The sequence below is a fragment of the Balaenoptera ricei genome, chromosome 3 (assembly GCF_028023285.1).
Source record: "Balaenoptera ricei isolate mBalRic1 chromosome 3, mBalRic1.hap2, whole genome shotgun sequence".
Lineage (NCBI taxonomy): Eukaryota > Metazoa > Chordata > Mammalia > Artiodactyla > Balaenopteridae > Balaenoptera > Balaenoptera ricei.
The window spans coordinates 170,057,448-170,127,648 of NC_082641.1; the positions used below are offsets into that span (position 1 = coordinate 170,057,448).

The following is a 70,201-nucleotide window of genomic DNA, read 5'->3' on the forward strand; positions in this document are numbered from 1 at the left end:
ATCACAGCAGGGCAGAGGCCAGGGGTGGGGAAAAGGCTAATGAGGAGGCAGGTCCAGCCACCAAGTGCATGCCCCTGCCTGTCCCCTCGCCCATCATGTCAACACCATCCCCCAAAGCCGGAGACCACTCACCTCCGGGCAAAAGGGAAGTTGACAGCAGATGCAGCTGAGAAGTTCCGAGGACTATCCAGGGGGCTGCTGCCTGCTGAGGAGGAGGTGGGGGAACTGAGTCAGTGGGGGTGGAGACAGGACAATCCCACCCCGCCCCGCTTGCCCCCGCGCTCACCTGTTGGGATGGACAGTGGTGACAGGGGCCGGGAAAGGGTCGGCGAGGGCGTTCCTACCACCAGGCTCTTGCGGTTCCCGCTGCGGCAGCTGTTGGGGGGGGAGGTGGGGACAAGGTCAGGTCCAGGACTCCTGTGTCAGAGGACCACATTTTCAACAGGGAGCACACGGGTGACGGCTTCAGGGCAGGACAGGAAGCTGGGGGCGACCACTCTCTCTCTGCTCCCCAGGCGGACCGCCCCACTCCAACGTCATGGCCCTGGCCCAGCTTCTCCAGCTTCTGTGTTCACAATCCCACGCCCAGGACTTCCCCGGCGGTCCAGTGGTTAAGACTCCACACTTCCAATGCAGGGGGCACGGGTTCGATCTCTGGCGGGGGGAGTTCTGCATGTCATGCAATGCCGGTGGGGGGGGGGGCGGGGGGGGGAAGGTTGCTCCACAATCCCACCCCCACAGCCTTGCCCACATCGTGGCCACTGCCAGGAACAATGGCGAATAAGGCAGAGGGTGGAGAGGATCCTGGAACCCACAGGTGGGTTGAGGCAGGCGCCCACTCCATTTTATGCACCTTTTCCCAGGGCCACTGCTCCAATCTCTGAGCAGACCCCCTCCCCAAGATCCCCCTAAAACACCAATCTGATCCTTGGAAACCCTAAAGCCAGCATCTTGCACATTGGATCCTGTTCTTGTTCTACCAAACTTTTTTTTTTTTTCAAAGAATGTTTTTTTAAAAAAAATATTTATTTGTTTATTTATTTATTTTATTTTGGCTGCACCGGGTCTTAGTTTCGGCACGTGGGATCTTCGTTGCGGCACACGGGATCTTTTAGTTGCGGCATGCAGGATCTAGCTCCCTGACCAGGGATCGAACCTGGCCCCCCCCCCGCCCCGCATTGGGAGCGCTGAGTCTTACCCACCGGACCACCAGGGAAGTCCCTGTTCTGCCGAACTTTTGTCCACATGTTTTCCTCCCTTCATCCCAGCTCCCTCCTGGCCACCAGACCCCTGGCCCAGGCGCCCTCCCCCCTTGCCCAGTAATTCCCATATGTGCCCTGGCCCCAGCCACCGCCTGGCAGAGGGAAGTTGGGAGCGACACGGTCCCCCCCCACCAACTCCGGCAGTCGCCCGGCAACGGCTCCGATTGCTCTCGACAAGTGCATCAGCCCACACAGCCTGAGCCGCCAACGCAGCCCAGCCTTGGCGGGAGAACTGCGCAGGGAGGGAGAGATGACACCTACGGGCCTCACAGGGCCAGGAATGGTGTCCCAGGCAGAAGGCACAGTGCAGGCAGAGGAGAGTGAGGTCAGCAACCGGCTCAGGAGACAAGACATGCACGGAGGAGGGGTTCAGCCTATCCACGGCTCCATGTGCAGCTGCTCTGCTGAGCCTGTTTCCCCATCTGTATACTTTGCAAAGGTGCATACACAGTGCTCAGCTTTGGGCCTGGCACTGGGTAAATTGTGGCAGGTACGTATATTGTCATCTTTCTCCTGACATTACTCACAGAGCCTGGTGCATGGTGGGAGAGCAAGCAATGCCTCTCCAGCGAATTAAATCACCAACATCTGCCAATAGCAATAAGCCCAAAGGAGGGAGAGACCAGCTGCACCCATTTCCCAGCCTGGAAAACTGAGGCCACAGATGTCATCAGCCACAGAGATTGTCCTCTAGTCTGAGGTGCAAAAGCAAAAGTGAAACCCACAGGTTCCTGCACAACTTCCTGTCACCACCTCCCCCAACACACACACATCCGACAGCCCACATCCTCTTCCAGCCCCTCACCCGGCTCCTCACCCCCACACTGCACCCCAATGCATCATTTTTCACTTCCAACAGCATTTGGGAAAAACACTGGGAGCCTCCTTCTTGCTCTCTGGCAGGGCTTTCTTGAAAACAACCAAATCTGAGATCTCAAAGGGGAACTGGGCATCATCTGTTCAATTCCCGAGCATCTATTGAGCACCAACTGTGTGCTCAGCCCTCCCTGGAGAAGGCCCAGGACGCTGAGAAGCTGCCTAGTTTTTCGATAACCAGCCCTGTGGTACAACAGAGAGTGACAATTATGTCAGAAAAGAGGGGCCTGAGGCCAGTTTCCTGCACCTGATCCCTGAGGTGCCCATGAGCCTTCTGTGGCTCCCCACGTTCTGGGAGAAGAGTTTAAACCCTGGATTAGTCATTCAAGGTCCTTCAGCAGCTGGTCCCACCGCCCAGCCTTTGCCTGTGCTCCCCTCTGGGAATGCCCCGACCAAGCACTGGTGAGACACTCAAGCACAGAGAGGTTAAGGAGCTGCCTGAAGGCACACAGCCTGACAGTGGCTGAGCTGGAATTTCAACGCAGGTCCAGCAAAGCTCACAGCCCTCACTTAGCTTCTCTGCCTTCCAGGAGAAACTGAGACTCCACTTTGCTCTGGATAGAACACCGTGATTTGCTCCCACCCCCCCATAACCGACAAGCACACCATCCTCCTGCAGCAAATATTTGCTTCTGAACCAACATTTCCGCTGACTGGGCCCCAGGGACTAAACAGCCTCAGTTTTTCCAAGAAGCTCCTCCCCAGGTCTGCCCACAGGACAGGTTCGAATCCTGATTCAGTCCCAAATCCCTGCTGCTTCTGTCACCACCTGAGCTGCAACCCCGACGGACAGACACCCCAATTTGGGTAAGGAGCGGTGAAAGGAGGGTGCCTGGGACCCCAGGGGATACCTGGATCCCAAAGCATCCGCCCACTTCCCCCTACCGCCGCACACAGTGGCCCTCCCTGCGCTGCCGAGACACACTTTTGGCAACTCGTGTCTGCTCGGTCGGCCGCCGCGCCTTTGCCCGCGCGAAGCCCCCTACCTCTTGGAGCGCTGCAGCAGCGCGCCCTTGGCCAGGCGGCTCCGGTGGCCGGGCGCCGCCACCGCCGTCCAGTAGCTAGGATCGGACATGCTGCTTCCCTTTGTGCCGCCGCCGCCGCCAGAGGCCCGAGAGGCGCGGGGGCACAACCAGCGGCGGCGGGACACGAACCTTCACGGCGGGATCTGCCCCGGGAGCCCCGCGGTGAGGGGCGGGGGCGCGCCGCGGGGCTGGGGGTAGGGGACGAGGAGGAAGCGCGAGCCCGGGAGCGAGGCCTGGAACCCCGCCCAGGACAGCGCGGGGGCGGGGCCTGGCCTGGCGGGGTGGGGCGAGTGGCGCGGAAGCAAGGCCTGCGAACCCGCGTGCTGGCTGGTGGGCGTGGCGTTGCCATGGCCGCGGGCGGAGGGGCGGGACGTTGCCAGGGTTGCGGGCGGCGGGGGCGGGGCGTTGGCGGTACCTGGATGTAGGGCCTTGGAAGTTGGCTCCCTTCCCTCAAAATGTAAATCCGATCGCGCCCCTTTCTCCCCTACCTCGGCGCTAACCCCTTCTGGGTGCGGCACTCAAGACCCATTCAGCGGCCTGGCCCAGCTCATGCTACCGCACCCACGCTGGCTCTACTCCTTGGAATGCCTTTCCTGCCTGGCAAAATCCAGCGTCCCCTCCTTCAGGAGGTCTTCTCTTGTGTCTGTCCAGCTCTGTCTTCCCCAGGCTTGGGCTCCTTGAGGTCCCAGCATCTTCCAGCACTGGACTGGCACAGAGGATATGTTTAGCAAACTGAGTCAGGGCATCTGATATGCTCTTCCTGTCTGTATGATGGGAAAGTTAACTTCTCAAGCCTCAGTATTCTCAACTGTAAGATGGGAGGAAAATGGGGCTGACATGAAGATTACACTGTGCCTCCCAAGAGTGCCTGGTAAATGTTCGATAAACGTTAGCATTAGGCAAACTTCCAAGCCTCTGGTTCCCCATATACATATGTCCCTTTGTGAAAATGGAATAAAATCAGCGGCACAGAAAGTGCCTGGTACAGAGCTGGGGGTACAGTTCATCTTCACTATGGAATGTCTCACACAGTAGACTGTGAATTAACGCTTCCTCCTTTCATGACAGCCCCAGGAAGTCAGGGACAGTGTCACCCTGAAGGTGGACCCTCCACAGGCCACACAACACTTTGGGAACTGGCCCAGGCAGGACTGACCTGGAGCCCAGACCCCACATCTGAGAAAACTGAGACGTACAGGGGGTATTGCTGCCTGATGTGTAGCCCTAAGCCTGCCCATCCATCTTGCCACCCATTTTGCTTCTCAAGTCTCTCTCAGACTCCCTGCCTTGCTCCCTCCAAGCCCAGTGTCACCTTCAGGTGGCCCACACGCTGTGGCCCAGATATCTGCTGAGTGTCTCCCCAGGCCTGCTCTCCACGCCCCCCAGACTGGGGCTCAAACAACCCATGTCTGGCCACTCATTCACTCAACCTACTGTGTGTCTGCCCTTGTACTGAAACCTGGGGATGCAGGCCACAAATAATCCCTGCCCCCAGGAGTCCCCAGTCTGGTAGGGGAGGCAGAGAGTGAACAGGAAACAATTAAATGAACAAGTTAATTTCACACACTGAAGTTGAGGAAGGAAAAGAACAGGGGTAAGGCTGGCAAAGGACAGCTTTAGCCAGGAGGCCTCTCTGAGGTGACACTGCAGCCAGCAGTGAGACATTGAGAAGGAAGAGGAGCCAGCCATGGAGAAAGAGCAACCCAGGCAGGGAGCACAGCTCATGCAAAGGCCCTGAAGCAGCACTGAGGGGAAGATGCCAGCAAGACTCACCATGTGGGCCTTGTGGGCTACAGGGAGGAGTGCAGTTTTACTGCAGCAGCAACAGGGAGTCATGGAGGATGTGTGAGCAGCGGGAGGGTGTGATCTGGTCTATGTTTGTAAACCGCCCCCCATGTCTGCCATGAGGAACAGGAGCTGTTGGGGGCAGGAGTGGAGGCGGCAGGAGGCTAGTGAGGGGCTGTAACAGGGTCTGGGAGGGGAGGACACACGCCTGGACCAGGGTGGGGCTGTGGAGTAAAGTGGGTGGATTCTGGACTTATTCTGAGGCTAAAGAACAGGCTCTGCTGTGGGGTCATGTGTGTAGATGAGGATAAGAGAGGTCACCTATGATCCTCAGGTGTTTCGCCTGCGCCACATACAGGAAACAGAGCCTCCTGCATGGGAGGAATTCGAGGTCCCACAGGTCTGGGGACCCAAGTGGGGATGAAGCCACGGTCTCATGCACCATAGGCTAACATGCTGTGTCCACAAGCTCCCCCCACCATGTGTGCTGGGACACTTCTGCACACAGTTAGTAAAGGAGCTGCCCATCATCCCCAGCCTGTGCTGCCTCCATGCCTCCCACTATGCCCATTGTGTTGGCATCCCCAGCAGCTGCTTCTCCCACGCCCATCTGGCCTGTTTCCTCCTCTGCAGAACAGGGCTACAGCTGGCAATCCAGAGGGCCTGTGGCCATGGCAAAGACCTCCCGCGAAAGGCTGGCTGATCAAGTGACCTCTGGTGCCAGCCCCTTGCCCACTAGATCAAGCCCCTCCCCTACTCACACACCCTCCACGGCTCCTCATTTTACAGCAAATTCACACTTCTGGGTAAATCCCTTTCCTAGAGCTCGAATCCTAACTCTGTGCCTCGGACTTTGCCTCTCTCTACTTGTGCCAGTAACTGTGTAAATAGGAAAGCCCTAGGTGGACATACAGACCCCCATCTCCGACCCCACATTGGTAGGGCCACCCCAGCCCTTCCTACCTGCCCATGAGCTGTCCACGCCCCTCCAAGCCCCATACTTTATGTGGCTCCCAGTGCCCTCAGTAGAAAATCCAAATCCTTCCCGTCCTTGGTGTCCAAGGCCCTAGAGGGAACACGCCTCTGACAATGCTGTTCCTGCCTGGAACAGCCTCTTTGTTGTCCCCTTGGCCATATGGGCCCAACTCATGACCTTCTCTTCAAACTGCTCCCCAACAACACCACAGGTAGAGCCCTTCCAGCTGCTTCCCATTTGTCTGTGCCACAAGCATTAATTGAGCACCTGATGTATAGCAGGCCCTGCCTGAGGCTATAGGATGACCAGGACAGATCCAGGTCAGGCTTTCAAGGGGCTCTCAAACCTTTGGATGAGAAAAACAACACAAGAATCACACAAGAAAACATGGAAATCGCAACCACGATGGGGTCAGGATGAGGGAAATGGATGTGCATAATGGATGCAACTGAGGCTTGGGGGCCCTTATGGTGGGGTGGGGCAGGGGCGGGGAGGTTTCGTCAGGAAAGGCTTCCTATCTGAGAGCTTGATGGAGACTTGACAAATGAATAAAGGAGTAAACAGAGAAAGCGGAGCTCTGGGCAGGGGGGACAGCAAGTGCAAAGGCCCTGAGGCTGGCCAGCTTATATTCTGGCAGTCCAGGAAGCCGCACGGCTAGAATAGGGTGAGCACTGGAGAGGTGGATGGGAGGACGCGAGGTGGGGGTGGTGGTGGTTCATCACAGGGGCTGGACCCACAGGGCCTTGGAGGCTGAGGGGACAAATGTGGGCTTATTCCCCTTGGAGCAGGGGAGGCAGGTACCCATTTCCTTGCCTGGCCCAAGTCAACGGGGCTCTGCTGCCCCCTGGTGGCGAGCAAGGGGGCCAGTGGACTCAGCTAGAGTCCCAAACTCTCTGCCTCCATTTCCTCCTGGTAAAACTGGCTTATCTGCTCTCAACAGGTCCCTCCCCTCATCTTGTCCTCACCTGAGGTTGAGGCCAAGGACCCAGAGTCAGATCTGGCCTGACACTCTCTCTCAGGGTGCCTCTGGACAACACACTCTGAGGTCCCAAGCCGAGTCTCTCCTCAGCTAAATGGGGGCGACACAGTCTCTGCCTCCCATTGGACACCCCAGCCTGGTCCAGGGCCCACCATCTCCTACCTAGATGTTGCCCCAGCCCCTTCCCTGCCTCTGCCACCTCCATTCCTGTCCCCTGTCCCCAGCCAACCTTTCTTCCCCCAAGGTAGCCACAGGGGCTTTTAAAATCTTGGTCCTGCCTCAGGACCTTTGCATGTGCAGTTCCCTCTGCTTGGTGCTTCCCTTCCCCTAGCTCTGCTCAGGCCTTGGCTCAAACACCACATTAATAAGTCTCCGTCTGAATGTGTCTTGTTTGTCCATTCCCTTGTTCATTGCATACTTCCTGAGGACTGACTGAGAGGCTCATGAGGGAGAAACTATGTTCATCTTGTTCACAGCTATGCCCTTAGCACCTGGCACACAGTAGATGCCTGCTTAATGAAGGTACCCGCCTGTTGCCCAGCTCCCAGTGTGGGCTCCAAAGTGTTCTCTCTTCTCCCCACTAAAGGCCCATGGGAAGAGGCTGAGCAGCTCCTTCATACTAAGGTGTAAATGGTTGATGGGCCATCAAATTCTAGACATCACTGACCTGTACATCTGTCCCCTCCCTGAATTTTTGCCCAAGCTGTGTGAGGCGCCCACTATAGCCCTGATGTTCTCTCCCATACAGGGGCAAGACCCTGAGACCCCACAGTCGCAGAGAGTGGCTCAAACCCTCAACAGACTCTGATGGCAAAGCTGGCCCTGACTTGGCCCCCAGACGTACTGAACCAGGAGAACTGGTGTCTCCTCTCTGAGCCTCAGTTTCCTCTGCTGGGCAATGGCATCAGAAAGGGTGCTTCTCTCCCAGGGTTGCAGAGGGGACAGAAGGCACTTGGGGCACTCAGTCAAGCTGGTTCTTTTCTCCCTATACCACTTGGCCTGGTTGACTTCAGTGCACAGGGCTCTAATGGTGGACTCTCAGCCTTAGGAAAGTGTGTGTGTGTGTGTGTGTGTGTGTGTATGTATATACATTCACAGGGAGGAGCTTTCCAGCCAGCTGAGCTGGGTCACAGCACAGGAGGCCAGGCCAATTCAGCAGGGCCCTGAGCAGGCTGGGAACCGAGCACCTGTATCGAGGAAGTCCTTGGGCAACAGCTCAAGTTCTGGCCTTGCCCTGACCATCTATCAGAAGGGGGAACCTGCTGGCTATGACTGAATACGGAATTTCCCAATCATGGTCCTAGTGTGGATCACAGTGCCATTTTATGGAGAGGTAAACTGAGGCCCAGAGAGTCCATGTCACCAGCCCACAGTACCTTGGCGGGGAGCTGGGTCTGGGCAGCTTCCAAGTCTCTGGGGTGCCAGGGCGACGTCCGAGCCCCGCCCCCGCGCGCTGTCACTTACCTCCAGGGGTGCAGGCCCAGCGAGGGGCTGCAGGGGCTGCTGGGGCTCAGCAAGGACGGGCTCTGGCTGCTTGGAGACAGACTGCAAAGAAAGAGGCCGGGGACGGTGAACCTGGCAACGGCCCCTGCGTGTGGCCGAATCCGGAGACGGGACCGGGGTTGTGGTTTCCTTAGGGAGAAGGGGCCTGAGGCCAGGGATACTAGGTCTCGCGCAGGCCGCGAGGGCGGGGCCAGACCGTTGACCCGGGAGGGCTCCCTGGAGGCGGCGGTGCGACTCGGGGCGACTTGAACAGAGACACGGAAGAAGGGTGGTTGTCAGCCTGCTCCTGTTCCCCCAAATCTCCCCTTCCAGGTCCAAGCACTCACTCGAGGGTCAGCGCCGGGATGTGCAGCTTGTCCCTGCGGGACTTCATGCCGAGGCCGGGGCCGCGTCTACGCGACCGGGTACTGACGCCCCCTTCGTGGCCGCCAAGCCCTGATTGTGTCGCGATCGGACAGACAGACAGACGCGGACGCCGGGACAGCACGCCTGGCAGGCGAGACAGACGCGGAGTGGGGCCTGGGCCGCCGGGGGGTGGGGTGGGGGGTGGGGCGGGCTCTCTCCGTCCCGGGGCGGGGCTCGGAGCCCCGCACCTGCGCGCAGGCACAGCCCCGCAGCAAAGGTCGGATTGTGCGAGGCGGGAGGCGCGGTGCCACCCCTCCCGGGCAGGGACGCCGAGAGGGCCGGGTATCGAGGCCCCGAGCTGCACGGCCGGAAAGGAAGGGCAGTCACTGCCTTCTCTGCCGGACTTATTGCTCCATCAACTGGCCCCGCCCCTTCCCGGTCGCGGCCGTACCTCCGCGCTCACCCAGCCCCGACCCGCCCCCGGGCGGTGTCTCTCGGACCCCGGATCTGAGCGTGCCCCGCCGCAATCCTCCCACCCGCAGCCGCTCAGCCCAGGCGTTCCCGGCCGCCCGCAGCGGGTGTCAGCATCCCGGCGCACACCGGAGGCCCCGACCACGCCTCCAGCCCTTGGCTTCCCTGGGTTCCCTCTGCCAGGACAGTCATCCCCCTCATTCATATCCTAATTCAGCCCCACCAGCCTCCTCCCTACACGTGGACCCCTGGCGCTCCGAGCCCCACCCTCCCTCCTGCCCAGCCCAGACTCCGAAGGTTTGGGGTTGTCTGTGTCTGGCCATGGCCCCCTTGAAATCCTGGTTGGACCCAGTCAGGCACACCGCAGGCGGCAAAGACTAGACAGCCCTCAGGGAGTCTTTGTCCCTGTCCTATTCCGTGGCCCAGGACTTTGCCCTCAGTGGTTTGTACTGATTCACGGTCCACTACCCCGCCCCCAGCCTGGGCAAAGGCTGGGGACAGTGCCCGCCTTCCGGGCAGTGTCCAAGCCCCGCCCCTACTGGGGTCCTCAGGGCCCTCCCTACCAGGTGCACTATCCCCAGTCCAACAAGAGATGGTCTGGGCTTGGGGGCTACTCTGACACCAGCCCCACCATCAGATTTCAAACTCTCATCCAACCCCCAGGACCTAACCCTTCTCCTCTCCCTCCACTTCCCCTATGCTCACTTCACCCCAGCTACCCCTGTCTCCATGCTGTTTTTCCAATGCCAAGCTAGTTCGCACCTCAGGACCTTTGACCATGCTGTTCCCTCTGCCTGGAATGCTGTTCCCCCCGCACTTTCCCCCTGGCTCTTGCTCCTCTTCCAGATCTAGTCTCAAATGTCACCTCCTCTATGAGATCCCACATCTTCAGGGCTAAAGCCACCCTCCAGCCCCCTCTGTCTGTCTCTGTTTAATTTCTCCCCTGTATAACATCTCTTCATCACTCTCCCCAAGGGAGTGCAAGCTCCACGGGCAGGGTCCAGCATTGACTTGTCACCGTGTCCCTTGTGCCTGAAACAGAGCCCAGCACACAGTAGATCCTAAAAAAATGTTTGTTGAGTGAGTGATTTCACGAGGCGCAAGGGAATTCCCACCCCCAACTTAGGCAAACGCAGCCTCCAAAGAGGGAGTGTCTGCACTCACACTCCCCCAGACCACCAGTACAAGGCAAACTCCTCCCCCTCCTGGGCTTTGGTTTCCCCATCTGTAAACAGGGGAAGGCACTGAACAAATGTTTTTTGAGCTTTTGGGATCTCAAAATGCCAATCACCAGGAACATTAATGTGACCCTGAAGTGTATGATTTTCTGCCGGTGTTCCCCAAAATAGAGTGAGCTTCCTGTCATGGGAGGCATGCAAGCTGGTTCCAGGATACTTGACTGGAATTCTACAGTCTGGACTCTGGATGCCACCTTTTCAAGTTGGGTGCCTTAGAGCCAGTGATGCAACCCTTATGCACCTCAGTCTCCTCGTTTGCAAACTGGCATGGTTTGCACCTCACCTCCCAGCTTGTGGTGAGGGCCACGTGAGGTGCCTGTGAAGTACTTTGCAAACACCGGGGCAGGATCAAGGTGAGAAGCTTTGTAGTAATTATTAAATAAATTCACAATTTGGAGGCTGCTGCTGAAATATCTGTGCCCAGGACCACAGGCCCCCATCCAGCCCACTGGTCCCAGGTGAACTCACCCACGTCCCCGGCGCGGTAGGCTCAGTTCCTTCTGAAAAGAAAACAGGGGTCATTCTCAAGGAGACAAACCCTTCACATCTCTAGCTTTCCACCCACCTCATTTACCAGTTGGCCCCTTGTCCACCCTGTTCCAACCAATGCCTCTTTTCTGCTCACCCCACACACTGGACTCAACCCTGCCTCAGGGCCTTTGCATCAGCTGTATCTTCTGCCAGGACCACTTTCCCTCCCTTCTGGTGCTTGTCAATTGAAGCTCATCCTTCAGGTTTCAGCTCAAGCGTCCCTTCCTCTAGGAAGCCCTTTCAGATTCCCAATCTACCTCACTTCTCAGCTCCCTTACTTACATTTTAAAAAAAATCATTATTTAAAATAAATTAGTTATATTTACAAAGAAGTATGTCAGTAGTGGCTAAATACTAATAATCTATTAAGAAAAGGGAGATTCCTGAGTCATCCTCACCCTGTCCCCTCCCAGATCTGAAAGCCATTCCCCGCTCACCTTCTGCAGAATCTCTGCAGGTTTGGGTCCTGGTCATTGGTGGGGGCTGGAGATACTGACCAGTGACTCCCTGTTGAAGACTCTTTTAGAGCTCAGCAAGCTGATCTGCACCAATCCTGGGTGTCCTCACCATATATAGGGCAGAAAGCCCTGTGCTTGGGTTCCACTGTGACCCCAGAGTCCACCCTCAAATGTGGCTTGCCCAAGAGGGCTTTTTAATTCTCAAAAGGCTGTGTAGCACAAGTTTAGAATCTGAGGACACTCAGACCTGGGTCCAGATCTATCATCTGTTCTTTCCTGGCCGTGGAACCTTGAGCCAAGTGACTGGTACTACCTGTGCTTTGGTTTCCCCATCTGTAATTTAGAGATAATGTAAGAGGGTTCTGGGGTAAAAATGATCAGAAATTATTGTTGTTGTGTTACTGTTGAGCTCAGCAAGGGCCTTCGCAGACTATCACAATACTTGCTAAATTTTACTCACATTTACTGAGCCGCTACTACGCATCAGGAGCAGAGGCCTTTTTACAGGCGGGGAAACTGAGGCGCGGAGGGCAGCAGCTGCCCACATCTCTCGACGGAGGTAGGGCCGGGAATCCAGGTCTCTGGACACCACACGCACACACACACACACACACACACACACACACACACACACACACACACACACACACTGGGGCGGTCGCGTGGAGGATGCACGACTATTTTTACCTCGGTGGGCCCAGGGCTGCCCACATCCAGAGTTGGGCGTTCGTCATGGCAACCAATGATGTCATCAGCCCCCGCAGCTAATTGGAGGGGGCCGGAAGCTGCTGGGCTCGGGATGACAGGGCTGGGAGGGGTTAACAGGGTCTCCAGGCAGGGGAAGAGGAGGATCTGCGGGGGTGGGGCGTCGCCCTGAGGCTGGACCCCAGCTACCTTGAGCTCAGAAAATCAAATCAGAGCCCTTCAAGGTGGGAGGAGGCTCACGTGCCACCCTGAGGTCTCCTTGTTTGCTTGAATACCTCTGGGGATGGAGAGCTCACTATCATTCTGTGCAAATGTTCATAGACCCACCACCACCACCACCACCATTAGGGTCTCCTTCGGCCCCCTCCGGTTGTTATGAGATCTCATGCCAGCTTCCTCCTCCCCTACTAACCCGCAAAAGAGTGAGGAGCTGGGATCTGAACTCAGGGGTTCTTGCTGTGCCCACACGTGCCGCCCCCCACACACCCCATCCATCCCAGCCATTTCCTTCCAAAACACTGACAGTCCTGGGTTCCCAGTCTGGCTCCCTAATCTGGGCTGTGTGACCCCCGCCAAACAACCTCACCCCTCTGTGCCTCAGTTTCTTCCTTTGGAAAATGGTCCAGTTACATAGGGCCCTGGGAGGAATCAAGTAGCAGGCTCAGGGCCTGGCGCTGGGGGAAGCTTTGATCAACCGGAGCCCAGACAATGATTTTGTGAGGTTAATAACTACCAATTTAACCACAAATTTTAATTTACTTCCAAAATACAAAAAGATGTGAAATGGCACAGAGAGGTGAGGGAAGGTCAGCAGCCCCCCTACAAAGGCTCAGTGGAATGCTGGGCCCACATGGAACTCTCCCGGCACCACCCCCGGACCCTCTGCTCCCTGCGCCATCTGCTTCTGCCTTCAGCCCCCTCTTTGCCAGCTGTTCCTCAGGGAGTGGCTCCCGCCTAGAAAGGGGGTGGGGGTGGGCGTGGGGGTGGGGGTGGTCTAACCCCCCGGAACTGCCCTTTAAAGATAATATTTATGGCATCCTCTTCTGGGCTTGACTGGGCTGGGTGATGCTGCCTCCTCACCAGAAGCCTCAGCTCCACCCCGAGGAACCCACATTCTGAAGGAGACAGGGTAGGGCATGGACACCCCCATACTGGAGGCATTAGCAGGGACCCAGAGGAAGAGAAGGGGCTGGAGGGAGAAGGGAGCCAAAAGAGTTCCAGGAGGAGGGCTTCAGGCTGGGCTAGCAGGCTAGTGGGAAACAGTAGGGTGGAGGTGGGACTCAGCCCAGTGGGCACCAAGTCTCATGGGAAGTTGGCAGCTGGAGCGAAGAGAGAGAGGTCAGCAGGGACCACATGGCACCAGCCAGAGGGCTTCCTGGAGGAGGAGAATAGTTGGAACTGGGCCGTGAGGATGCCAGATGGACCTTCCAGGGAGCTTCCCCAGCAGCAGGAGAGACAAAGTCCAGACACAGACTGGCCACCTTCTCTATCCCTGGATGCTCTCTTTGGGGATCTGCTTTTAAAATTCTGTCGTTTGTTAAGCAAAGGGCCAAGTGGGAGATGATGAAAAAACTGATAAAATAATAGTGGTAGTAGTCCTAGTAATAACAGCTTACGTTAACTGGCACCTACAAATGCTACACAGAAGACTGAGCTTAACCCAAACCAGAAAGGGCCAGTCTCCACTTCTTCCCCTTACCCACAGCCAATGCAAACTGGTGGTCCACAGGCCAAGCCAGGTCCTGTTTACAACCTCCTAGTACTCAGCCAACCGCATGCCCTGCATTGCCACAGTCAGATTGGCCAGGATACCCCCAGCTATTGTCTGGACTGGCCAATCAGCACCTGACTTCCTCAAGCTTTTATGAATTGACTCTTTGACCTTTGGCAAGGATCACCCTCCAGGATATCTGATTGGCTCTGACCTGATTGGCTGGGGGCGCTCTGGGCTCCAATTAAAGGAGTGTGTGACTGATGCCCCAAACCAAGGCCCTCAACATCTTTGCACCCTCAAGTGCCAGACCACTTAGAATTCCAACTCCCTGACTTCCTGGATGTTATTTTCCTTCTCTGAGCCTTAGTTTTCCCCTCTGAAAAATGAGGCTAATAATCTCTTGGGCTGTTGGAGAACTAAATGCATGTACAGTGCTTAGCATTTGTAGATGCCCCTTAATGCGAGCAGTTATTTACACTTCTACTGTTATTTTAAAAATTATTTTCATTGTGTCTCCTACTTGGTCCTTTACTCTAGATGCGTTCCTGGTTTCTGGCCCCCTTTTTGGCCCCCACCTGCTCCAGAGGAGTCTTTCAAAGCCCTCAGATCTGACATGTCCTCCCCTGTTCCATCACCTTCCATAGCTCCCAATCACCCTAGAAAGAAAGTCTAACCTCTTCAAAATCGGCTATGGAAGCCCTGGAAGCAGATGGTCCCATCTCACATGCCCAGTTCTAGCGCTAAGAAATGGCTTCTAGCTTCCCCATAAACACATATGGTTGCATACCTCTGAGCATTTGCACGTGCTGTTCATGGACAGAATGCCCTCACTCAACTGGGCAAACCCTACTTGCCCCTCCGCCTCCTTGGATGGAGGCCTGCCAGTGTGGGGTTGGGCTGGAGGGAGAGCCAGACTTGCCTGGGTTCAAATCCTCTGTCACCTTACACATTGTGACACCTGGACAGAGGCTATGATTCTATGAGCCTCAGTTTCCCCGTTTGTAACATGGGACTCGTCATCAAGGAATGGGTGCCTCTTCCCCATGGAACAGCAACCCCCCCGTTTCTGACGTCAGCTGCACCCCCCATTCGCCTACCCGAAGGCGGTTTCTCTATTTTAAGAGGCTGCAGGCAGGGCTCAAATCTATCTGGGGCTCCGGGCGGGGCTTGTTTCCCCACAACACCCCACTGCAAACCAGTCCTGCTGCACCCCCTCCTCTATGCTCAGGCCCCCCACTCCTGCCTCTGGCAATGGCCCCTCCCCCACCCCCGCATGTCCTCAGGGTCTCTGCCTTGCAGCTCTACCCACACCCTCCCTGACTCCCAACCGAAACACATGTGGCTCTTCCTTCACCTCCGGACAAGTTCGCAGTCCGCAGCCCGGGTTCAAGGCCTGCCTTTGCCTCCCTCCTCGGCCTCAGGGCCCACCTCCCCACCCCACCCCCTCCTTTCTAGCTTCTCTCAGCCTCATTCATTTCCCCAAACACCTACCCCCTGCCCTGCCACCAGTGGCTGCTTCCTCTGTCCCAAGGCCACCCAGCAACCCTCGGTTCAGCCGCCTTCTCCAGGGATACCTGAGCGTGCCCCATCGCAGCTGACACCTCTGCGGGGTCACTGCTGCTCAGGCATTCGTCTCCCACAATAGGCTGGGAGATCCAGGAGGGCGGTTCCAGGGGTGAACCCCCCCATCCCCGCCTCTCCAGAGGGGCGGGGGTGGGGTGGGCCGGGGGATGAGCAGGCACTCAATAAATGTTTGTTGGGTAAATGATGAATCCGGGTTCCCCCACTTGCAACTGGTGGCTTCTTACAGGTGTGGTCTAAGCCCCAGAGGGAAACGGCTAGATTGTCTAAATTCCCACTGGACAGATGGGAACACTGAGGTCCAGAGAGGTCAAGGAAGTTGCCGCCGCGGGGTCACGTGCGTTAGAATGTCAGCCTCTGCTAGGTCTGATGCCTTTTTTTCTTATCTCCTGGTGGCGCTGCCTCCCGAACACAAACCCGGGGCCAGAGGTCAGAAAAGGAGGGTCCTTCTAGTGAATGGGGAAGCTGAGGTCGAGAGACGAAAGAGTGCCTCCCAACGCCCCAGACCCCACCCCCCAGGCCACAGAGCCAGTTGGCAGTGGCTTGTGCACCTGAGAGCTGGTTAAGGTCGCTGGACTGAATCCCTGCTGTGCGACCTCGGGTTTGTGACTTTCCCAGACTCCAGCCTCAGTTTCCTCATCTGACGAAAGCGCGGACTGACATCCCCAGCCTCCCCAGCTTGCCTTAGGGGTGAGCTGAGGCAGGGCTGCGGTGGCGCTGCGAAGGCACGAGGCATGTATTAATACACATTAATTAATATTAATATAGCACTAGTAAAAGTATTGACACAACGAGATGAACTTATGGTGAGCGCTCAAAGGCTGTCGTTGCTCATATGATTAGGTTAGAGCTGCTGGTGGAGAAGTCGAAATCCTCAGCTCCTTTCTCCCACGGAGCCTCAGTTTCTCCATATGTCAAATGGACATACCCTCTTCCCAACAGGCGAAAAGCACTTTGAGATGCGGGTGGACAAGTGGGAGCCGCTGGAGCGCGCACCTCCCTCCGCCTCAGTTTCCCCGGGTCCGCCAAAGCCCCGAGCCCGGCACCCAAGCAGGTTCGCCAAAGCCCCGACCCCGGCACCCAAGCAGGTTCACTCCGCCAGCGCCCTCTGCCCGCCCGCGCAGGGGCCTCACCTGGAGCCCACGGCGCCGCAGGAGGCTCGGCTCGTCCATCGCCGGCTAGTCCGCAATGCCCGCTTGCGCCCTGCCCCGCCTCAGCCTGCCAAGCCCCGCCACACCCTGCCGTTGGCCAAACCGGTCAGCTGATGAGGCCTGACCCCGCCCCTCTCCGAGAGCTGGTCTCGAAAGGCCCGCCCCCTTCGGGCGAGTCTGCCCCGCCCTTTCAGGCCCCGCCCCACCCCTAGAGCCTAGAAGTAAACATTTTTCAATGAATCTTCCTAGAAGGGAGAGTTATCCCCATTTTGCAAATGAGGAAACTGAGGCTCAGAAAAGTTAATCCATGTTCCCCGCCCCGGGGGGCACACAACAGGGGTGAGGCGAGTGGGGCACTCATGTCTGTGCAAAATTTAAGAAGCGCCCACAAAAAAAGTCAGTAATGAAGATACACAACATTTTAATACAATAGTTTAAAGATCCGAAACTAATGCAAAAATGCATGATGAGCTAGACATCAACATTTTAAATAAAGACAGGATCAGACTCTACCCTTGCACGACCCTGCCTGCTTGCCTCACTCCAATGCTGGCCCTTGTCCCAATAAAACTTTATTTACAAGAATAGGCGGCCACTGTAGTTACCAGTTTCTTTTTTGAGGATGGCTGCCTTTGCTGAGCGCCAATTGGGCACCCAACTAAGTGCCTCATGAGGACCTCCTCTCACAGGTATCTGATGATAATTGTTCAGCCTGACTTTGCAGAAGGGAAAGGGAGGCTGGGAAAAGCCCAAAGTCCCAAGATGGCACCCATATTCTCTCTTTCACTGGGACTTCCACTGTCTCTGCAGCTGCAGGGTCCCTTGGTTACCAACTGTTCGACCTGGACATTAGAGTATGTTCTCAGATTGGAGGGAACCCTAGCTAAGGTCTCCGGCTAATCGCCTGTGAGGTACAGTAGTGTCCCACCAAGTTATGGTGGCCAGATTGAGCACATAAAAATACAGGACTCCAAGGCCAAATTTGTTTTTCTCACACACGTTTTGAAATTGACATGTAATTTACCTACCATAAAATTCACCTTTTTAAAGTGTACAATACTGTGGTTTTTAAACATATTCACAGAGATGTGCAATCATCACCACTATCTAATTCCGGAACACTTTCATCACCCCCAAAAGAAACCCTATACCACTGAGCAGTCACTCTCCATTCTCCCTCCCCCAGTCCCTGTTAAAGACCAATCTTTCTGTCTCTGTGGATCTGCCTGTCCTGGACATTTCACATAAATGAAATCATACAACATGTGGCCTTTTGCGTCTGGCTTCTTTCACTCAGTAAGACGTTTTCAAGATTCATTCTCGTTGCAGCAAATGCCACTACTTCATTCCTTTTAATGGCTGAATAATATTTCATTGCATGGATAGACACATTTTGTTTACTCATTCATCCATTAATGGGCATTTGAGTTTTCCCACTTTTTGGCTATTGTGAAGAGTGCTTCTGTGAACATTCATGTACAAGTTTTTGTATGGACATATGCTTTCGATTCTCTTGGGTATATACCTAGGAGTGGAATTCCTGGGTCCTATGGTAACTCTACATTTAAATATTCTCAAAAACTACCAGACCGTTTTCCAAAGCAGCCACTGTTATGGGTTGAATTGCGTTCTCCCAAAATTCATAAGTTGAAATCCTCACCCCCAGTACCTCGGAATGTGATTGTATTTGGAGATAAGTCCTTTAAAGAGGTAATTAAAGTAAAATGAGGTCATGTGGGTAGATCCAAATCCAATATGACTGGTGTCTTTATAAGAGGAGATTAGTATACAAACGTGTACAAGGGAAGACCATGTGAAGATACAGGGAAAAGATACCATCTTCAAGCCGTGGAGAGAGACCCTGGAAGAAATCAAACCTGCCGACACCTTGATCTTGGACTTCTAGCCTCCAAAACTATAATAAAGTAAATTTCTGTTGTTGAAATCACTCAGTCTGTGATACTTTGTTATGGCAGCCCTACCAAACTAATACAGACACCTGGTTAAATTTAATTTCAGATAAACAATGAATACTTTTTCAGTATATATCCTGTGCAATAACTGGGACATAGATATACTAAAAAGCTATGTGTTATTTATCTGAAATTCTAATTTAACTGAGTGTTGTGTGTTTTATCTGATAACCCTACACTAAATGGACTTCAGCTGGAGCTTGCATACCCCAGGTGATGGTAAGCTCACACCCTACCATGGCCAACTTTCTGTCTCTGGCTAGTTCTGCCTAAAAGTTCTGTAATCCAGGCTGGGGTGGACATGTGACCTAGAGTCATTATCCATCTCAGCCACTGTGATTGGTTAAAGATGGAGATGTGACTCAAGCTCAGCCAATAAGAGTCTTCCCTGGGACTTTGACTGGAACCCTGAGGAAACAGAGGTTCCCTGTACCAGAGGTGGTTGGGCTGGACAGATGGGGAGCTGCTGGAGGGGAAGGCACCAGAGCGGTCTCAAAAGCCCATGATCTATCTGCAGAACTTCTTCCCAGAACTCCTTCCCAAATGACCTCTTCAAAGGGCAACAGGGAGCATTTATTGACTGACCGACTGGAGGACTGACTGAATGCAATTTTTCCACGGTGAACACCTATCCTTCAAAATCCACTTCAAATTCTCTTTGAGAAGCATCAGAGAACATTTATTGAATGAATAAATAGATTTTTTTTCTTGCCAACTTCTACACATCCAGCAAAACCCTCCTCAAATATCTCCATGAGGGGTATCAGGGAGTGTAATCAGAGAGTGAATGAAGGAGTTCTTTTCTTGGTAACCTATGTCTTCTTTTTTAAAAAAATAAATATATATATTTATTTATTTTTAAAATTTTATTTATTTATTTTTGGATGTGTTGGGTCTTCATTATGGTGCACGGGCTTCTCATTGCGGTGGCTTCTCATTGTGGAGCACGGGCTTCAGTAGTTGTGGCTCGCGGGCTCTAGAGTGCAGGCTCAGTGGTTGTGGCACACGGGCTTAGTTGCTCTGGGACATGTGGGATCTTCCCGGACCAGGGATCAAACCTGTGTCCCCTGCATTGGCAGATGGATTCTTAACCACTGCACCACCAGGGAAGTCCCACCTATGTATTCTTTTTTTGTGGGGTGGGGGTGGGGCCCCACACTGCGCGGCACGCAGGATCTTAGTTCCCCGACCAGGGATCGAGCCCCTGCCACCTGCAGTGGAGGTGCAGAGTCTTAGCCGCTGGACCGCCAGGGAAGTCCCCCTATGTATTCTTTTTTAAAAAATTGAATTATAATTGACCTACAACATTACGTTAGTTCCAGATGCACAATATATAGATTTGATATTTCTATATCTTACAAAATGATCACCACTATGTATTCTTTAAAACATCCTCAGTTGATTCTCTGGAGGCCTCAGAAAGTCCTGGTTGAGTGAATGAAAAATGTTCTTATTGGTGAAAAATGTTCTTATTAATAAATGTGTTTGTTAAATGAACTCATGGATTTTCTCCTTGCCAACTCCTACTCATCCTTCAAGATCCTCCTTAGATGCCCCTCAGGGGCACCAGGTCTCTTGACCACATGGAGAGAAGCTCAGCCCTTCTCGGGCTAAAGGTCACTACCCGCCGTTCCCACAGAAAGCGGAAGCTGAGGGGGTGGGGAAGTTCTGTGGTTCCTCCCATTACCATTTCCTGGGGAGGGGGGCCTATGACCCTATCCTTCCTGCCTCCCCCTCCCCCCAGTTTGTGGGGTATCTGAAAGTGGGACAGCTCTGGGGACATATCCCAGTTGTGCTTCTAGGGCAGCTGAGAGGGCTTCCTGGAGTAGGTGGCAGGCAGGCCAAGAGAGGTGGGTGTACAAAGATTTGGCACGGGGAAGGTGGGCTGCAGTGAACCTCAAGGAGAGCTTCCAACTGTGACCTCAAAAAGGGTAGAAACAACACCTCACAAGTGGCTGGAATCCTACTCACATTCCTGCCATAGCTCCTTGGGAAAAAGCTCTTGCGAAAAAGCCCAGCCCTTCAGCCCAGCACTCAAGGCCCTGGCCCCCCCGACCATTTTCATCTCTCCCATGGAGCCCCAGACCTGCCACGTTCATCTTGGTGTTCCCCAAATCATGTCCCCCGAACTTTTGCCTCTTCTGTCACCTCTGCCGGTAATGCCCTTCAATTCTACAAAGCCAGTTCAAGACCTCCCTACTCTGGGAAACCCTCCCTGGTCCCCTGCAGGGCCCCCTTAACCTCTGCCCCTCCCTGCACCCAGCCCCTGACCTCAAGGAGCTGGGGGCATCTGTGTCCAGCCCTGCCCCACCCACCTTGATGTTTTTCCAGTGACTGCTCTAACTTTGGGGGGATGGGAAAGAGGTGTGACAAGAGCAGAGGCCACTGAGAGCCCCCAAAGAATGACAAATCATACTGGCTGTCTGGTGGGCAGCAACCCTCTTTTATCCACACTCTAGCCCATTTGCACATGGGGAAGCTGAGGCCTGGGAGGCCCAACTTTTGGGAGGGGGGTTGGTGGGAGGTAGGGAGTAGCCCTGGAGCATGGGCTTTACTCTGGAAGGTGCAAAGCTCAGCCCCACTGTGGGGGGCGTCCTGCCTCAGGGTTTGCATCCATGTTTTCACCTCTAGCTGGGGCCCTGAGTGGTCTGGGTGTCTCTGGACTCAGTTTCTCCATCTGCGAAATGGGGCACCTGAGGTAGGGGTCTCAGGATCATTGAGAGGGGGGCCATGGGTTTACCCCTATCTCCAGTGGTCCCTTCTATCTTTACATTTCTCTCCATTTTATGTCTCTGTCTCTCTCTGTCTCTGACCCTCCCCCAGGCCTCAAACCGACTCCGCCCCCTGGCCTGGCCTGGGCCCTGCTGCCTGTGAAGACTGCTCTGTGCAGGGTCACAGGGTCCCCGTCCCCACTGTGCCAGGCCTAGAACACTGCCTCTTTGTTCCGATGGCTCTGACTTCATGGCCTGCTGGGCGCCTGACCCTGGCCAGCCCAGCTGCCCCTCAGGACTGGCTCTCAGAGAAAGGGCTTCCTCCTGGCCTCTTGGGCCTCAGCTTCCCCAGATGCTTTCCCTCAGGAGAGACCCTTACCCTGTTCTTTGCCCACCTGGGCTCCGAGAACGTTTTTTTTTAGGTGAAAATCACATAACATAAAATTAACCATTTTAATATATACAGTTCAGTGACATTTAGAATATTCACTATATGGTACAACAATTGCCTCTGTCTAGCTCCAAAACATTTTCAGCACCTCAAAATGCAGCCCCATCCCCATGAGTAGTCACTCCCCATTCCCCTCCCCCAGCCCCTGACAACCACTAATCTACCTTCTGTCTCTGTGGATTTGCCTGTTCCAGACATTTCATATACATAGAATCATACAACATATGGGCTGCTGTGTCTGACTTTTTTCACTCAGCCTGTTGTTTTGGAGGTTCATCCACTTTGTAGCATGAATCAGCTCTTCTCCATGGACATTTTGGGCCTTTGCTGACAGTGGGGAGAGAGGGTCAGAAACTGAGACCCACCCCCCCCGCCCCCCAACCTCTCCACCTCTGGCTGAGAAAAAGACACAGAAAAAAGACAAAGTTGAGTCTAAAGGAAGCAAGGAGACTCTTCCAGACCTGGAACCCAGGGTGCCCTGAGGCTGGAGTTCGGGAAATGGGGAGGTGGACATTTTCGGAGGGCCCAGCCTACAGCAAGCACTTCATAACAATTTATTGGGAGAGTGAACTCTGACGTCTGAAGACCCTGGCCTCTCATTTAGCTCCTAAGTCTCAGAAGTGGGCCAGAGAGGGCTGGAGACCTGGCCAAGGGCACAGAGCCCCAGGCCACCCATGGGGCTCTCACCCAGTGTCCAGCTTCAGTCTGGGGCCAGCAGAGAAGACCCCCCGGACCTGGGGCTCAGGGTCCAGAGCTCGGGTGTGTTTGTGGTCTGAATGAGGCCACCACCCACAGGCTGACTTCCTGGGTTTCTCTTTTAGTTTGACTTGCTCTGGGAGGGGCCATGACACATAACTTTTTTTTTTTCTTTTTAGTTTTTCTTGCTAAGCTTTAATGTGTTCCTGGGTGAGGACTGGGTGGCTGGGGCCTCTCCAGCAGCACAGAAGCTCGTCTGGGGCTGCCGCCCTCTTCGAGGACCGGATGGGGCAACGGGTGACCAGGCTGGTCCTCCTCCTTCTCCTCCTGCTCCCGCGGCAGGGCGGTGAGTCCCCTACCCTGGAGTCACGGCTCTTCTTGCCGGGGCGGGGGGGCTGTGTGTGTGTATGTGGAGGGCTGTGGACCCGGGTCCCAGGGTTGTTTCTGTGTCTCTGTGCCTCAGTCTTTCCCTCTGTCAAATGTGAGCTGGATAATCATGGATTCTGATGTCAGACTTGGGCATCTCCCCTCTGGTCTTAATTTTGTCTTCTGTGGAGTGGGCTGAAGCTCTGAATCTTTCCCACATCCCAGAGTTTAATGAGAAATAGCTAAGGAAGGGATAAAGACCAAGTATATATATAATATACATATATATAAAATATAGTGTTATGTACCCAGTGTATGTAATATACATACTCTCTCTCCATCTTGTGGAATCGAATGGGAAGGGACCCAGCCCCCAGCGGATGACTAGGTTTGGACTCTCATCCCAGCTCTGCTGTTGCATGACCTTGGGCAACTTCTTTGTGCCTCAGTTTCCCTCTCTGTAAACTGGAGATCAGCAAGGTTTCAGGGCTTTTAGAGGTCAGGCAGGGCTGGAGACCAGCAAAAGGGAGAGGTACAGGGGACCCTGGATTGCTTTAGAGGAACGGCCCGAGAGCTGGATGGGTGGGTGGATGGATGGATGTGTGTATGTATGGATAGATGAGGGGGTGGGAGGATGGATGAATGGATGGATGGGTGGGTGGGTGGAAAGATGGATGGCTGAATAGATGAGTGGATGGGTGGATGGACAGATGGATGGATTTATGGATGGATGGATGGATAGGAAGGTGGATGGGTTGGTGGGTGCAAGGATGGGAAAGTGGGCAGGTGCATGGATGGTCACTGGGCAAGCCCCCTCCCCTGCAGTGAAAGGCTGAGACTGTCATTATCTCTTCATTGCCTTTGCAGCTGAAGCCTGTGGCACCATGGGGTGCTGTTTTCAGGACCCGCCGTATCCGGATGCAGAGTCAGGTCTGGGGCAGTTCCCCATCGTGGGAGGAAGGGGTTGTACTGGACTCTGACTGACCCATCCCTAGCGGCCACTCCCTCAGCTCCCTCCTGCCCAGCCAAAGGCGGGTCTCGGGAGCCCCAACCCGACAGCCTGATGGCCTGTCCTCACCAAACTCAGGTGTCCTGGAGCAGTCACCTCTGTAAGCCTCATCTGCTCCCTAACAGGGTCGCAGGACTGGTGTCTGTGTCCATCCTGATTGGTCAGCATGTGGGGCTAAGCAGCTGTTAAACATTTTGAAGTTGCTCCGAGGCAAGCATTGCTGGAACATTCATGCTTGTAACAAACTCACTAATCTGCCACTGGGCAAGGCGTTTCATCTATTCTTTTGCTCAAGAAATATTTACCAAGCACGTACTACGTGCAGACACAGTTCTAGACATGAAGGAGTCAGCTGCGAGCCCAGCTGTCCTCCTGGGGTCACAGCCTAGCGCAGGAGGTGGACAAGAGGCACACAAATGCATATCCTGCATACAATGACGTGCTATGAAAAAAAACAGAGCAGGGTGAGGGATGGAGAGGGAGGGGGCTGCTTCAAATAGCCTAGTGCTTGAGGAGGTGACACAGAAGGAGAAATTGGAATGTCAAGATCTGGGGCAAGGACATTTCAGGCAGAGGGCATAGCACATGCAAAGGTCCTGAGGTAGGAGTGAGCCTGGTGTGTTTGAGGACCAGTGAGGAGGCTGAAGTGGCTGGAGGAGGAGGTGCAAGGGAGATGGCAGGAGACATGCGGGAAGGGCACAGGAAGGTGCTGGAAGTCACAGCCTGTTTAGGCTGAGGTGACACCGGATTGCATACGTGTCACAAAGATTCCTCCCTGGGGTGTGTCAGTTTGGGGACCCCGCCCCCTCCCACTCTAGTCTGTTCTCAAACCTCCAGGCTTAGCTTCGGGCCCCCGGGACCTAAACTGCTACCGGATACTCAGCAATGCTGGTTATGAATGTTCCTGGGAATATGAGGGCCCTGTAGCTGGGGTCAGCCACTTCCTGAGATGCTGGTGAGAATCCTGCCCTTGCTCCTGACCCCCTGCCTCTACTCTCAGATGTATGACCTCGGCAGTGTCTTTGCCTCTTCCTGGGCCTCAGTTTCTCCTGTCAGAAGGGAGGGTTGGGGATCTGTGTTGTGGGGTCAGCATGGGTGGGTATCCAGTTTGGGTGGCAGTTAGGATCCCTGTGGTCCTTCCTTCATCCTCACCCTGTGACTTATTCATCCATCTATTCATTTCTTCCTTCTCTCATCCATCTATTCATTTCTTCCTTCTCTCTGTGGCAGCCCACGTTAGGAGATTCTGGGATCCTCCAAATCCCTTAGTCCCAAGTTGATCCCTAAGAAACCCCCAGGCTGGGGAGCGGGAGTAAAAGGGGAAGAAAAGGATACTGGGATGTGATGCACATCATCTGCTGTGGCCGCTGAGACTCAGTACCAACACCCTCCTTCCCACAGCCTCAAGCCTGGGCGCTGCTGCTACTTTGCCGCGGGCTCAGCCACCAAGCTGCAGTTCTCCGACCAGGATGGCATACCCGTGCTCCACGCTGTCACTCTCTGGGTGGAATCCCGGGCTGCCAACTGGACAGAGAAGTCCCCCAACATTACCCTGAACCTCTACAGCTCAGGTCAGCACCCTGTTCTCCTCCTCCCCACTACTACTTCCTCACCCAGAGAAGCCTCTGGTCCCCAAGCCTAGACCTGGGGGAATTCTGAGTCCCTGGCAAGGGACTGGATACTGCCAGCTGTTTTTACATCCAACACTGTCATGTGACCTGGCAGAGTCATTCATGGTCCCCTTACTGATCCCCTACTGATGAACATTTAGGTAGCTTCCAGTTTCTCCTTGATACTGTAATGTGGCCAAGACCCTGTTGGGTCTTATAATTTTTTTTTTTTTTTTTTTTTTTTGATGCATTGGGTCGTCATTGCTGTGTGCGGGCTTCCTCTAGTTGCAGAGTGTAGGGGCTACTCTTCCTTGCGGCGCTCGGGCTGCTCATTGCGGTGGCTTCTCTTGTTGTGGAGCACGGGCTCTAGGTGCGCAGGCTTGAGTAGTTGCAGCACACGGGCTCAGTAGTTGTGGCTCGCAGGCTCTAGAACACAGGCTCTGTAGTTGTGGCACACGGGCTTAGTTGCTCTGCGGCATGTGGGATCTTCCCGGGCCAGGGATCGGACCCGTGTCCCCTGCATTGGCAGGCGGATTCTTAACCACTGTGCCACCAGGGAAGTCCCCCGTGTTCGGTCTTTAAAATCTGTTTTCACAAATCAATAACATACACTTAGTTTATACTCGTTGAACTGCTACCGTGTGCCATGCTCAGTCATAGGGGACGTGGGCAAGGCCAATGGAGGTCACAGCACAGGGCTGGGACAAGGGTGAGATGAATTAGGCACGCTCCTTGGCCACAAAATGTTATGGGGGTGCCAAAAAACCTCAATAGTCATTATAAACCATATCATGATGCAACTTTTCTTTTTGAATATTTATTTATGTACTTATTTGGCTGTGCCGGCTCTTAGTTGTGGCATGCAGGATCTTTGTTGCCACATGAGGGTTCTTTGTTGCAGAATGCGGGATCTTTTAGTTGCAGCATGTGGGATCTTTTAGTTGCGGCATGCGAACTCTTAGTTGCAGCATGCATGTGGGATCTAGTTCTCTGACCAGGGATCGAACCCAGGTCCCCTGAATTGGGAGTGTGGAGTACTGACCACTGGACCATCATGGGAAGTCCCATGATGCAACATTGTTAAAAAATCAATATTAATGAAAAAAAAAAAAAAAAGCCATGACAAATCAAATATCAGATTTTTTTTTGGCCGCGCTGCATGGCACGCGGGATCTTACTTCCCTGACCAGGGATTGAACCCACACCCCCTGCAGTGGAAGTGCAGAATCCTAACCACTGGACCGCCAGGGAATTCCCCAGAACTTCAAATAAAGACAGGATCTGACCCTGTATTTGTACAACCTTGCCTCACTCTCCTCACCCTAATCCCAACCCTGTCCCTGCCTTCATGGAGCCCAGATTCATGTAGGGTGATGGACAAGGCATGATCATTACACATGATGAGATACTGCTGGGAGGTCAGGGAGGGCTCCAGCTCAAGGATGAAAAAGATCCAGTAGGAATAAAGATGGGGAAGTGTGGATACAGCAAGACAGAGGATACAGCAAGTGCAAAGACCCTGAGCTAGAATCAGGCACAGTATGACCGAGGTGCAGAAAGCATGACAGATGTCTCTCCTCAGGCCAGGCTTCTTGAAGTGAGGTTACAAAGTTAGTAAGATTTCCCTAATAGTCCTTCAGAAAAAAATAGAATCAGTTAATTACCCTCTCATCAGCAATTTACAAAAGTGCCTGTCTCACCACAGCCTTGCCAGCAATGTGCATTAATATTTTAAAGACACCTTTACTAATAGGATCCTGTGTATAAATCTTAACTCTTTGACCCATAGAACCCCAGGCTTAGATGGGACCTGTAGAGGTGTCCCTGATTCAAATTTTGGGAGCTTGGTGGGTTACTCTGGGCCAGGAGGATCATGGGAAGATTTTCCAGAATTTTCAGGACCAACAGCTCACACACATGACGGCTTCCCCTTCCCACCCCCAACTCTGCTTCCAGTTAAATACGACCCTCCTCCAGGAAACATCAAGGTGTCCAGGTCAGCGGGGCAGCTGCTCATGAAGTGGGAGACCCCAGCCCACCAGGATGGTGCTGAGGTACAGTTCCGGCACCGGACACCTGGCAGCCCGTGGAAGTTGGTGAGTTTATTCCCCAGATCAGGGGTTTGCACAGGCACAGGGTACCCTCACACCTCTTCCATCAGTTCTGCAATCTCTGTATCTATCACCCTTCCCACCTGGCCTCCACTCTTGACCCATGTTTAGCCTCTGGGTCTCTCTGACATGAAGATCTGATTGTGATCTCCCTTGCTCACACACCCTCCATGGCTCCTCACTACCCTCAGTAAGGCATCCTTATCTTCAGCTGGCCCTAGGTTCCCTCACTTGCCTCATGCTTCCTCTGGCCCCTTTTTGAATGGCCATCATTCTTTGCCCATGGCCTGGATTTCCAGCCTCTTTGCCTTGGTATATGCAGTTCCTTCCACCTGCATGCCCTCCTCTCCATCTGAGCACATGTGAATCCAACCCACCTTCAGGGTCCAGCTCAAGGGCTGCCTCTTTCAGGAAACTACCTTTCCACCATTCCTCCCTCCCTCCCTCCTTTCCTTTTTTTTTTTTTTTTTTAGGCCATGCTGTGTGGCGTGCGGGGTCTTAGTTCCCCAACCAGGGACTGTACCCTTGTCCGCTGCATTGGGAGCACAGAGTCTTAACTGGACCGCCAGGGAAGTCCCTCCTTTTTTTTTTTTTTTTTTTTAAATTTTATTTATTTATTTATTTATGGCTGTGCTGGGTCTTCGTCTCTGTGCGAGGGCTCTCCCCAGTTGTGGCAAGCGGGGGCCACTCTTCATCGCGGTGCGCGGGCCTCTCACTATCGCGGCCTCTCTTGTTGCGGAGCACAGGCTCCAGACGCGCAGGCTCAGCAATTGTGGCTCATGGGCCCAGTTGCTCCGCGGCATGAGGGATCTTCCCAGACCAGGGCTCGAACCTGTGTCCCCTGCATTGGCAGGCAGATTCTCAACCACTGCGCCACCAGGGAAGCCCTGTCCCTCCTTTTTTAATTCAGATGTAACTGACATACAAAATTATATTAATTTCAAGTGTACAACATGATTTGATATTTGTATACATTGTGAAATCATCACCACAATAAGTCTGTTTAACATCCGTCACCACACAGGCATGTTCCAGATTTTGCTTCTTGTAATGAGAACTTTTAAGATCTACTCTCTTAGCAACTTTCAGACAATACAGTTCAGTATTGTTAACTATAGTCACCATGCTGTACATTACATCCCCAGGACTTATTTATTTTATATTGATAACTTTGTACCTTTTGACCACCTTCACCCATTTCGCCCACCCGCTATCCCTCACCTCAGGCAACCACTACTCTGTTCTCTGTATCTATGAGTTTGGTTTTTTGTTCGTTTTAAATTCACTTGTAAGTGAGATCATACAATATTTGTCTTTCTCTGTCAGACTTATTTCACTCAACATAATGCCGTCAAGGACTATCCATGTTGCAAATGGCAGGATTTCCTTCTTTTTATGGCTAAATAATATTCCATTGATACATGTACCATATTTTCTTTATCCATTCATCCATCGATGGACACTAAGATTGCTTTCACATCTTGGCTGCTGTAAATAATGCTGCAGTGAACATGAAGGTGCATGTATCTTTTCCAGTTAGTGTTTTGCTTTTCTTTGGATAAGTACTCAGAAGTGGTATTGCTGGATGATATGGTAGCTCTATTTTTAATATTTTGAGGAACTTGCACTCTGTTTTCCATAGTGGCTGCTGCAATTTACGTCCCCACCAACAGTGCACAGCGTTCCCTTTTCTCCACATCCTCGCCAACAATTGTTATCTCTCGTCTTTTTGATGATAACCATTCTGACAGGTGTGAGATGAGATCTCACTGTGGTTTTGATTTGCATTTCCCTGATGATTAGTGATGTTAAACACATTTTCACGTATCTATTGGCCATCTGTATGTCTTCTTTGGACCTTCATTCATTCTTCAGCTACTCTATTCTCCCCTCTGTCCCCTGCAGGCAGGGCAAGCCTAGGCTTGCAAGAAACCTCAGCCCTGACCAAGTCCCCAGGGAGTTTGGGAGAGACAGAGACCCCCCCCCCCAGCTTCTGAATTGTGGTGTCTCCCCCTCCCTCAGCCTGGGAGCATCTTGAGTCCAGGGAGTTGCCTCAGTTTCGGCCCCATCTTCCCTCCAAATGTTGTGCCCCTCCCTGAGCCTCAGTTTTCCCATCAAGTGAATGGGTTCGGATCAGTCAGAGGCAGGTGACATGGGACTCCCGTTGGGGAGGGACATCTCTTTACTTTTTATCTCCAGCCCCCTAACACACTCTTCAGTGGACCCTCTCAGCCCCCCTTTGCAGATGAGAAAACTGAGGCTCAGGATGTCCAGGGACCTCTCAGCATCAGCCGGGGAGTGTGGGGCTAGCTGGCTCCTAAACTTGCCTCTCCTCATCCATGACACCACAGACAGATAGGTTTTGTCTCTTAAAATATATATTTAGGAAGTTATAAAAATATAATTTTGCCTCCTAAAATAATTATTTTATTTTATTTTATTTTTTAATTTTTGGCCTCGACACACGGCTTGTGGGATCTTAGTTCTCTGACCAGGGATTGAACCCGGGCCCCGGAAGTGAAAGTGCCAAGTCCTAACCACTGGACTGCAAGGAAATTCCCCCAAATAATTCTTTAAAAAAAAAAAAAAAACTTTTTTATTTTGGAATAATCTTAGATTTTCAGAAAAGTTACAAAGAAGTACATAGAACCTTCACCCAGCTTCCCCACAGGTTAATGGCTTTCATTGCCAAGTCCGTCTGTCACTGGTCCCTTGCAATGAACTAAATTCCAGAGTTTATTTGGACTATCACCCGCTTTTCCAAGAATGTTCTCTTTCTGTTCTCAGATCCAATCCAGGGTTCCATGTTGCATTTAGCAAAATAATTGTTGAAAATTTCAAAAGAGCTAGAATTTTCAACACCCAAATGTAAAACAATGTATAAATATGGTCTTGTTTTAGGGCGACTGTGGACGTCAGGATGATGCTGACTTCGGTGAGAATAATAGTGACAACGACAGCAGTAGCAAGTTAGCATTAATTAGGCACCCACTGTGTGCTAGGCCCAGTGTTAAATTCTCTGTAGGCTTGTTTGCGCCTCCCTGTAGTTCAGTATTGGATTATTCCCATTTCACAGGTGAGGAAACAAAGGCTTGGGCTTGTGAAGCCTTTGGCCAAGTTCACATCCCTAGTAGGTGGCCTTGCTGAGACTTGAACTCCAAACAGTAGAAGAAGTGGGTGATCCTTGAGGCCCCAAGAGCACAGGACCTGGCCTATTCTGGCTGTGTCCCCAGGGTCCGGCACATGATTAGCTCTCAATAAGTGCTTGTACACAGTTGACACTCAATAAGTGCATGTACACAGTTGGAACTTAATATGTGCATGATGGCTAAGTGACCAGTGCCAAGCCCTGGGTGCTCCTGGCTTTGGGACAGCCCCTTTGCTTGATGTTTGATCTGCTTCTCCCCAGAGTCATGCCTCTGCCCCTTGGAGATGGACACGGCCCAGGAATTCCAGCTGCGGCGACGGCTGAGGCCAGGGGTCCCCGGAGGTCTCTGGAGCAGCTGGAGCAGGCCTGTGTGCATCCCCCCCGGTGAGAGCACCCTGGACCACAGGAAGGGAGACAGGCGTTAGAAAGATGGTAGTGGTATTAGAAATAAGGTGGTGAGTGTTAGCAATAACGTGATGGATGTTAGAAATAAGGCTGCTGAAGAAATTAGGGGAAATTAGTGCAAGGTGGCAGGGCAGTGGGCAAGTTTCACTTTGTAAAATGTGGCAAATCCGTAATAAAAAGAAAACATTTATCAGTCTTTCTCTCCTTCCAATTAGTCTGGTGGGTTTTGTTCTTTGAAAGCCGAACAAGGAGTCGATGGGTGCAAGTGGCTGTGTCGTGAAGGCAGATTTTCCCAAATGATACAGGAAGCTGGAGCCAGGGCAGCTCCAGAGTGGAGACGTGGCCCCAGGTGGGGGTGGGAGGGAGAGATGGGGGGGGGTGACTGTCAACATTTGTCCCTCTACCCTTTGAGCTGGAGCTGCCTCCTGCCCACCCAAGTGCATATCTGCTGGGAAACAACTCCGACGGCTGTTTTCAGATTTTTTTTTTTTTAATTGTAGTAAAAAAAGACATAATATAAAATTTGCCATTTTAACCATTTTTAGCCAGTTGCATTAAGTATATTCACACTGTTGTGGAGTGGATCTCCATGTTTGCAGATTTTGAAGACTACTTAACGACCCATGGAATCCTGTGTTTCATGGGAGGGAAGGAAAAGGTCCCAGGTCCCCATCCAGGGTCTGCAGGACGTTGTGAGCAAGGGCCCCACCCCCAGTGTCACTGTCTTGCTGTCTCATTGCAGAACCCCCCCCACAGGCCAAGGTGAGGTTCTCCGTGGAGCAGCTCCGCCCGGATGGGAGGAGGCAGGTGACCTTGCATGAGCAGGTAATGGGAACATCGCAGGCCTGTGGGGTGGCCTGAGGACAGAGAGAAGGAGACAAGAGGCTGGAGTGGAAGTGTTTAAAAGGAGGGAGATGAGTCGTGGAGGTGGTAGGGACTGGAAGGACTGTGGGTTGAACTCTGAAGGTAATGGGGAGCCATGGAGGGTGTGTGAGCAGAGGAAGGATATGGCTGGACTCAGGTGTTCACAGGCTCCCTCTGGCAGCCATTGGGGGAGCAGATTTTGGGGAGCTCACGTGGAAGCTGGAAGGCCAGGAGGGGGTTGACTGTGCTGGTCTGGATGGGCGATGATTTTTTTGAAGTCCCCCAAACAACTCATTAAGTACAGTCGAATGAACCCATCTTCCAGAGGAGGAAACTGAGGCGCAGAGGGGAAATCCCCTGCCTGAGTCTGGGCAAACTCACCATACATTTCAACCCCTGGCTTCACCATAATTGATTCAGCCAGGTCCCCAGTGGACTGGCATGATAAAGCTGTAGTGAAGCTCCTTCTCTTCCTAGGTTTCCTATAATTTGAATTCCTTTTCTTAGGAAAAATTTCCAGGCTCGAGGTAACTGGGTCCAAAGACGGAAATATTTTTTTCCTCTGGCTTTCAGTGGGTTTTGCCAAATTATTCCCCCCTCCCCCTAAACCAATGAGCAGTGGATGTGTCGGTTTCCCAGCAGCCTTGCCAGCACTGAGGTTTACTATTTTTTAAAAATGTTCACATATGTCATCAGCTGTGGCCCGTGCATGAGCCTGTGCTCGTGGGCAGCATCCTGATGTCAACCCACAGGGACGACGTGCATGTTCAGGTCCCCATAAACCATCTCTCACACTCACAACAGCTGCCCCAGCTGGAGCTTCCGGAAGGCTGCCTCGGGCCCGACTCGGGCATGGAGGTGACCTACCATGTCCACCTGCATATGCTGTCCTGCCCATGTAAGGCCAAGGCCACGAGGACTCTGCGCCTGCAGAAAAAGCTCATCCTCTCGGGTGCCGCCTATGACCTGACTGTCGTTTCCCGGAATCGCTTTGGCCCCGGTCCCAACCAGACATGGCACATTCCTGCCTACACCCACTCAGGTACCTTTGGCTGGGCAGTGGGGGGGCCCCTTGGAGCTGAGCACGTACTCTGAGCCTCAGCTAGACTAGGGTGAAGCAAGTGAGGCACAAAAATGTAATGGGGTGTCTAATTTAGGAGAGTGTAAAGTCAGTATTCAAAATGCATAGCATTAAAAAATGCATAGCGTTATAGTGTAATAGTTAAAAAAATTCTCACTGGCAAACTGTGGCCCAGACCAAACACTTGTTTTTGTAAATAAAGTTTTATTGGGACCAGGGCCAAGATCAGGGTGTGGCAAGAAAGGCAGGGTCGGGCAAATACAGGGTTGATCCTGTCTTTATTTAAAATCTAGACATTTTGCTCATTTTATATACATGTATACATATATTAAATATATACATATATTTATACACAATGAAAAAATCAATAGCGATGATGTGGATAAAAGGGGACCTTCATACACTGTTGACAGGAATGTGAATTGGTGCAGCCACTATGGAAAACAGTATGGAGATTCCTCAGAAAATTAAGACTAGAACTACCATATGATCCAGCAATTCCACTTCTGGGTATTTATCCAAAGAAAAAGAAAACATAATTGGAAAAGATATATGCACCCCTATGTTCATTGCAGCGTTATTCACAATAGCCAAGATGTGGAAACAACCTAAGTGCCCATCAATGGATGAATGGATAAAAAAGATGTGGTACATGTATACAATGAAATACTACTCAGCCATAAAAAAGAATGAAATGTTGCCATTTGAGACAACATGCGTGGACCTTGAGGATATTATGCTTAGTGAAACAATTCAGCTGGAGAAAGACAAATACCCTATGATTTCACTCAGATGTGGAATATAAAAACCAACCAACCAACCAAACAAACAAACAACTGAATAAATAAATGGACAAACCAAAACTAATACATAGATATAGAGAACAGATTAGTGGTTACCAGAGGGGAAGAGGCAGGGGGAGGGGAGGGGTAAAGGGGATCAACCGTATGGTGACAGATGGAAACTAAATTTTTCATGGTGAGCACACAGTAGGGTATTCAGAAGTCCAAATATAATGTTGTACACATGAAACATTTTTATTATTATAATATTGTAAACCAGTGTTACCTCAAAAAAATAAATCTAAAATTTAAAAATTAAGGTTTATATGTATGTATATAAACATATGTATTTTTTTGAGGTGAAGTTCACATATCAGAATGAACCATTTTAACAAGTACAATTTGGTGCATTAATTACATTCACAATGTTGTGCAACCATCACCTCTGTCTAGTTCCAGAACCTTTTCATCACGCCCAAAAGGAGACCCCGTCCCCCTTAGCAGTCACTCCCCATCCCCCTCCCCCAACCCCTGACAACCACCAATCTGCTTTCTGTCTCTGTGGATTTGCCTGCTCTGGACATTTCATAGAAATTAATCATATACTATGTGACCTTTTGTGTCTGGCTTCTTTCACTCAGCCTGATGTCTTCAAGATTCATCCACATTGTAGCGTGCATCAGTGCTTCATTCCTTTTTATGGCTGAGTAATATTCCACTGTGTGGATGGGCCCCATTTTGTTTATCTGTTTTTCCACTGACGGACATCTGAGCTGTTTCCATTGTTTGGCAACCATGAATAGTACTCAGTACATACTTTTAGGTTCGTTTTGATTTTTTTGAAAAATATTGCATTAGAAGAGTGTTGATCTTGGTGATTGAGTTCTTTGGCGCCTCCTTAATTTCATGCCCGAGATTAGTGCCCTGCTCGCTTCACCTTAGTCCTGATCTTGCTGAGCACCCAGCTGGTCTGTTATGATCATGCCCATTTCAGAGATGAGATGACTGAGGCTCAGACAGATGAAGCCACTTGCCAGGGTGGCACAGCAGCAAGTCGGTCAGCTCCTGGTCTGGTTTGGGTCATGACCTCGCTATGTGACCTTGGGCTGGTGGCTCTCCGGCTTCGAGCCTCAGTTTTTATATCATTGGGATGATCATGGTCCCACTTTGTGGGAAAGTGGCGCCTGTAAAATGCTCGGCACTGGCCTGGCGCATACAGTCGGAACTCAATAAGTGATAGTTATTGTCCTTAGAATTGGAAGCAGTACCCACCTCTCAGGTTGGTACAGGTGCCCTTGCTGTAGGGAGTGGGAGAGATGAGCCCAGGGGGCTGAGTGGGTCTGTCCTCGGGGCTCTGAGCTCTGGTCCAGCTGGGAGGCTCCTCCTCCACCACAGCCACCCACCGCTGGGCAAGGTGGGTGGTGGGTGGCCAGGCATCTGCTGGACCAGGAGATGCCCACTAGCCTGACAGGGTAGTAGTGGCAGCATAGGGAGCACTGATTGTGGTCATCCTGGCAGGGAACCCACAGTCAGGCTGGGGGAGGACCCGATTCATTCAAACAGCCCTTGCTGTCCCCTCTGTGCTCAGCCCCCATCCTGGCAGCCCCCAGCGTAGGGAGACAGAGCCAGATACAGACACTCCTGGCCCTGGGGGGTTAGAGCTTGTCAAGAGGGTGGGATGGGGCTATAGGAGCCTTGGGCTGTGGGCGGAGCATGAGGCAGCTATTCTGACGTGCCTCCCTTGTCTTCTTCCAGAACCAGGGGTTCTGAATATCAGTACCGGAGCCAACAGGACCACCATGCATTGGCCAGCCCGGGCCCAGGGCATGACGTACTGCATTGAGTGGCAGCCCCAGGGCCAGGACGAGAGCCTTGCCACCTGCACCCTGACGGCACCCCAGGACCGGGACCCTGCTGGAATGGGTACCGTAATATCGGTTGCCCTGCATCCTCCATTAGAGCTCCTGGTCAGCGCAAACCTACAGGCATCGTCCGTGTGGGGTGTCTGAGGCCCAGAGAGGTCTTGCCACTTGCTCAAGGTTACACAGAGGTGGGGACAGGCCAAGACAGACCCTCCCACTCATGCAGGTCTGGAGCTTCCTGCTGGGATCCTGAGGTGTCAGTGCTCAGCCCTGGGAAGGTTGCACCCCAGCGGGTAATAAGTCTCACGTCCCAGGGTGTTTGTTAAACATTCACCTGTGCCAGGAAAGGTGGCAGCTAGCAAGATGCAGGTGGCAAATTAATGAGGCCTCTGGAGGGAAAGGGAGGGTGCCAAATGGCCCAAGTAGCCTCTCACTCTCTGACGTGGTCTTGGCCAGGGCCCCAGGAAGCCTCGGCCTCAGCCTGGCCCTCAAAGAGCTCCCAGCCAGGGGAGACAGAGCTGGATGCAGACACCCCGGTGCCATAGAGTAGGAGCTGTGCTGGAGGGGGTGGGGATGGGTTGGGAAGGGGCATGAGGACGGAATCCTGGAGGAGGGGACATTGGTGCAAGGGCTTTGAAGCATGGGTAGGAGTGCTCTAAGAGTTCCTGGCAGATGGCACAGGTGCGGAGGTGGGGACACAATCTATTTACTGGTCTGGCCCTCGCTAATCCTTCTAGCAACGCACAGCTTGAGCCAAGGATCTGGGGCAATGTGGCAGAAGGAGTGTTACCGCATCACTATCTTTGCCTCTGCACACCCAGAGAAGCCCACCTCGTGGTCCACCGTCTTGTCCACCTACCACTTTGGAGGCAATGGTGAGTGGCCCAAACCTGCAGGGTGGTCTCCCCAGGGGACTCGGCAGTGTCCTTGGGTATCAGGAAGGGGGAATACCATTTAGAGGCACCTACTGCATATCAGGCCCTGGCCAGAAGCCAGACACATAGAAGTCAGCTCAGTCAACTCTTAAGATACCCCGAGAGGCATTGCCCCATTTTACAGTAAGGAAACTGAGGCTCAGAGAGGGGAAGTGATGACACCAAGAGTGGTGGAACTGAGATACAAACCCAGACCCAGCTGACTCTGTGGCCAAGGTTCCCTGGGTCTCCGGACAGTAGCAGACTGGGCAGGCAGGAAGTACTCAACCAGCACCCTTGGAGCTGACTGTGGTAAAGGATGTTGGTTGCAGCCTCAGAGGCCGGGAGCCCACAACATGTGTCTGTAAAGAAACTCAGCCAGGATTCAGTGTCTGTGGACTGGACACCATCTCTGCTGAGCACCTGCCCCGGCGTCCTGAAGGAGTACGTTGTGCGCTGCCAGGATGAGGCCAGCAACCAAGTATCCGGTAGGTGAGGCAGCACAGGCCTGGCTGGGGGAGGAAGGGCTCTGGGCTTGAGTTCTGCCTTGTTGTGTGACCCTGGGCACCTCACTGTCCCTCTCTGGGCCTTGGTTTTCACACCCATGGAACAATAGAGTTGGACTCAAGGGTCTTGACTGGCCCTTTAGACGGCAACTCCCATGGAACGGGGATGACTGTCTCCATTCCACAGATGGGGAAACTGAGGCCTGGAGAGGGATTCACCTGCCCAAAGGTTAAACAAGCTTGGATTTGAGCTCCGTTAGGTGCCCCTTCCTGCCCTGTAGGAGGGAAAGAAATGAGGATGTACAGGGCAGGTCTCACCAGGGCTGGAACTTCCTGTCATTTCCCACATTGGGAGCCTCAGCCTCCCCACTGGGTAACATAGCCTTGCGAGAATACAGCCTCGCCCATCCACCTCCTGCAGCAACAGGCCAGGCCGCCAAGACCATGGGTTTATATCCTGCCTTCCCTCCTCGAGCCCAGCACAGGGGCGGGAGAGGGGGGAGGGGGGGAGGAGGTGGAGGGGGGTGGAACGGGGGCTGCTCCGGCATCAGACATAGACATTCTGCCATCAGCTTGGTCACCCTCCGTTGTTTAGAGGGGATAAATGAGGCCAAATGGGAGTCGGTGACTTGTTCACAGTGGCACAGCTGGAAGCAGCCCATTTGCTGAAAACCAGTTGGCCAAAAGTCAAATTGCTGAGGATGTATGCACCAAATGCCCATTTGGCCAAATGTACCAACTTCCCTGAAATTTCTTTTGAAGAATATTCCTCTTGAATATTTACAATGAATATGGATTTAGGGTTCTAGGAATTTTTCTTCTGTATGACAGCCAACAACTGTATTCTCATTTTAGAGAATTTTATGGGGTGCTTTATTTTTTAAAAGTCATTCAATTTCACAGACACTTGCTGAGATCCTACTTTGTGCTGAGGTGCTGGGGACACTCGGGGAACAACTTAGACAAAGTTAACCCTGACCTTGTCCCTAAAGATAGGAAAGAGGTGAGGGAGGAAACCATGTAGTTATCTGGCGAAAGGGTGAGCCAGGCCAGGGAAACAGCCAGTGCAAAGGCCCTGAGGTTTGGGATTGAACCTGGTGACTTTTAGGGAGCTCTGAGGAGAAGGCAGATGCGGCTGGAATGGAGTGGGCTAGGAGCGAGTGAAGGGCAAATTGGTCAGAATTTGAGAAAAAACAGCATTATTCACTGAATATTTTGATGAAGAATATTTTCCAAATAAGCTTGATGTGAATGGGGGCATTCAGGGAAGATTATTCAGCAAAATGTCTGTGAGCCCCCACTCCCACCCCCAGGGTGGAGCCCAGAGTAAAGGGGGTTTAGGGACCCACGCTGCCTCCCGCACACAGAGCTGTCAGTGAAAGCCACAGAGACCCAGATCACCCTCCAGGGCCTGCGGGCTGCCACAGCCTACAAGGTGCAGGTTCGAGCAGACACAGCCAAGTGGCGGGGAGCCTGGAGCCAGCCCCTGCGCTTCACCATCGGTGAGTGAGGGAGCGGGCCTGGGTACTTACCCAGCATGCACTGCCCCATCCCACATGTCGGCAAGCAGTCCCGCCCTGACCCTCCATCCTTCCATGGCTCCCCATGCATCCCTCTCAGGAGAAAGTCGCAGGCTGACCTGCTCCCAACTTCTTCACCTCCGCTGCAGCTTCCCCTCATGAACCTTCTCTCACACTGCCTTTCCCTTGCAGCCCTCTCTGTCTGGAATGTTTGGTCTCCTTGTCAAACTCCTATTCATCCTTCAAAACTCAGCCCAAAAGCTCTCTCCTCCAGGAAGCCTTCCAGGCTTCCTTCTGGGTACCACCCCACTGCCCCTCCTACCTGGCCTGATGCCTTGGGAGTGGGTGGGGGTGTCTGTGTGGGCTCTGCCTCCCCCAGCCTTGGGGCTCCTGGGGAGAGGAAGGGAGCAGGGGGGCTATTTATTGAATGAATGAATGAATATGAATGAATGAGTATCTCATCACAAACATAAGGAGGTGGGCTGCATTGTCTTGGGGGTGTGTGGCAGTGAGAGATTTGGAGACCAAATGATCCCTGTTCCTGCCACGGTCCCTGCCTGTTGTTCTTCTTGTGAAATCTGGTCCCAAGAGAACCAGTGAGTCAGACTGGGTGTGCGGTGTGCTGGTCTGGGTCCAGGGGAGCAACCTCACAGGCCCTACCTGCAGGCTCTTGGAGCTACAGTGTCCTGAGCACTTATTGTGTGCCAGGGCTTTATCCTATAGTCACAGGGCAGGCGGGGTCCCACTTCACAGAGGAGGAAACTGAGGCACAGAGGGATTCACAGTATGCCAGGGTCAGCAGTGAGTTGATGGAGGGCCCGCCCCTCCCACTCCCTCCTCAATGAGAAGCAGGAGGTGGCTCTCCCCCAGCCCAAGCTCTTCTGCTTCCAGAAGTCCAGGTTTCTGAGTTGTCCAATTTGTCCATCTTCCTCACATCTTTGGGGAGCTTCGTGAGCATCCTTCTCCTGGGAATCTTTGGGTACCTCGGCTTGAACAGGTAACTTGCACCCCTTCCCCCGAGATGATCTGTAATAGAGATAGTAAGAATAGTAATAACTGCTCACCCCAAGTAGGTTTTTATGTCCACTTTTGAGATGAGGAAACTGAGGCCCAGATAGTCAGGCCCAGGCATCCAGCAGTGGGGACAGTGCTGGGATTTCAATCCGGGTCTGTCAGTCTCCCGTACCCCTGACCCCTTAGCCACATCCTCACTCCCCTTATTATAACCTAATGGAGATGAAAAAAATAAGTCAGAACAATTAAAAAGTAAGAACGAACAGAAGCACTGACCAGTTCTCCTCCCTCCCCAGGGCTGTAAGGCACCTGTGCCCACCCCTGCCCACACCTTGTGCCAGCACTGCCGTTGAGTTCTCTGGCAGCCAGGGGAAGCAGGTAAGGGCCCCCTTTCTAATTCCAGGTCTCGTTTATTGGGTCCATATCTGGACCAGGGCTCTGAAGAGTAATGGCCATGCATTAACTCATTTTACTTTCCCCCAACCCACTGGTGCAAGAACTCCAAAAGCCTGCCCAATTTTATAGACAGGCAAATAGAAACCCAAAGGGGAACCTCGTGTGGGTCATTTACTAGTAGCAGAAACAGAACTGAAGTGACTTCCACAAAGGAACCTGATGGAAAAAAATTCCAGAGTGGTGGGCTTCAGGCATGGCTGGATCCAGGAACTAGGACTCTATCTCTTTGTGGTGCTATCCTCCCTGCAGGCTTCTATCTCAGGCAGGCTCAGCCTTCCCCCTGTGGAATCAGGGTATCCATTTTTCCCATTAACTGGAGCAGAATTCTGGGACATCACTGATTGGCCCACCTTGGGTCATATGCCCATTCCTTAGCCTATCACTAGAACCAGGGGGTAGGAATGTTCTGATTGACTGGGCCAGGATCACATGCCGATGGCAAGAGCTGGCGTGGGGCTACTGCCCTGCCCAACCACATCAACTAAGAGAGAAGGGGCAATTTTCCAAAGAGAAATGGGGGGACCTTCCAACTGATCTTTGAATTGGTCTCGGGTTTTAGAGAATTAAGCCAGAAGGGACCTGGTCCACTCCATCCTTGTGTGGATGAGAAATAGGGCCCTGCCCACAGCCTTGACCCCACCGTCCCTCTCCAGGTTTGGCAGTGGACCAGCCCGGCAGACTTCCCGGAGGAGGTGTCCCAGCAAGAGGCCCTGGTGGTGAACATATCCTGGGACAAAGGAGAGCGAGCTGACATGGACACAGCTGGGCTTCTCAAGGAGAAGATGGAGCTGCCTCTGGGTGCCCCTGAGCCAGCCCTGGACACGGAGCTGCCCTTGAAGGACAGGAAATGGGTGCAGGGATGCCCTGAGGCTGGGACTCTGGGGCCTGGCTGGCAGGACAGTCTGGAAGACAGCCCTGCCCAGGCAGCTGGACTCCCGCTGCTCCTGGGAGACCTAAGGCAGAGCCCCAAATTCTGTTCCCAGGGAGAAACAGAAACATCTGCCTCCTCTTACAGATAGGAAGACCAATGATCGCAATCACGACAGCTGGTTATTAAGTGCTTATTGCATACCCAGCCTGTTCTTTCCAGACACGTGATGCCCTGAATCCCCATAACCGCCTTGAGGTACCTGACTGTCTTATTAACCTATTTCAATAAGCCTCAGTGAGGTTCAGAGAGGGTGAGTGGCTGGCCTGTGGCCACACAACACAGGCAGGAGTCTAACCCAGGCGGAGTGACTCAGACCCCATCCCCACTGCCCAGGCTCTGGCGTCAGTGCCCCCCACCAACACCCACTCTGTCCAGCACTGGTTGCCACATGTCCTGTGGCGGGAACCCTAGAAACCGCCATGAAATGGGAGCTGCTACTCAGGGCCAGGGCCTGGCATCCACGGAGCAGGGCGCTGTTGGCCTGTTGGGGGTGTGTGGGATAGACTGGAGGGGGGCCCAAAGGGTCTCAGGCTGATCCCAGGGTCTTGGGCTGGGCATTCTGTCCCAGAAGCATTGGATGGGGAATCTGGGCGCAGAGTTCCTGGCTGCATTGCAGGGTCTCCAGGCTTGGAGGATCTAGGTGTGAGGAAAAGAATGGGGGCTCTAAGCATTCTGAGGGGGGCATTGGCCCTCCCTGGCCTCAGACTCTTCCCCTGTAAAATGGGGGTGAAAAAATAAAATAAAATAAAAATAAAGTGGAAATGCGGCTGCTGCTGTCACTATGGCTCATTACAAAGCCGCCCATCAGTTCTGGAGGTACTTGGAGAAGTCGGGGGTGCTGGACACGCTGACCAGGGTATTGGTAGTCTTATATGAAGAACCAGAGAAACCTAATAGTGCTTTGGATTTTTTAAAACATTGCTTAGGAGCTGCTACCCCAGAAAATCTAGAAATAGAGCTGCTTCGCCTAGAATTGGCAGAAATGGAAGAGAAATATGAAGCTATTGTAGAAGAAAATAAAAAACTGAAAACAAAGGAGAAAGTTCAGTAAACTTATGGTGGAGAGGAAGAAAATACCTTACTATAAGCCACAACATCTTTGGGAAGATGTAGATTATTGCATATCAATTATTGGTGCAGTGCAGTTATGAATGGGATTTAAATTTTAGCTTCCCAGTAATTTTAAAGGTTTATATAAAAAGTTTTCATTAGGTTTGATTGTATTAAATATTAAAAATCACTGAGTGGTTTAAAAAGATAGGACTGGGACTTCCCTGGTGGCGCAGTGGATAAGAATCTGCCTGCCAATGCAGGGTACACGGGTTCCATCCCTGGTCCGGGAAGATCCCACATGCCCCGGAGCAACTAAGCCCGTGTGCCACAACTACTGAGCGCACACGCCTAGAGCCCGTGCTCCGCAACAAGAGAAGCCACCTCAAGGAGAAGCCCGCGCACCCCTACGAAGAGTAGCCCCCACTTGCCACAACTAGAGAAAGCCCGCGCGCATCAATGAAGACCCAATGCAGCCAAAAATAAATAAAATTAAATCTTAAAAAAAAAAGGACTTTAATATAAACTTACTGATTCAGTAATTAAATTGAATGTAATAGTTAACTTGTTTTGTTGTTAAGTTTTTTACCCAATTTAGAATAAAATTCACCTAAACTCCAAAAATTAATTAATTAATTAAATGGGGGTGATAATAATGACCTCAGAGAGCTGCTGGTGGGGCGGGGGCGGGTGCCTGAGGCTTAATAAATGTGTATCTTTCCCCTGACTAAAGCCTGAATGTCCTGCTCAAAATCCCCCAATAGGAGCCTGAGAATTAATTTATTCATTCCACACATTTATTAATCTCTCCCTCTGGGTGCCCCCAGGAGAACCCAATCTGGGGGAGACAGAGCTAGATGATCACTTGGAACTCTGCAAAGTTAGGACTGGGAGGCGGGGGTGGGGGTGGTGGACCAGCCCAAGGGGCAGTGGGGCTGAGACCGCTAATAACAGGAGCCTTGGTTGTCCCCCAGCCCCGCCCCTCTGCCCAGGGCTCAGGCCGGGACCTGGGGTTCTTCCCTGGTCCTAACACCCAGCGCCCCACAGCAGGACCCGTGCCCCCCAGACACACCTTGAATCTGTCCGCTTCCCGTACCCTCGCCACGCGACCTCCCCTCATTCTATTTTTTAAAAAATAAATTTATTTATTTATTTAATTTTGGCTGCGTTGGGTCTTCATTGCTGCGCACGGGCTTTCTCTAGTTGGGGCGACCCGGGGCTACTCTTCGTTGCGATGCGCGGGCTTCTCATTGCGGTGACTTCTCTTTGTTGCGGAGCATGGGCTCTAGGCACGTGGACTTCAGTCTTTGTGGCACGTGGGCTTCAGTCGTTGTGGCACGTGGGCTCAGTAGTTGTGGCTCGTGGGCTCTAGAGCGCAGGCTCAGTAGTTGTGGCACACGGGCTTAGTTTCTCAGCAGCATCCCGGACCCGGGCTAAAACCTTCGTGCCCTTCATTGGCAGGCGGATTCTTAAGCACTGCGCCACCAGGGAAGTCCTCTCCTCATTCTTAAACGAGTTGGTTCTGATTCCCCGCATGGCCACCAGGTGGCAGCAGCGGCGCGTGTCTCCCAGGCCCAGTCCGCCCAGCCCCCTCCCACCTTCCAGGGAGTTTCCAAAACAGACTTTTCCGGTTTTAAACGAGGGCGGGGGTGGAGATTAAAACCCAGTACCACTGAATTTTGTGGCAAAAGGAGGTGGGACCTCTGGGTGAGGGAGGTCTGGCAGCCGGTAGGGCCGGGAATCGAGAGATCCAGGCCCCTCCCCTTTGGGGGTCTTCTGTTTCCCCATCTATGCATCTAGATGGGGAAACAGGAGACTTGGTCCGAGTGCTCCAGCTACAGTGCTGCTTACTGTTCTGCGAATGTTCCCTCCCTTGGATTTGCCACCTCGCAGCTTTTGCTCAAGCGCCCTCTGCTAGATATGCCCTCCCTTGAAGATCAGCCCTCCTCATTCCTTAGGGCTGGGCTCCAGCCTGAGGAAGAGGCCTGGACAGTGGCAGAACCAAGTGGACAGGAAGGAGAGGATGCTGGGTCAGCAGCCTCATGAGAAAGACCAGAGTGACCTGACCCCCAGGGGCTCAGAGCTACCCACCTCAAGTCCAGCATCTCCCCCATCCCCAACACACATACACAGCAGAACCTCCAGGGAGCTAAATGCCCCCATGCTGGCCATCCCATTCTTGGGCCCACGGGTAGCACACGACCCAGTTATGTGGTCTTGGAGTTGGCAAACTCACCCCCTGGGTCCAAGGGGTAGGAGTTTGGTGTTTATTGAGCACCACCAGAAATTCTTGCTGAAATGAATGGGAAAAATGAACACCCTGCTTCCACTGGGGGAAGGCTGAGCGTGCCTGGAAGAGAAGCTTGCAGGGAGGACAGCAACACAGAGAGATGGAGTCCTAGTTCCTGGATCCAGCCATGCCTGAAGCCCACCACTCTGGTTCTCTTTTTGTTAAAGCCACGTTGAGTTCTGTTTCTGCTGCTAGAAAATTACCCACAGGAGGGTCATTTTCTGGGCCTCTACTTGTCCATCTCTATAAAAGGAAGGGGTTCAGGGCACTGGCTTGAGGGCCCTACCTCAATGGGTTGGACAACCTCACTTAGCAGAACCCTGGTCCAGTGTTTATTGAGCACTTGCTGTATACTCATTATTCTGGTGCTCCTCTGAGTGTTGATCCCTCAGCTCCTCCCAGCAGCTCCAGGAATCAAGACTGGGGTAGACCCCCTTTCACAGCTTCATTCCTTCATTGATTCAGGAAATCAGTGTGGAGCACCTACTGTATACCAATTCCTGTCCCGAACAGGTCAGAATTGGTCCAGGCATGAGGGGTTCCTGATTGGGTAGGGAAGGCAGATGTTAATCTAATCATCACAAAGAGAGTTATAATAAATCTGGGAGAGTGACAAGTGAAAGTGTGAGGAACAGGAGTGAGGGAGGGCTTCCTGGAAGAGGTGGTACTAGGGCCCAATGGTGAAGAGAGGCCAGAACAGCAAGAGCAAAGGCCCTGTGGCAGAAGTGGTCGGGGAGTAGGTGAGGGGGGCGGATAGAAGTCACAGCCTCCAGGGGCTTGGGGACCTAAGAGTTTTATTCTTAAGTTGGCGGGGGGTGGGGGTGGACGTTCTGGAGCAGAAGAGTTAGAGACCTGATTTGTGAGTTGTTCAAAGATTCTTCCTGCTGCAGTTCAGCCCAGAACAGATGACTCAGCCTGTCTGGCCTCAGTGTTCCAGTCTGTAAAATGGGTAAGGTGGCTTCTCCAGAGCACTTGCCCCCACTCTCAACTTCCTCTCCTCTGAGTCTTTCTCTCTTGAGAAAGAGACTCATCCCACCATGAGTCAGGATGCATGTTTCCATCAGGGGGACAGGCTGCCTCAGTTTACCTCCCCAGATACCTGCCTCTTCTGTCTCTCCAGCAGCCTCTGGGTGGTTTGGTCACAAAGACACGTTGTCTCCGCCTCTTCCCTTGAACCAGGATGGGGCTGGGGTATCAGGGGCCTCTGGGGACAGTGGTTGCAGGAGATGACACAGAACAGGCCTGGCCTAGGTTCTTACGCGTCACAGCCTGCACCCCGCAGATCCCAGGCCCTTGGCCTGAACTAAAATACCCTTCCCCCAACTGTGCACCTTTGCCCGTTCCTACTTTTTTTTTTTTTTTTAAGGCTATGTTTGCATACCACACTATTCACCCTTTTAAAGTGAACAATTCAGTGGCATTTAGTAACTTTACAACGTTGTGCAACCATCATTACTATCTAGTTCCAGAACATTTCCATCATCCCAAAAGAGACCCCAGCACCATGAGCAGTCACTCCCATTCCCCCTCCCCCAGCCCCAGGCAACCACTGATCTGCTTTCTGTCTCTATGGATCTGCCTGTTCTGGACATTTCATATAAACGGGATCATGTAACAGGTGGCCTTTCGTGTCTGTTCTTTTGTAGAAGAAACTCACCTTGATGTTCTTGATGTTTGAGGTTAACCCATGTTGTAGCGCATATCAAAACTTCATTCCTTTTTTTTATTGCTGCACCGCGCGGCTTGCAGGATCTTAGTTGCCAGACCAGGAATTGAACCCGGGCCCTACCAGTGAAAACGCTGAGTCCTAACCACTGGACCGCCAGGGAATTCCCACTTCATTCCTTTTTATGGCTGAGTAATATTCCATTGTATGGATGGACTGCATTTTGTTTATCCATTCATCTATTGATGGACATTTGGGCTATTTCCACCTTTTGGCGATTGTGACTAGTGCTGCTATGAACATTGTGTACAAGCATGAGTGTGAACACCTGTTTTCAATTCTCTTGGTATATACTTAGAAGTAGAATTGTTTGATCACATTGTAATTCTAGGTTTAAATGATTGATGAACTGCCAGATTGTTTTCTAGAGTGCCTGCACATTTTCCATTCCCATCAGCAGTGTGTGAGGGCTCCAATTTTCCCACATTCTCATCAACACCTGTTATTTCCCACTTTTTGAGTCTGGCCATCCTAGTGGGTGTGAGGTGGTATCTCATGGTGTCTTGATTTGCATTTCCCTGAGGACTAATGAGGCTGAGCATCTTTTCATGTGCATACTGGCCATTTGTACATTTTCTTTGGAGAAATGTCCATTCAAGGCTTTTGCCCATTTTTCATTGGGTTATTTATCTTTGATTGAGTTGTGAGAGTTCTTTACATATTCTGGATATCAATCTCTTGTCAGATATATGATTTGCAAATGTTTTCTGCCGTTCTGTGGGTTGTCTTTTCACTCTCTTAAGTGTCCTTTGTCAAAAAAACTCTTAAATTTGGAGCCCAATTTATGTATTTTCCTTTGGTTACTTGGGTGTTAGGCCTCATAGCTAAGAATTCTTGTGTTTGATGCCCCCTCTTGCAGGCCCCTCTCCCCATCCTCCCTGCCCCCCAGCCTCTCCCTCTGGCGGACCCCGACCTACCTCCCCTCCCCCGACTCCCCACCACCCTGCACTAACTCGGGTTGGGGCATCTGCGTCCAACCATGTCCCCGCACTGGGAGGCCTCTTGGGCAGGCACTAGGCAGCTTCCATCAATGTTTAATAACGGAGCGCTCGGAACCTTGGCACGGACGTGGGAAACCCCGCCAGGAGGCATCTGCCCCTTGGCCACACGTGGGGGCCCGCGACCAAGCAGGGCCCCGCTTTCCAGGTGGGGAAACCAAGATACGGAGGGAGCAGGAGGGAACCTGCCTGGTCCCCATGTTGGGGCGATGGCCGAGGTCATGCCCTGGGTTCGGCCCCGGAGCTGCTCCTGGCTTCTGTCCCCTCCCTGGACTGACCCTGCCCGGCGGGAACCGCCTGCGGGCAAGGCGGTTCCTGCTGAAACCAAAACACCCAGGAGGAGAAGAAAAACACTCTGTGGGCTGGGATGGGGAGGGGCGGAGAGGGAGTAGAGGCGGGCCAGGGAGGAGGGGCAGGGCGGGTTTTCTCCTCTGCAGCTGGGGTGCGCCTTCGGGTTGGCGGCTGGAGGAACCGAGTGTCACACAGTAGGTGGACAAACGTCTCTCACATCCTGACCGAGTCCTGCTCGGCCTCCAACTGGCAGTGCAGCCTGGGACTCTCTAGCCTAAGTGTCCCCGTCGGTGGAACGGGGGTGGTTAACCCTCCTTGGGGGTTGTGAGAGATGAAGAGGGTGCCTGGCTCTGGAGGCGCGCACCTTAGGGAGCTGTCCCTAACATCATCCTCAATAATACGCAAGTCACGGTTTGTTCAAGAGCACGCAGAGATTTGTTCCATGTAGGGGCGCCTCTGGCTGTTTTTACATCCCCAGCTTCCCGCGATTTGCCAGGTGGGGGCGACCGTGTCTCCCTAACTGCCCACCTCCCTCTCTGTCTGTCTCTTTTTGTCTCTCCAGCTCTCTTGTTTCTCTCCCTTTCTCTTCGGTCTCATCTCTCCCTTTTCTCTCCACCTCACCTCTCTCTGTCTCTCCCTCTCTCTCTCTATCTCTCACTGCCTCTGTCTCTCCCTCAACCCTCCTCCAGATCTCCCAGACTAGGCCTGCGTCAGCCGGGGCAGCCCAGGCCTGGCCAGTGTCTTAGGCCCACATTTCCCTGAGACAAGCCCAGATCCTAATCTCCCCCCAGCCACCCCCCGCTGTGGCCTCAGGGTCGGGATCTAGGCATCTTGGGGCCCTCACTTGCCGCCTGGAAAACCCAAATGGCATAAGAATCCCTCTCTAAGCCTGAGAGCCTAGCAGCTCAAAACCCACAGTCTCAAGACACAAGAGTTGCCCCCCACCCCATTTATTTAGATGGGGAAACTGAGGCCTGCATCATGAAAAATCCCATCCAGAGCCCCCAGCTCCAGTGCTGTCACTGGTCACCCTGGTCCCCAGCCTGTGGCCCCCCTGGGCCTACCCTGTAAATGGTCGCTATTGTTCCACCCAGACGGGCTGGGTGGTGACATCCCCACCTCCCAGAGCTGGTTTCCCAGTGGCAGATCTGGCAGGTGGCCCAGGCCGTGTCCCAGTGGCATTGGCAGCTGCCTGGTGCCAGCTGGAAATGGGGACCAGAGGGTGGGGTCTGAGGTGGGGCCTCAGGCCCAGGAAACTCCAGGGTCAGGAAGTCCCACAGTGTCCCCACCCTCCCTGGCTTACATCTTTGTGTAGGGGGTGGGACAGGGAGGGAGCCGCTTCTCAGTCCGAGGGTCCCTTCTTCAGGAAACATCCCTCACCACCTACCAGACTCCTGGGGATCCCCAGCTCAGAGTACCTCCCTCTGGGCCAGCCTTGACCCTGTGGAACTGGGGGTATCTATGTTGGGCCCAGACCCTCCCAAACTGGGGCCTTGGACATCTTCCCACACAAGGCAGGCACATGAAGGTGGCTGGGAATGAATGAGCAAATGAGTGGACAAACACATGATATACATGCATCCTTGAACCACAGAAACACAGGCCATGAACACTGAAACTGGAATTCTTAGCAGACCTAGGGGGCTCCCACCACAGCCCGCATCTGAAGCCAGGAACTGAATAATACATTCCAGGGTGGGAGGGACATTTGACGGTATGTGTCTGCACCCCCAGGCCACCCCAACTCAGGTAGAGTGCGGTCCCAGGACCAGGGTCTGGAGCCCTAAGTTCAGGGTTCACATCTCGCCTCTGCCACTCATTGACCTGGACAACCACTTCGCCTCTCGGAGCCTCAGTTTGCCCATCTGTAAAATGGGGATGGTGCCCTTGTCTCAGGCTTGTTGGGGGAAGTGAATGAATCTGTGTGAAGCAGGGTCAGGCCTATCTTCAACTGTGAGTGATGAGCCTCCTCCCTCTGACAAGGATTAAAATTATAGAGATAAAATCAAAGATGGAAGGACGGTAATTGCGCAGAAGCAAACTGACCGCCCTGGTGACTCCGGTGGGGGGTGGGGCACGAGGCTCCCTCCCAGATCCTGGTTGCCTCTTGACTTCCTACTGACCCTTTCAGCCTCTCCTTTACTCAGATATCTCTGCGTCCAGAGCCTCATCTCAGTTCTCCCTCTGTGAAACAGGACCAAACAGGCATCACTGACACTCTTCCTTCCCCACCCCATCCACCAGTGAAATTGTTCCCAAATCGCACCCCTCCTCACCACCTTGTCCAGCCCCGTCCTTGATCCCTGGACCAGAGCAGGCATTCCTGGCCTCCTCACTTTTGCCCTCATCCCCCATAGACTCTGTAGTGACCAGTCAGACTCATCCTTCCTTCCTCCAGAGCCCTCTATGGCTCCCACCTCCCTCAAGGTAAAAGCCAAAGTCTTCCTCGAGGCCACAAGGCCCTGCTGGTCTTACTGCTCCCATTTCTTTTCCCTTCTTACCTGGCTCAGGCCACATAGGCCTCCTCAAAATACCTCCAACAAGTCTGGCAATTTCTTGCCTTGTGGACTTTGCACAGGCTGTTCCTCTGCCTGGAACCGTCTTCCCTGAGACACCCAAATGTTTCCCCCACCTCCTTCAGGTCTTGGCTCAAATGCCATTCTCACCCACGTGCCCTTTCTTCCTCTCCTACCATCAGGAGTCTAGATTTTGTTCACAGCAGTGTCAAATCAGTGTGCTCACAAATAATCACACTGATAATAAGAGTCATTTATCACATGCCTACTGTGTGCCAGGCCCTGGGCTGGTGGCTGGGAACACAGCTGGGGACAATTGAGACATCCCTGCCCTTGAGGGATTCATGGTCTGGAGGCAGGGAAGGAGATGGACAGTACGGATAAAGTGGGACACACGACCAGATGTGGCAGAGGGAGGGTCTTTTCAGATTGGGAAGTCATGGAGGGCCTCCTGGTAGAGGTGATATTGGAGCCCAGGCCCGAATGAAGGGAGGGAGAGAGTGGGAGTTGTGATGAGAAGGTTCCAGGCAGAGGTAAAGGCTCTGACCTGGGAATGAGCTTGTTTGCAAGGAGGCCATGGAAGGAGATGATGGGGGGAGGGCAGCAGGGCTGGACCTTATGGGGCCTTGGGGGCCACAGGGAGGGCGACGGTCTTTACCTTAAAAACAATCGGTGGACTTCCCTGGCAGTACAGTGGTTAAGACTCCCCACTTCCACTGCAGGGGACACGGGTTCTATCCCTGGTCAGGGAACTAAAATCCCACTGCTGTGCGGCCAAAAGAAAACAAAACCAAATAAAACAAAAACAACTGGGCACGCTGGGAGGGTCTGGGGTGGGGGGGCGGCGCGTAGGACTTGATTTGTGTCTCCCAAGGGAAAGACATGACTGCGTGTGGTTACTCTGGTGGCCGTGTATTTCTCACTAGTTCACAGATGGAGAAACGGAGGCTCAGAGACGCGAAGTGATTTACTCAGCATCCCCAGGTCCAATCTCCCCAACCTGGAGCTTGCAATCCCCTCCCCCCCCATGCACCCCTTCCCCCCCGCCCCCGCGGCCCAGATGTAGATGGGGAAACCGAGGCACAGAGGTGCTATCACTCCCCAAGGCCCCCCCGGGAATGGAGTCAGCCCCCTCCACGCTCCCTGCCCTTCCCCTGCGTAGCCTCACTAGGGGACTTTCTCACAGGGAGGAAGCAGCAGCAGCTGTTTTCACAACTCGGTGGCCAAAGCTGCAGGCCTGGGTTTCAGTTTGCAAATGGCATCCGGCTCCAACCGCCCGCCCGCTGCAGCCTGGGAGGTTTGCTGGGCCGCTGCCTGCAGAACACTATCTGTGCTAAGAGGACGCACTACCTGCTGACTTGGGGAAGCAGGGTACCGCCGGGCCTGGGGGCGGCCAGGGGTCAGCAGTCTGGGGGGTCACTGACTCCTCATCCTCATTTAGCCTCGATCACTCATTCAATCAATAGCCAATGCTTACTTCATGCTTTGCTGTATTAGCACATTTTATTCTCCCAGTGATCATAAATTAAGTGCATATCAGGCTGTGTACCAGGTATTGTTCATTTAAGCATCCTAACAGTCCTTAGAGGCAATATAGGCCTGTGACCGCTGTAACAGGTGACCATAAACCTGGTGCTTAATACAATAAAAATGTATTCTCTGACAGCTCAGGAGGCCGGAAGTCTGAAATCAAGGCAAGGGCAGCGTGGGTTCCTTCTGGAGGCTCTGAGGGAGAATCTGCCCCTTGCCTCTCTCCTGGCTGCTGGTGGCTGGCATTCCTTGGCTTGTGGCTGCATCACTCCAATCTCTGTCTCTGTCTTCTCCTCTGTCTCTTTGTCTTCTCCTTTTCTGTCTCTTATAAGGACACCTCTCATTGGATTTACGGTCACCCTACTCTAGGATGATCTTGTCTCAAGATCCTCAATTACATCTGCAAAGACCCCTGTTCCAAATAAGGTCACATTTGGAGGTTCTGGGTAGGCAGATTTTTGGGGGGCCACGATTCAACTCTCTCCGGGCAGGTATTATCAGCTCTACTTTACAGGTCAGAGAACCGAGGCACAGAGAGGTCAGGTTGATGATCTGAAGGGCTAGGACTTAAACCTAGCTGGTTGGAGCCTAGATCTACTCATTTCACTGCTCTGGAATCACCTCCAGTCTGCTGTGTTCCAGGTCCTTGCCGGGAGCTGGGGACACAGAAGGGAACGAGAATTGCAGTATCAGGCACGTGGCTTTTGAACTTCAGGCTGATGACTCTTCCGTGTGTTAGAGAGTGATCTTAGGATCAAGGGTCTCTTCTGTAGTGGGCTGAACAGTTATCCTCCAAAAGACATGTCCACCTGGTACCAATGAATGGGAACTTATTTGGAAATAAATTCTTTGCAGATTTAATTAAGGTAAGGATCTCAAGATTAGCTCATCCTGGATTAGGACGGGTCTTAAATCCAATGACAAGTGTCCCTATAAGATAAGAGAAAGGAGGGGAAGATGTGAGACAGAGGAGACAGCCATATGAAGACAGAGGCAGAGCCTGGAATGTTGCTGCTATAAACCAAGGAATGCTAAGGGTTTCCAGCAGCCATCAGAAGCCAGGAGAGAGGTGTTGGACAGAGCCTCTATAAGGAACCAGCCCTGCCAGCACCTTGATCTCAGGCTTCTGGCCTCCAGAACTGTGAAAGAATAAATTTTTGTTGTTTTAAGCTACCCAGTTCTTGGTACTTTGTTTTGGTAGCCCCAGGAAACTTCCACACTACTCTCATCCCGAATAATGATCCCCCTGTCTTCCCGCAGGTGCCCCAGCCCTGAGAGGGCAGTGCCTACCCCCAGGGCACTCTGGCCAGGAGTAGGGAGGCATGTCTTTCTCTTTTGGGGATTTCAGGGGTTTGTGGGTTGTGGACTCTGAAATGCTCAAAAACTCCAGATGCTTTTCTAAAGTGTTGGAAAGTCTGAGTTTCTCATGAATATGTGACTTGGGAAACACTGGTTTTGTTGGATTTTGTAGCTTTTGTCAATCAAATGGCATCTCACTTGTGTTTTGATTTACATCTTCCTTATCTCCAGTCGATTCTGAACATCTTGCCACATGGGTTTCCTCCTTGGTTCTTTATATATGTTCAATACTATTCCTCTGTCAGTCGAGTATATTGCAAATATCTTCCTCTTGTTTGTAATTTGTCTCTTTACTTTCTTCAAGGTACTTTGATTAACAAAGAGTTTTAATCTTAATATATACAAATTGGTCAATATTTTCTCATGTAGTATACAATGCCTGTTGGCTCTTTTGGGGGAAGTCTTTCCTTAGTGAAGATCACCTATATTTTCTTTCTTTCTTTCTTTTTTTTTTTTTTAATATTTATTTGGTTTCTCCGGGTGTTAGTTGCAGCTCGTGGACTCCTTAGTTGCGGCACGTGAATTCTTAGTTACGGCATGTGGGATCTAGTCCCCTGACCAGAGATTGAACCCAGGCCCCCTGCATTGGGAGCACAGAGTCTTATCAACTGCGCCACTAGGGAAGTCCTGCTCACCTATATTTTCTACCAAGACATTTAAGCTTTATTCAAGCTTTTTTTTTTTTGCACATAACCCCTTCACCCACATGGAATTGAGTTTTGTGAGATGTAGGGATTCAATTTAACGGTTTTTAGCATGGACTCTTACTTCCCAGATCCTTTTATGAGATAGTCTCCCCTCCCCACTGCTGGGACAGACCCTCTCCATTTTGGAGCAAAATACCTGACCTGCATTGGGTGTCTGTAGGCATTTAAATCCAATCCATTGGTTAATGTGTCTCTCCCTGTGCCAACACCCCTCTGACTCAGTTACAGGTTTTGTAATGGATCCCAATATCTGGTAGGACAGGTAACAGCACCCTGTTCTTCTGCAGAAGCATCCTGGTTATTCACAACCCTCTGCTTTTCCAGATAAAAAATTGATTCATCTTAAGGTTCCCGGGGAAAAAACCCTGCTGTGACTTTGGTTGGGGTGTGTTAAGATGTCAGATGAGGGGCTTCTCTGGTGGTGCAGTGGTTAAGAATCCACCTGCCAACGTAGGGGACATGGGTTCGAGCCCTGGTCCGGGAAGATCCCACATGCCGCGGAGCAACTAAGCCCGTGCGCCACAACTACTGAGCCTGTGCTCTAGAGCCCGCGAGCTACTAATACTGAGCCCACGTGCCACAACTACTGAAGCCCGCGCACCTAGAGCCCGTGCTCCACAACAAGAGAAGCCACCACGATGAGAAGCCCGCGCACCGCAACGAAGAGTAGCCCCCGCTTGCCGCAACTAGAGAAAGCCCGCGCGCAGCAACGAAGACCCAACGCAGCCATAACTAACTAACTAACTAACTAACTAACTAAATAAATAAAACTTTAGATGGAAAGAATCAGTGTCCTTTGAGCCTCAGCCTCCCTGTCCGTGAATATGGTGCATCCACCATCCCTGTTGCTTCCTTAGTATTTCTTTCTTTTAAAAATAAATTTATTTATTTATTTTTGGCTGCATTGGGTCGGTGCGCGGGCTTCAGTAGTTGTGGCACGCGGGCTCAGTAGTTGTGGCTCCCGGGCTCTGGACCGCAGGCTCAGTAGATGTGGTGCACGGGCTTAGCTGCTCCGTGGCATGTGGGATCTTCCCAGACCAGGGATCAAACCCATGTCCCCTGCATTGGCAGGCAGATTCTTAACCACTGCACCACCAGGGAAATCCCTTCCTTAGTATCTTTTTTTTCTTTTAATCTTTATTGGAGTATAATTGCTTTACAATGTTGTGTTAGTTTCTGTTGTACAACAAAGTGAATCAGCTATAAGTATACATATATCCCCATATCCCCTCCTTCTTGAGCCTCCCTCCCATCTTCTCTATCCCACCCCTCTAGGTGGTCACAAAACATTGAGCTGATCTCCCTGTGCTATGGGGCTGCTTCCCACTAGCCATCCATTTTACATTTGGTAGTGTATATATGTCAATGCTACTCTCTCATTTCGTCCCACCTTCCCCTCCCCCCACCCCCATGTCCTCAAGTCCATTCTCTACATCTGCATCTTTATTCCTGCCCTGCCACTAGGTTCTTCAGTAGATTTTTTTTAGATTCCATACATGTGTGTTATCATTTTTTTAGATTCCATACATGTGCGTTAGCATACGGTATTTGTTTTTCTCTTTCTGACTTACTTCACTCTGTATGACAGACTCCAGGTCCATCCACCTCACTACAAATAACTCAATTTCGTTCCTTTTTATGGCTGAGTAATATTCCATTGTATATATGTGCCACATCTTCTTTTTTTAAAAAATTTATTTCTTATTTATTTATTATTTTGGGCTGCATTAGCTCTTCGTTGTGGTGCGCAGGCTTCTCATTGCGGTGGCTTCTCTTGTTGCGGAGCACAGGCTTTGGCATGCGGGCTTTAGTAGTTGTGGCTCGCGGGCTCTAGAGCGCAGGCTCAGTAGTTGTGGCTCACGGGCTTAGTTGCTCCGCAGCACGTGGGATCTTCCCGGACCAGGGGTCGAACCTGTGTCCCCTGCATTGGCAGGTGGATTCTTAACCACTGCGCTACCAGGAAAGCCCATGCTACATCTTCTTTATCCATTCATCTGTTGATGGACATTTGGTAGCTTCCATGTCCTGGCAATTGTAAATAGTGCTGCAGTGAACATTGTGGTACGTGTATCTTTTTGAATTATGGTTTTCTCAGGGTATATGCCCAGCAGTGGGATTGCTGGGTCATATGGTAGGAAAGAGGAATAAATGAAGCAATTGGTGTTCTCAACCCCTCAGGGAAACAGAAACCACTGTATTAAGAGATAATAAGGTACCTTAGTATCCAAGCTTCATTTATTCCTCTTTCCTGATGCAAGGTGCCCTCCATCTGATCTTCCATTTTACCACTGCATTCTTGATTCCACTATGAGGTTTTTTTTTTCTTACCTGGTATTTCTGAGTTCTGCCTGGTTCTTTTCTGAATTTTGTTTTGTTTTGTTCTGTTCAGATGGACCCACTTTCACATGGCCGGCATATTCCCCTGCCTGGTTTGGGATGCACGTCAAGCTCATTTTAAGCTCTTGGCCTATCTGTCCTCCTGTTCTCACTCCTGGTGGAAGCCATGGTTCAGAGATTTTTCCTGGTGAAATAATGGGTTTCTCCAGATCTGGTCATTTTTTTTTTTTAAAGGGTATTTTTTTTTTAAATTAATTAATTAATTAATTAATTATTTTTGGTTGTGTTGGGTCTTCGTTTCTGTGCGAGGGCTTGGTCCAGTTGCGGCAAGCGGGAGCCACTCTTCATCGCGGTGCGCGGGCCTCTCACTATTGCGGCCTCTTTTGTTGCGGAGCACAGGCTCCAGACGCGCAGGCTCAGTAGCCGTGGCTCACGGGCCCAGCTGCTCTGCGGCATGTGGGATCTTCCCAGACCAGGGCTCGAACCCGTGTGCCCTGCATTGGCAGGCAGATTCTCAACCACTGCGCCACCAGGGAAGCCCCCAGATCTGGTCATTTTGATTCCAGCCCATTTCCTCAGGGACATCAAAGATAAGGCCAGCCCCAGTTCCCCTGTCTCAGGGAATGAGATGAGTCCCCAAGTCCCCTAAAACCTCAGGCCATTACTTCTCACTTCCCCTCCCTCCCCGAGTCCCAGCTTCCACTAGCATCTCCCAGGGGGGCAGCTCGTGGAGGGAGTAGGTGGGAGTCACTCTATTCCAAGCGCCCCCCTAGGGGCGAGAAGGAGCAGTCCCTGCTCGGGTCATTCTGCTGGCAGGTGCACCGCGTGTTCCTGTAGTGGCGGGGGCCCGGTGGAGGGCGGGAGGATGCCAGGAGCAGAATTCCCAGCCGCCCCCTCGAGGCTGTCTGGCGCCTCCATCCCAGGCCCGGGTCATTCTCAAAATTTTCTCGGCATCCCCACTCTGGCGCCTCTGGGTCAGTCTCTAGGAAGAGCTGAGATTTTCCTCAGTCCTGGACATCAGGCCTGGGATCGGCCTCAGGAGCCCAGAGGTCATTTCAAAATGCTCTGTGTCATGGAAACTTTCAAACACTCCCTGCAGTGGAGAACACACAGTGACCTGTGGGCCATCCCCAGATTCACAGTGAGCCAGGCTACACTCACCACATGTCCACGGCACCCCACCCTCCTCGACCTTATTAGGTCCATGCTAATCCCCAGGTCACGCTCCTCACCCAAGAGGCGGAATTCTTCTTACTGGACAAGCCTGGCTCCGAAAGCAAAATCACCCCTGAAACCCACCAGGAACGAGGGTCCCCTTCATTCCCTGCCCCCCAGCCTTTGGAGTTCTACCTGCACCTCTCCATGCTGAGGGCCCTGGCCTATGTCACAGTCTTGGAGCTGCAGGTTGAGAGCTTGGGATCTTGGTTTTCCCATCCGTATGTCCAAGGGGTGCCAGTCTGGTTTGGTGTTGGGGAGAGGTCCACGGGCCAGACCTAGGAGGTGGAATTAATGGCCCAAGAGCTCTCTCTGTCTCTCCCCACCCCCATCTCTCCTGCTGTCTCCCTGTCTCTCTATTTCTCTCTCCCTCTCTGTGTCTCTTTTCTCTGTCTCTCCACTGTCTTCCCCCACCCCCGCCATCTTCTTGTCTCTCTCTCTCTGTTTCCGTCTCTCTGTCTCTCCCTCTCTCTCTCTCCCTCCTTGTCTCTCTCTGTTTCCTCATCTCTCTGTCTCTCCTTGTCTCTCTCTGTCTCTCTTTCCCTGTCTCTCATTCATATCTCTCTTCCTGTGTCTCTCTCTCGTCCTGTTTCTCCCTATCTCTCTCTGTGTGTGTCTCTCTCCCTGTCTCTCACTAACTCTGTCTCTCTATTTGTGTCTCTCTCTGTCTCTGTTTCTCTCTCTCCCTATCTCTCTGTATCTCTCTCCCTGTCTCTCCATCTCTCTCCTGTCTCTGTGTCTCCCTCTCTCTCCCACCGTCTGTCTGTCTGTCTCACAGGTGTATTGGGTCCGCTGTCTGACTTCCTTGCAACCCTTGCATCTGCCCTGGGGCCTCCAGTCTGAGGAGGATGAGCTCTTGTTGAACCTCCAGTGAATGGCTGATGGGCTGGACTTTCCAGTGAGGCCAGAATTGCACACACTGGGCCCAACCGGCTATGGCCACCTTGCCCTGACCCTGTACATCCCCCCACCTTGGGGGCCACACTGCTGAGTCCCCAAAGCAGCCTCCCCAGGTCCCCTTGCCAGGTCATGAGCTCCCCCACTGGTCACCCTGAGTCCAACTTCCTGGTTATCCCGGGACTCCAGAGTCTCAGGTTACCGGCCTGGGCTCCTCACCACCCCCAAGACTGTTCCAGAATAGAAGCAGCCCCAGGACTGGACCTTGTCAAGGGGCAGCTGTGCACTGGGGCGTGGCTGGGACAGCGCTGCTGCCTCATCGGGCTGGCCCCGGCCACGCAGGGAAGGCTCCTGCCTTGCAGATTATCAACCCGAGCATTTGGACAATGGTGAGATGTGCGATCTAGCCTTTGTTGACTTTCGTTAGCATAAAACAAATAAATGCAGCAGAGAGAGCAGAAGATACTCAATCCAACCAAAGATTTATTTATCCTACCCTGACGGTACCTACTGCATCACCCCCAACCTACCCAGTCCCCATTACAGACCCACACAGCGGGTGGGGGTATCATTACCCCATAGTACAGATGAGGAAACTGAGACAGTATCTCTGTACAGCTGTGACAGCTGTAATATCTCCATTTCCAAACAACTGCTTTTTAACCTTTTTTCTGTGTTTATATAATGGTATGCTCACATATCTTTCACAAATACTTCATGTATAGCATGTTGATATTGACACAACTTAAAATACAGATGTGTTTTATTTTATTTTATTTTTTAGAAATTATTTATTTATTTTATTTTTGGCTGTGTTGGGTCTTCGTTTCTGTGCGAGGGCTTTCTCTAGTTGCGGCAAGCGGGGGCCACTCTTCATCGCGCTGCGCGGGCCTCTCACTATCGCGGCCTCTCTTGTTGCGGAGCACAGGCTCCAGACACACAGGCTCAGTAACTGTAGCTCACGGGCCCAGTTGCTCCGCGGCATGTGGGATCTTCCCAGACCAGGGCTAGAACCCGTGTCCCCTGCATTGGCAGGCAGACTCTCAACCACTGCGCCACCAGGGAAGCCCCTGTGTTTTATTTTGAAAGGAGAAAAAGAATATTCACTGGCACGCCTGGACAGCTTGAGTATATAGTAAGATATTGAGTACAAATGCAGGTTACTGGAAATGCCTTTGAAATTAAGAGACCAGCAACTTAAAACAATCATGTATATATATAGACTGCTGTATCAAAATCACATGGTAACTGCAAATGAAAAAAAATCTAGAATAGATTTGCACACATAAAAGGAAAAAGAATCCAAACACAACACGAAAGATAGTCATCAAATCACAAGAGAAAACAATGACGAAAGAGGAAAGGAAGAAAAAAGACCTACAAAAACAAATCCAAAACATTTAACAAAATGGCAATAAGAACATACATATCGATAATTACCTTAAATGTAAACGGATTAAATGCTCCAACCAAAAGACACAGACTGGCAGAATAGATACAAAAACAAGACCCGTATATATGCTGTCTACAAGAGACCCACTTCAGATCTAGAGACACATACAGACTGAAAGTGAGAGGATGGAAAAAGGTATTCCATGCAAGTGGAAATCAAAAGAAAGCTGGAGTAGCAATACTCATATCAGACAAAATAGACTTTAAAATAAAGACTGTTACAAGAGATATAATTAAGATATCACTTTTCTTCCTTGCACAAGTTTCCAAAACAGGGGACTTTGTATAATGCATTTAGATTTTGTTCTTATTTGCCTTTTCCCCGCAATCTCGAAATAAAATATCATATACCTATTTTTAAGGTCAGCTTGGTTAGGTTATAATTCACATACAGTAGAGTACAGTTGGATGAGTTTTAACAAATGCATAGTCTTGGAACTGTCAATCTGGATATAATATTTCCATCACCCCAAAAATTCCATCAGTCCCCCTTTACAGCCATTCCCTCCCGACTGAAGGTATGCAGTTAATGATAAATCCTGGGTGAGCACATTTGTTTTTTCCCACTGGATACAGTAAGTTAGAGTTACAGATTCAACTGGAGGGGAGATGGGGGTTCCTCCTGCCACAATCCCAATCCCCTTGAGCTGAGCCCAGAGTGGGCCCAGGGCCTGGCATGAAGGGTCTACCTGTGGACATCCACAGTTGGCCAAAGTCCCATTTTACAGCCAGTACTACTGAGGCTAGAGACAAATGGCCCAGTGGGTCCAGTGGCTTCAATTTTGGTCCTGGATGCTGGACTTTCATCTCCTCACCTCAAAAGTGAGGATTAAAAGGGAAGCTGGGTGTTGCTATAGACTGAATGTTTGTGTCCCCCCAAAATTCATAAACTGAAATCCCGATCCCCAGTGTGATGGTTTTAGGAGATGTGGCGTTTGGGAGGTGATCAGCTCATGAGGGTGGAGCCCCCACTGATGGGATTAGTGCTCTTATAAGAAGAGACATGAGAGAGCCTGTTTCGTCTCTTTGTTCTCTGCCACATGAGGACATAGCAAGAAGGCAGCCAACCAGGAAGTGGGATCTCACCAGACTCCAGATCTGCTGGCACCTTGGTCTTGGACTTCCCAGCCTCCCAAACTGTGAGAAATAAGTTTCTGCTGTTTAAGCTCCCCAGCCTTTAGTATTTTTGTCATAGCAACCGAAACTAAGACCTGCTGCATCCTGGGGTCACTACAAGTCCTCAGCCAGCAGCTTCTTCCTCCGGACCCTGTTTCCCTATGTGTAAAATGGGGATAGTTATGGAACCAGCCTGGTAGGACTTTTTTTTTTTTTTGAATTATAGTTGATTTACAATATTTTGTTAGTTTCAGGTATACAGCAAAGTGATTCAGTTATATATATGTATTTTTTTCAGATTATTTTCCATTATAGGTTATTGCAAGATACTGAGTATAGTTCCTTGTGCTATACAGTAAATCCTTGTTTCTTACCTATTTTATGTAGAGTAGTTTGTATCATAAAATCCCATACTCCTAATTTATCCCTCCCACCTTCCCTTTCCGATTTGGTAACCATAAGTTTGTTTTCTATGTCTGTGAGTCTGATTTCATTTTTTTTTAAATTAATTAATTAATTTGGCTGCACCTGGTCTTAGTTGTGGCACGTGGGATCTTCACTGAGGCGTGCAGGATCTGTAGTTGTGGCATGTGGGCTCTTAGTTGTGGTATGCGGGGTCTAGTTTCCTGACCAGGGATCAAACCCAGGCCCCCTGCATTGGGAGCACGGAGTCTTAACTGCTGGACCACCAGGGAAGTCCCTGATTTGTATATAGATTCATTTGTGTTATTTTTTAGATTCCACATGTAAGTGATATTATATAATATTTGTCTTTCTCTGACTTTCTTCACTAAGCGTAATATTCTCTAGGTCCATCCATGTTGCTGCAAATGGCAAGATTTCATTCTTTTTTATGGCTGAGTAATAGTCCACTGTGTATATATATCTTAAACCAATCGTCTGTTGATGGTCACTTAGGATGTTTCCATGTCTTGGTTATTGCAAACAGTGCTGCTGTGAACATTAGGGCGCATGTGTCTTTTCAAATTAGTTTTCATCTTTTCTGGATATATACCCAGGAGTGGGATTGCTGGATCACATGGTAGCTCTATGTTTTGTTTTGTTTATTTTTTTTTAAATTTTTATTTATTTATTTATTTATTTATGGCTGTGTTGGGTCTTCGTTTCTGTGCGAGGGCTTTCGCTAGTTGCGGCAAGCGGGGGCCACTCTTCATCGCGGTGCGCGGGCCTCTCACTATCACGGCCTCTCTTGTTGCGGAGCACAGGCTCCAGACGCGCAGGCTCAGTAATTGTGGCTCACGGGCCCAGTTGCTCCGTGGCATGTGGGATCTTCCCAGACCAGGGCTCGAACCCGTGTCCCCTGCATTGGCAGGCAGATTCTCAACCACTGCACCACCAGGGAAGCCTGTTTTGTTTTGTTTTAAGGAACCTCCATACTGTTTTCCACAGTGGCTGCACCAACTTACATTCCTGGTGGGGTTTTTGTGGCTGTTAAGTGAGGTCTGTCTCAGCAAGGCCTGGCTGGGCACTCATAGGTGTTAGCTGCTACTATTACTATTAGAGTGGTTGCTATTGTTGCCACCCCAGCCCTGGTTCTTGACCTTGAGACTTCCCAGCTGGGCAGCCTGAAGCTCTTCTCTCTGCCTCCTGACCCCACCCAGCAGCCTGTGGCCCTGTCCCATTCCTCCTGAGCCTGTCTCCTGAGGTGGCCAGGACATCATGGAAGAGGACTGTATACCTGGGGTATCTGGGAGGCAGGCAACTCTGGAAATTCCAGGGCAGAGACGTTGCTGGGTACTGTTTGTCTCACCCCCGCCAGGGCTGAGGATGTGCTGGGGCTTTCATCCTTCTCTGTGTGGGCGATTCAGGACACAATGTCCTATCCTGTCCTGTCCTGTCCTGCCCTGCATCATAAACTTAGCTTTACCAACTATCCAATTTACAATTGGAGACTGTAAATTGTCAAGAGGAGCTGGGCCTGGCATGAAAACAGCTCTTGAAATCATCATGTTCCCTCCCACCCTGGGACCTTTGCACATGCTGTACCCTCTGCCTGGAACTTTCTGTCCTCTGTTTACACTTACAGATCTCCCCCTCCAGGTCTCCATCACATCCTCCAGAAAGCCCTCCTGGACTCCATGCTGGGGGTCCAAGCACTGGGGGGAGGGGGGGGGGTCTTCCTTTGGCAGGTCCTGTCCAAGTTATAATTTTGCATTTATGGTGATGACTGGGTTAATATCCATCTCCTTCGTTGATGGGGAGTCCTGGGCAGGCAAGAATTGGGGTGCCTGGCATACAGTAAGTATTCAATAAAGAGTGATGGGATCAATCACTGAATTCATAACTACTTATTGAATCTCATCTGCCATTCACTCAGTAACTCTTTACCGAGCCCTGCAGGGCACCGGGCCAAACTCTGGGTTCTGGGGACACACTGTGAATGAAGAAACTCAGACCCCCTGCCCTCCTGTGGAACCCCTGTGGCCCCAAGCCTCTTGCTAATGGTTCTAGTGAAAACTCTTGAATAAGGGCATTATTCTTGTTACCCAGCCTCTGGTCCTCAGAGACAGATGTATTTATGAGCCAATTGTCAGAACTTACCCATCCCCATGAGCTCCTGGGAGAGACAAGGATGGTGAACCGTCAGTGGTACCACTTTCTCTGTGCCTGAATCCCCCTCAGGATCTTCACAACCTCCTGTGATTGAGGCTTCATCAAAGTGGGGTCAGGGAATTCCCTGGTTGTCCAGTGGTTAGGACTCGGCGCTTTCACTGCCATGGCCCTGTGTTCAATCACTGGTCGGGGAACAAAGATCCCACAAGCCATGTGGCACAGCCAAAAAAAAAAAAGGGTGTGTGTGTGTCAGATTTAGCAAATAAACATCTATCTAGGCACCCAGTTAACTTCAAATTTCAGATAAGCAACCAATACATTTTTTTAGCATAAGTATATCCCCAAATGATGCATGGTCTAAATTTATACAAAAAAAAATTTTTTTTATTGTTTATCTGAAAGTCAAAGTTAACTGGATGTCCTGTATTTTGTTGGGCAATGCTGATCCATCATTGTGCCCATTTTACAGATAAGGAAGCGGAGGTCCAGAGAGGTTAATCGATGTCCCTGAAGTGGCACAGCCAGGGATGGGCAGATGGAGAATCCAAGTGGTACCATGGGACCCACTGCCTTCAGTGCTCAATTCCTGCCTCCAAAGATCCCAGCCTGAGGCGTGGTGGGGCTTGAATGAGCAAAAGCCCCACCTCACCTGGGTCAGAGGCACTTTCCTCACTCTCACTCCTGGTGCTGGAAGCAGCTGAAGGAGAGGAGTCCCCAGAACCAGGGCCCTCTGCAAGCAGGAGGAGCCCATCCCACTATCTGGATTCCGGCATCCGGAAGTAGGGTGGCTGGTCTCCTGTAAACAGCCAGTCTCATGTCACTGTAAACAGCTGGTGTCTAGAGTTGTCACAGTGCCCGAGTCTCAGTGTGACTGCCCTGTGACTCGATACCCTGCCGCCAGCCCCGTCACTGGATACTTGGTAAACAGTGTTCTGAGAATGGGTAGCAGTGCCCCATCTGGTCAGTACGGTGCTGGGACCAGTGGCTGGGTCCAAATTAAACCCAGATCCTGACACCCCATTAGCCATCCCGGCTGCTTTGTACTGATACTTTGTAAATATCCAGTCCTGATACCTGTTAACTTGTCAATGGTCAGACACTGTTAGTCATCAACCTGCCCTAATATTTCTTAGCTGGAGATCTGGAAGCACTTTAAGCAGAGTTCTGATACTTTGTAAACAATGAATCCTGATACTTTGTTAACCATCTAGCGCCTCACCAAGGTGCTGGCAAACTGCAGCTCTGGCCAGACCTAGAAACAGCTTCCACACTTTTCCATGATTGAAAACATACCAAAAGAAGACCATGTTGTGACCCATGAAAACTACATGAAATTCAAATTTTAGTGTCCACAGATAAAGTTTTATTGGGTTACAGCCATGCTCACTCATTTGAGTATTGTTTGTGGCTGCTTTCAAGTGAGCTGAATTGACTAGTTGCAACAGACACTGTATGGCCTGCAGAGCTGAGAATATTTATAATCTGGCCACTTATAGAAAAAGTTTGTTGACTCCTGATCTAAACTCTCAGGCAGTGGCTGTTCCTTATTCTATGCTTAGTATCCTGTTAGTAGTCAGTGGTCCATGGTGTTCATATACTGTGCAAACAGCGAGTTCAATGGTCCACGATGTTTGTATACCATGCAAAGCATCTCTTTACTTTGTACGAGTCACATTAAGCGTGATGTGATGACACTCTGGGTGCAGTGACTATTTGGTCTCTGACAGCAGTTAATGTGTCCCGAGACTGTGTCAACAGTCAATACTGGGAAATGCAACCAAGATGAGACCAAAAGGGTGACTGAGAATTAGGCAAAGGAAAAAAGAAGGATCTTGGCACACTCGGGCAGGACCTTGAACCCTGCACCGAGGAGCTGGACTTCCTCTGGAAGGTGATGGTAAGGTATGGCCAGACTATGAGCAGAGGGGGGGCACACTCAGCCTGGACGTGGGGGCGGAACCTCTCCTGACCTGGATTTCCCACTTGTGCTATGGGCTGAGGAGGTCAAAATAAGGGCCTTTCTAGGCCTGGAGTCTGGAAGGAAAGGGGGCTCTGGATCATGATGGGGAGGGTTTTATGAGAGGCCAGTGTGTGAATAACTGAGCAGGACCTTCTGCTTCACTCCCCCCCACCGCCGCAAACACCAAGCAGGCTCTGCGGGGGGGCGGCAACAGGGAGCTGGAGGCCAGGGTGAGGCTGGGGGCTCTCCTTTAGGAGGACATGCTCTAGGTTCCTGTACTCTCCTTTGTTACTGCGTGTTCACTGGACACTCACTGCATGCTGTAGCCCTGCCCTCTCAGAGCTCCCATTACAGAGGGGAGGCGGAAGATGACCATGAACTCACCAATACGTCATCATTATGAATTGTCAGAAGCACAAGGGAAGGGCTGAGAGAGGGAATGAGGCAGCGCAGCTTCGGTCAGGGAGGCCGAGGGGCCTGCGAGAAAGGGATGTTTGAACTTAGACCTAGAGGAGAAGGTGAGCATCTTGGGAGGAGTGAGGGAAGGGCTCTCTGGATAGAAGTAACAGCAAGTGCAAAGGTCCTGAGGTGGGACTGAATCTGTTGTGATGGAGGCTGTGGGGGCCGGCCCACATGGGACGTCACAGGCTTTGGGGAGGGTGTATAAGGGACGGGATCTGAGCCTTGTTTCATAGCTCCCATGGCTGCCCTGGGGCTGGGGCACTGAGACACCAGCAAAAAACCCCCACTGCACTAACGTTTCGGGTCCATTTCACAGATAAATCAGCCTGGCGCGGAGCTGATGTGAGCCAAGGCCAGGGGGGTTGAAGGCCTGGGCAAGGGAGTTTCCAGAACACATGGGCCTCTGGGTGGAATGGAAAAGTCTTGCCTGCCCTTCTAAACCACAGAGTCTGGCAGGTCCTGAGAGTGATAAGCCAGCAGGAGGCACCTCCTGGGAATCAGGCATGGCAGGGGGGCCTGAGCCAGCTCCAGGAAGTTGGCATGTGAGAAACATGGTTCTGCATACCTGTCTGGGTGATGCTAGGCTCCTGAGAGTCCTCAGCCCTGACCTGTCTGGAGGGGATGGGCATGGCCAGATGTAAATGCCCTCAGCCTGTGAGGTCAGAACTGGGTTAGAGAAAAGGGGCATTGGAGATGGGGTTTTGAAGGATGAGTAGAAGTTTGAGAGCAAGAAAAAGGCATCCCAGGAACATGACCTGCAGGAGGCCCCAGTTTGGCCCCATTTGGTCCCTGTGGCTGAGTAACCCTAGACTGTCCTGGACCCTCGGTTGTCTCCCACTTAATATGGGAAAGGACAAAGCCTCTGAGATCAGGCTAGCCCAGGTTTGAATCCAGGCTTTTCCACTTTCCGGGTGACTCTGGGTGAGTGAGGCCACACCAAGATTGGCCCCAGGCTACAGGAAAATAAACTGAGGCTTACAGAGTGAGGCCACTCATCCATCCTAAGATGCAGAGAAGTGGCCAAAGCTGGGGCCTGTGGTCAGGACTTAGGGAAGGAGAGGAAGACAGTTGCAACAGAATCAGGAGACGGGTGTCTTGCCCAAGGCCAGTGTCCTGAGGCCTGAGAGAAGGAGAGGAGGGGAAGGAAGAGCAGGCTGGCAGTTGGCATAGCAGGTGCAAAGGCCCTGAGGCAGGAACATATTTGGCAGTCTCCAGGAACAGCAAGGAGGCAGGTGAGCCAGGAGCTGACGTGTGAGGGGCAGATGAAAGGAAAGGAGGGCGGAGCAGTCACAGGGGCTATGCAGGGCCTTGGGGACCAGGAGGAGCCACAGTGGGTTTGGAGCAGGGAAGAGATGGAATCTAGAGTGACCACTGGCAGCTGAATCAGGGCTTACCTGGGGATTCAGAGTCCTGGGGGTGTCGCATAGGCTCCTATCTGTCAGCCCGTACTGGCACAAGCCTGCACAAGCCAGTATATTCCAGTTAGTGCTTACCAGGGCACACCAGTACCCACTGCTGACAGACACCCAAGCCTAACACCTGGACCCAGACTTGCAAATGCACCAACCAGCCCGCATCTGCTTCCTGAATTGACTGAGATGTGTACCACCTTCAAGTACATAACGCTTGTGTGCATGCGCCTCTGGGCAACTCCGCAGACAAGGCAGACACACAAACACATGCACACACTGGTGGCTCCACCTATTTCCAGGCCGCCTGCAAACACACATGTGTGTGAGTACACCCCCCAGACTGAGTCACTAGGAGGCTCAGGAAGCACTGCTGGGGGCTCCCTTGAGAGCTGGCTTCCTGTTTTCAAAGAGTCTGGGAACTGTTGATGGAATGTTCTGGACAGGCCCAGCCCTTCCCCTACTGCCTCAGCACCCCTCCCCCGCATCTAGCCCCACAGATCCTGCACCCCCTCTGTACCCCAGTACTGACCCTGTCCTACAGTGAGGTCAGACTCCAGATCAGGAAATTGAGGTTCAGAGAGGTACAGCCACTAGCCCAAGTTCACACAGGAAGGAAGAGGTGGTGCCTGGAGTCCAGACCCTGAGCTCTATCTAGCCTGCCTCCCTCTGGAGCACCATTCCCGGGGTCCAGGATTCACAGACAGAGAATTGCCCCTTTCTGCCTGGACTGTGGCCCAGCTCCTCCTGGCTCCTGAGGCCACGCCCATGCAACCCCAGGCTCTCCTGCCCCGTGAATCCAATCCCCCCATTCACCACCCACTCTACTCATCCCATCCTCTGTGTCTCCAAAAGGAGGGCCACCTACGTCACAAACATTAATGAAGCTTCAGCAGCTGACGAAGCAGAACTGGTCTCACCCTCTGGGGGTTGGTGAAGGTGGGGGAGGACCCAGCCCAGGAGCAAATAAACAAACACATCTGCAGCTGTCCCCTCTATGCTCCAGCCCCACAGAGCCACTGGGATGACTGAGGACATGCTTGGCTCTCTTTTGTCTGCTGGGTTGCACAGGCTGTTCCCTCTGCCTGGAATGCTCTTCTCTAGTTCCCCAGTGAACTCCTCTTCATCCATCAAAGCCCCAACTCCAGTGTCCTCTCCTCCTGGAAGCCCTCCCAGGACCCTTCAGCCCTCATCCTTCCCTCTGGCCCCACCCTGACTTCACAGGGTGGTGGGTATTTGTGGACTCCACCATAATGCCTCTGGACTCTGTTCTGCTGTCCTTGTCATGGTGGCAAAGATGGTCGCTAACATCACCTCCAGGGAGTCCCCAAACTCCCACAGTGATTGGCCCAGCCAGAGTCACATGCCCATCCCTGAACCAGTCCCTGGGTCTGTGGTAAGAAAAAGGTCTAATTGGCCAGACCTGGTCCCATGTCCACATCTGGAAGCAGGAAGTGGACCTGGCTCCTTTTCTCTTCTTTTATGTATTTATTTATTTTTGGCTATGTTGGGTCTTCGTTGCTGCACGAGGGCTGTCTCTAGTTGCAGCGAGCCGGGGCCGCTCTTCATTGCGGTGCGCGGGCTTCTCACTGCGGTGGCTTCTCTTGTTGCGGAGCACGGGCTCTAGGCGCGTGAGCTTCAGTAGTTGTGGCTCATGGGCTTAGTTGCTCCACAGCATGTGGGATCCTCCCTGACCAGGGATCGAACCCGTGTCCCCTGCATTGGCAGGTGGATTCCTAACCACTGGCCACCGGGGAAGTCCGACCTGGTTCCTTTTGCCCACCAAAAGGTGTTCAGGGAGAGTAGGTGCCCTCAAGACCCTTTTACCAAGGACTTAGGGATCCCCTGCCTGCTCCATCCTGGCTGGGGGGCCTTGGGCCAAATCACCTGTTCTCTTTGCCTCAGTTTCCCCACCTGTGAATTGGTCTCAGCATGGCTGAGGTGTTGGAGCACAGAGGGGCCATCCAGGCACTCCCCACCCCCCCCACCATTCAGAGGTCCTGTTTACCACGCACCTCCTTCCCCCATCTTTTTTTGTTGCTCTCTGTGATTCCCCCCGAGACGGGGCAGCACAACGTGGGCAGGCACTGATGGCCACCAGCTGAGTCACCACTTCCTCCTGGGCCCCTTGCCCAGCCTGATGCTTTCTGGGGGCTTTCCTGGCCTTCCCCGAACATCAAAAACAAGGTGGGGGATGACTCCCGGGTTGGGGGCGCGAGGGCAGAGGCGCGTGTGGACAAGACTGCGTACACCTTGGCATGGGTTCAAATCCCACGTCCTGTCCCCACCTGTAAAAAGGCCATAACCTCCTCAGAGTTGGGGGACTCCACACGTGAACACCCCACAGACCCTCAAGCCATGGGCGCCCAGCGCTGGGATGAGCACGGTCATTGCCGTCGTACCTGTTTGGACAGGCGTTAGAGGGCATGTGGGTCTGTGTTAGTGGTTTCTGGGTTGCGTGTGCCCGAGTTCGCGGGCCCGTTTCTGTGTCTCTGCACATGTGTGTGCATCATGGCTGGCCCTGTGTGCAGAGCCCAGCAGGCTTAAAAGACAGACCCAGCCCCTTGCTGGAAAAAGGTGCATCTGGTGGTGCAGGGAACTACCTGGGCAAAGGTGGGAGGGCTGGGAGATTCCTGGTGGGGGGGTGAGGGCATGGGAAACAGCAGGGGGGCGGCAGGGTCAGGAGGAGGCAGAGGCTGGGGTAGATCAGGCAGGCTGAGGGGTTGGGGAGCCGTGTGTGTGAGCCTGGGAGGCTCAGGCAGACTTCAATTCTAAAATAGTCACCAAGCACCTACTGCGTGTGCCCGGTGCTGCGGATATAGTGGGGCCCTGGGGTAACAGAAATGTAAATCAAACGTATAAATATGGGACTTCCTGCTGGTTCAGTGGTTAAGACTCCACAAGCTTCCACTGCAGGGGGTACGGGTTCGATCCCTGGTCGGGGAACTAAGATCTGACTGAGGAGACTCTCTGGTCTAGGGACAGGGAGGTCTACAAGGGAGACGTCCTGGGGAGAGGAGCTCCAGGTGGAAAACTCAGCAGGTGCAAAGTTCCTGAGGTGGGGATGAGCTGGCAGAGGGTCCCATTCAGGAAGATCTAAGCCCAGAGCAAGGAGGGGAGGCGTCAGGGGGCAGCGCTGGTGGGGCGCAGGGCCACCAGGACAGGCTGTCCTGTAACTGGAGCCGGGCAGGAACACATCTGCCCGCCCGCTCGCCAGGCCCCAGCACTCCCTGCTCAGGACAGAATGTGCTGGGAGGAGAGGCTGGTGGTGGCTGAGCCTGGTGGCTGGAGCAGGGCGGCTG

The 70,201-nt window shown here is 52.2% G+C and overlaps 2 protein-coding genes across 7 annotated transcripts in view; one reads left to right on the forward strand and one right to left on the reverse strand.

The window, feature by feature from the left end:
- MAST3 (microtubule associated serine/threonine kinase 3) overlaps nucleotides 1-3,378 on the reverse strand; it is a 23,598-nt gene extending 20,220 nt beyond the window's left edge. For 2 of the 5 annotated variants that reach the window (XM_059918108.1, XM_059918106.1), the window contains exons 1-3: nucleotides 3,125-3,378; nucleotides 287-375; nucleotides 133-202 (exon numbers count right to left, since the gene is read on the reverse strand). In XM_059918108.1, the coding sequence (XP_059774091.1) occupies nucleotides 133-202; nucleotides 287-375; nucleotides 3,125-3,213 (248 nt within the window). In that variant the 5' untranslated portion in view covers nucleotides 3,214-3,378. Of the gene's footprint in view, nucleotides 1-132; nucleotides 206-286; nucleotides 376-1,789; nucleotides 1,837-3,124 lie in introns of those variants that run through there. The other 3 variants (XM_059918107.1, XM_059918105.1, XM_059918109.1) reach the window with 2 other exon arrangements.
- A 19,251-nt stretch (nucleotides 3,379-22,629) lies between these two features.
- Nucleotides 22,630-41,712, forward strand: IL12RB1 (interleukin 12 receptor subunit beta 1). Of its 2 annotated transcripts, none has more exons than XM_059919743.1 (16): nucleotides 22,630-22,777; nucleotides 23,665-23,727; nucleotides 24,644-24,761; nucleotides 25,208-25,377; nucleotides 27,373-27,512; nucleotides 30,429-30,462; nucleotides 30,937-31,059; nucleotides 31,823-31,905; nucleotides 32,749-32,986; nucleotides 35,563-35,730; nucleotides 36,407-36,544; nucleotides 36,916-37,071; nucleotides 38,457-38,591; nucleotides 39,459-39,606; nucleotides 39,920-40,001; nucleotides 40,733-41,712. In XM_059919743.1, exons 1-16 carry the CDS (start codon nucleotides 22,630-22,632, stop codon nucleotides 41,096-41,098), a joined length of 2,310 nt encoding a protein of 769 aa, XP_059775726.1. In that variant the 3' UTR covers nucleotides 41,099-41,712. The 2 variants fall into 2 exon arrangements, with proteins under 2 accessions (XP_059775726.1, XP_059775727.1); XM_059919744.1 differs by having other exon boundaries at nucleotides 22,663-22,777; nucleotides 39,501-39,606.
- The last annotated feature ends 28,489 nt before the right edge of the window (nucleotides 41,713-70,201 follow it).

Bases quoted from the DNA above. Each gene is read 5' to 3' on its own strand.
- IL12RB1 (XM_059919743.1), top strand. From the start codon at position 22,630: ATGTGTTCCTGGGTGAGGACTGGGTGGCTGGGGCCTCTCCAGCAGCAC. The intron at 31,060-31,822 runs GTGAGAGCACCC...GTCTCATTGCAG, and splicing joins GCCTGTGTGCATCCCCCCCG to AACCCCCCCCACAGGCCAAG. The intron at 36,545-36,915 runs GTGAGTGGCCCA...TGTTGGTTGCAG, and splicing joins CTACCACTTTGGAGGCAATG to CCTCAGAGGCCGGGAGCCCA.